At 41.4% G+C, this 52,729-nt stretch overlaps 1 protein-coding gene and 1 long non-coding RNA gene across 3 annotated transcripts; one reads left to right on the plus strand and one right to left on the minus strand.

Moving 5' to 3' along the window:
- Nucleotides 1-13,437: 13,437 nt before the first annotated feature.
- On the plus strand, nt 13,438-46,261 carry jak3 (Janus kinase 3 (a protein tyrosine kinase, leukocyte)). Of its 2 annotated transcripts, none has more exons than XM_055940665.1 (24): nt 13,438-13,600; nt 14,119-14,341; nt 14,745-14,862; nt 15,101-15,218; nt 16,684-16,829; nt 16,939-17,251; nt 27,073-27,195; nt 27,348-27,505; nt 27,589-27,700; nt 35,806-35,986; nt 36,235-36,359; nt 36,555-36,686; nt 37,297-37,384; nt 37,799-37,923; nt 38,194-38,332; nt 38,554-38,705; nt 39,056-39,206; nt 41,002-41,126; nt 41,825-42,014; nt 42,590-42,714; nt 42,821-42,993; nt 43,364-43,481; nt 43,694-43,807; nt 44,229-46,261. In XM_055940665.1, the coding sequence occupies exons 1-24, from the start codon at nt 13,505-13,507 to the stop codon at nt 44,346-44,348; spliced, it is 3,465 nt and encodes a 1,154-aa protein (XP_055796640.1). In that variant the 5' UTR covers nt 13,438-13,504; the 3' UTR covers nt 44,349-46,261. The 2 variants fall into 2 exon arrangements, with proteins under 2 accessions (XP_055796640.1, XP_055796641.1); XM_055940666.1 differs by having other exon boundaries at nt 13,513-13,600; nt 14,135-14,341.
- LOC129867336 (uncharacterized) lies at nt 29,034-34,144 on the minus strand. The gene is made up of 2 exons (XR_008761602.1): nt 33,204-34,144; nt 29,034-31,610 (listed from the first exon to the last, which is right to left on the minus strand). It is a non-coding gene; the product is annotated as an uncharacterized LOC129867336 (long non-coding RNA).
- Nucleotides 46,262-52,729: the final 6,468 nt, after the last annotated feature.

A 52,729-nucleotide genomic window follows, 5' to 3' on the forward strand; every position in this document is an offset into this window, starting at 1 on the left:
ATGCAGACACATCTTTAAAGCAACAATCAGCAGTTAAAAAGATAAAGCATCTTCCCTGCCCCGTTTCTGTAAAAAGCTGAGGGATGGAGCTTGCGAAAAAAAATACTTTCAAATTCATAGACAGAGCTTTGGGATGCAAGGACTGACCATCCATGATATCACTTAAGATTTCATAAGTCCAAAAATGGATGTAGCATCTGCAGACTGTACCTTTTAAGAACTAAACACAATGGAGAATATTCAACACAAACTTGCTTTACAAATACAATTCACAAAGAGAGGTTGTGGTATTTGTGACTCCCCTCTTTAGCTTTAAGTTACCCTATTTTACAAATAGTACAGGTTAATTCTGTTTCATGCTGCAAATCACCTTTACATGGGAGTCTTGAGTTCCCATTGAATGCATTTCACGATATTAGTTTAGCCATAAAGGGCCTGAACACCAAAAGTACAGGACATCCGGCAGTGTAAATGTCTTGGAAAACTCACAACGACTCAGCTTTTGTCACAATACTAGTTGTCGCAATGCCTCTTTGAAGACTATCCAACTGAATACAGCTGCACTTGACAAATGAGAATTGTATGACTCCTGATGTAGAAACACTTCACTAGCTCTGGCTGACCAACAGCTACCGTCAAGGCTCCAAAAACGTACACATACCTAATTGACTCGTTTGCTTCTTCCCTACAAGCCTACACAATTGGTCCCTTCACCAGCTACCAAATATCTGGTACGTCATCCAATATTGGAGAAAACAGCTGGTTGCAGAGGTGTATCGACAATGTCTACAAAAAAATGTACTGTGAAGACTTTTGTAATACCTTAAAACTTATTTTGGGATAGGGGGGGCGCTGTTTTCACCTTGTAAAAACTCGTTCCCAAATTAAACTGCCTCGTACTCAATTCTTGCTCGTACAATATGCATATTTTTATTACTATTGGATAGAAAACACTCTCAAGTTTCTAAAACCGTTTGAATTATATCTGTGAGTAAAACAGAACTCATTTTGCAGCAAACTTCCTGTCAGGAAGTGAAAAATCTGAAATCGAGGCTCTGTTCCAGGGCCTTCCTATTAATTTGCTTGAAATCTATGGATATACATGCACTTCATACGCCTTTCACTAGATGTCAAGAGGCAGTGAGAGGTGGAATGGGGTCTCTAGCTTGATCTGAGGCCGAACAAGAGCTCTTGGAATGACGTGACCACTTTTTCCTTTGTTCAGCAAGGCGCAGGAAGGAACCCTGGATTGCGTTCTGAAAAGCTTTCGTTATAGACGGCTAATATAATATTACCTATAATACTTTTTGGGAACAGAAATGCTCTAAAATGTGGGGAAAAGGAAGTTTGAAGAGACAGACTGAATGGGCGGGAAGCTTATAACAATGTGCTCGCCTTGACTGACAGTTCTTTGAAACAGCTATGTTAAGAAACTTGGATGCAGTGAGAGGAGTTGAAGTAAAATCATCTTAAGCAAATTTGGTGATACACAAAGCAACATTGAAATTGCATCAATGATGCCCATTTTTTTTTTTTTTGACATCTCTCGTTTGGCATGTCTCTTGTGATGCGGTTCATAGCAGCACTGAGGGATGTGTTGACATTTGTAGTTATTATAGATCCCCCATTAGCTGCTGCCAAAGCAAATAATACCATTTTTAAACATTTAAATGCATTTTAAAACAGATTTCACAATACATTAAGTGTGTGCCCTGACTGCGTCAGAGTTTTGAACAAACCTTGTCCCCACCCCCTTTTTGTTTCATGCTGGCTGAAGACCTAGCTACTATAGTCAGTAACTAACTAACACTAGACAGATGAAAGGGAAAACATAAGTTCACACTATTCATCTATGGCAAAAAAATAATTAAATTATCTGATACCCTACAGTCGTGGCCAAAAGTTTTGAGAATGACACAAATGTTAATTTTCACAAAGTCTGCTGCCTCAAGTTGTATAATGGCAATTTGCATATACTCCAGAATGTTATGAAGAATGATCAGATGAATTGCAAAGTCCCTCTTTGCCATGCAAATGACTGAATCCCCCAAAAACATTTCCACTGCATTACAGCCCTGCCACAAAAGGACCAGCTGGCATCATGTCAGTGATTCTCTCGTTAACACAGGCACAGGTATGAGTGTTGACGAGGACAAGGCTGGAGATCACTCTGTCATGCTGATTGAGTTCGAATAACAAACTGGAAGCTTGAAAAGGAGGGTTGTGCTTGGAATCATTGTTCTTCCTCTGTCAATCATGGTTACCTGTAAGGAATTGCTTTGTCATCATTGCTTTGCACAAAAAGGGCTTCACAGGCAAGGATATTGCTGCCAGTAAGATTGCACCTAAATAAACCATTTATCGGATCATCAAGAACTTCAAGGAGAGCGGTTCAATTGTTGTGAAGAAGGCTTCAGGGCACCCAAGAAAGTCCAGCAAGCGCCAGGACCATCCCCTAAAGTTGATTCAGCTGCGGGATCGGGGCACCACCAGTACAGAGCTTGCTCAGGAATGGCAGCAGGCAGGTGTGAGTGCATCTGCACGCACAGTGAGGTGAAGACTTTTGGAGGATGGCCTAGTGTCAGGAAGGGCAGCAAAGAAGCCACTTCTCGCCAGGAAAAACAACAGGGACAGACTGATATTCTGCAAAAGGTACAGGGATTGGACTGCTGAGGACTGGGGTAAAGTCATTTTCTCTGATGAATCCCCTTTCTGATTGTTTGGGGCATCCGGAAAAAAGCTTGTCCGGAGAAGACAAGGTGAGCGCTAACATCAGTCCTGTGTCATGCCAACAGTAAAGCATCCTGAGACCATTCATGTGTGGGGTTGCTTCTCAGCCAAGGGAGTGGGCTCACTCACAATTTTGCCTAAGAACACAGCCATGATTAAAGAATGGTACCAACACATCCTCCGAGAGCAACTTCTCCCAACCATCCAGGAACAGTTTGGTGATGAACAATGGCTTTTCCAGCATGATGCGGCACCTTGCCATAAGGCAAAAGTGATAACTAAGTGGCTCGGGGAGCAAAACATTGATATTTTGGGTCCATGGCCAGGAAACTCCCCAGACCTTAATCCCATTGAGAACTTGTGGTCAATCCTCAAGAGGCGGGTGGACAAACAAAACCCCACAAATTCTGACAAATTCCAAGCATTGATTATGCAAGAATGGGCTGCCAACAGTCAGGATGTGGCCCAGAAGTTATTTGACAACATGCCAGGTCGGATTGCAGAGGTCTTGAAAAAGAAGGGTCAACATCGCAACTATTGACTCTTTGCATCAACTTCATGTAATTGTCAATAAAAGCCTTTGACACTTATGAAATGCTTGTAATTATACTTCAGTATTCCATAGTAACATCTGACAAAAATATCTAAAGACACTGAAGCGGCAAACTTTGTGAAAATTAATATTTGTGTCATTCTCTAAACTTTTGGCCACAACTGTACAGTCAAATTTTGGCACCAGTAGATTAACTGTCTATCTAAACTCTGCAAAAAAGAAACGTCCCTTTTTCAGGACCCTGTCTTTCAAAGATAGTTCGTAAAAATAACTTCACAGATATTCATTGTGAAGGGTTTAAACACCGTTTCCCATGCTTGTTCAATGAACCATAAACAACTAATGAACATGTACCTGTGGAACGGTCGTTAAGACACTAACAGTTTACAGATGGTAGGCAATTAAGGTCACAGTTATGAAAACTTAGGATACTAAAGAAGCCTTTCTACTGACTCTGAAAAACACCAAAAGAAAGATACCCAGAGTCCCTGCTCATCTGCGTGAATGTGCCTTAGGCATGCTGCAAGGAGTCATGAGGACTGCAGATGTGGCCAGGGCAATAAATTGCCATGTCCGTACTGTGAGATGCCTAAGACAGCGCTACAGGGAGACAGGACGGACAGCTGATCGTCCTCGCAGACCACATGTAACAACACCTGCACAGGATCGGTACATCCGAATAGCACACGAGCGGGACAGGTACAGGGTGGCAACAACAACTGCCCGAGTTACACCATGAACGCACAATCCCTACATCAGTGCTCAGACTGTACGCAATAGGCTGAGAGAGGCTGGACTGAGGGCTTGCAGGCCTGTTGTAAGGCAGGTCCTCACCGGCAAAAACGTTGCCTATGGGCACAAACCCACCGTCGCTGGACCAGACAGGACTGGCAAAAAGTGCTCTTCACTGACGAGTCGCGGTTTTGTCTCACCAGAGGTGATGGTTGGATTCGCGTATATCGTCGAAGGAATGATCGTTACACCGAGGCCTGTACTCTGGAGCGGGATCGATTTTGAGGTGGAGGGTCCGTCATGGTCTGGGGTGGTGTGTCATAGCATCATCGGCCTGAGCTTGTTGTCATTGCAGGCAATCTCAACACTGTGCGTTACAGGGAAGACATCCTCCTCCCTCATGTGGTACCCTTCCTGCAGGCTCATCCTGACATGACCCTCCAGCATGACAATGCCACCAGCCATACTGCTCGTTCTGTGCGTGATTTCCTGCAAGACAGGAATGTCAGTGTTCTGCCATGGCCAGCGAAGAGTCCAGATCTCAATCCCATTGTACGTCTGGGACCTGTTGGATCGGAGGGTGAGGGCTAGGGCCATTCCCCCCAGCAATGTCCGGCAACTTGCAGGTACCTTGGTGGAAGAGTGAGGTAACTTCTCACAGCAAAAACGGGCAAATCTGGTGTAGTCCATGAGGAGAAGATCCACTGCAGTACTTAATGCAGCTGGTGGCCACACCAGATACTGACTGTTATTTTTTATTTTGACCCCCCCTTTGTTCATGGACACCTTATTCCATTTTTGTTAGTCACATGTCTGTGGAACTTGTTCAATTTGTCGCAGTTGTTGAGTCTTGTTATGTTCATACAAATATTTACACGTTAAGTTTTCTGAAAATAAACGCAGTTGACATTGAGATTATTTATTATTTTTTTGCTGAGTTTATATAAACCACACCTTCTCCTGTGTTGGTTACAAGGCGGTACTTATTTAAATTAGGTAAGAGAATATATATCATCTTACCGTGATGTCACCCTATCCCCTTTATAATACTGCCTCCTGAATCCAAGTATTTGACATGGGGGAGGGGACCACTAACTTTGATAAAACTATCAATGTAGAAATGTTTCATACTTTGATCTGATTTCATCAAATTTCATGAACAAAAGGGAAAAAACATGATTTTGACTGTTCCTGACACTTAGGAATGCACTGTAGGACAACAACGATATTGCTCATTACAGAATAATTCCACAACAGAATGCAAACCACAGCCAATGAGAAAGGACAGTGTTATCAACATGAATTATGATTATTTGTGATCACCAGAGATGGGACTAAGTCACTATTATTCGAGTCACAAGCAAGTCTCAAGTCACAAGGTTTGAGTCTGAAGTAGGTCAAGACTCGAGTCAAGTCGAAGTTGCATTCTAAGAGCATGTCAAGTCGAGTCACAAGTCTCAAGTCAAGTAAAAAAAATGGAATCTATACATGCAATGACTTGTTCAACTACAAATATTTGTCTATTTATTGAGGTCATGACATGACATACTAATGACATTCCACTGTCTTTGAGTAAATCCAGTGTGTCTACATGACAAAATATTTAAAAAAAATAAAAGCATTGTATTTGGGACAAACTATATCTATATCTTGCAACTATATCTTGCAATGAATAATGTGGAAATTGAGAAAGTTTAGGTGACTAAACTGCCTGGAATAACCCTGGATTGTAAACTGTCATGGTCAAAACATGTTGATGCAACAGTAGCTAAGATTTATTTTTTACCCCTTTTTCGTGATGTGATATCCAATTAGTAGTTACAGTCTTGTCCCATCACTGCAACTACCTTACGGACTCGGGAGAGTCGAGAGCCATGCGTCCTCCATAACACAACCCTGCCAAGCCGCACTGCTTCTTGATACACTGCTCGCTTAACCCGGAGGTCAGCCGCACCAATGTGTCGGAGGAAACGCTGTACAACTGGCGACTGAAGTCAGCGCGCATGCGCCCGGCCCGCCACAAGGAGTCGCTAGAGTGGGACAAGGACATCCTGACCACCAAACCCTCCCCTTACCCGGATGTTGCTGGGCCAATTGTGTACCGCCTCATGGGTCTCCCGGTCACGCCCGGCTGCAACACAGCCTGGGATCGAACCCGGGTCTGTAGTGACGCCTCAAGCACAGCAATGTAGTGCCTTAGATTGTTGTGCCACTCGGGAGACCTGCTCTGTCTTCTTAACAACACTATCAACAAGGCAGGTCCTACAGGCCCTAGTTTTGTCACATCTGGACTACTGTCCAGTCGTGTGGTCAGGTGCCACAAAGAGGGACTTAGGAAAATTACAATTGTCTCCGAACAGGGCAGCACGGCTGGCCCTTAAATGTACACGGAGAGCTAATATGAATAAATATGCATCAGCAAACTCATGGCTCAAAGTGGAGGAGAGATTGACTTCATCACTTGTTTTGTAAGAAGTATTGACAAGCTGATTGCACCGAGCTGTCTGTTTTAAACTACTAGCATACAGCTCGTACACCCATGCATACTCCACAAGACATGCCACCAGGGGTCTTTTCACAATCCCAAAGTCTAGAGTAGACTATGGGAGGCACACAGTCCTACATAGAGCCATGGCTACATGGAACTCTATTTCACATCAGGTAACTGATTCAAGCAGACACACAGGCACAGACACACGCATACAAACTACATACACATGGATTTTGTATTGTAAATGTGGTAATACATTTACATTTTAGTCATTTAGCAGACGCTCTTATCCAGAGCGACTTACAGTAGAGTGCATACATAATTTTTTTTTTTTTTGACATTTCATTACATTTTACATACTGAGACAAGGATATCCCTACCGGCCAAACCCTCCCTAACCCGGACGACGCTATGCCAATTGTGCGTCGCCCCATGGACCTCCCGGTTGCGGCCGGCTGCGACAGAGCCTGGGCGCGAACCCAGCCCAGCCTGGGCGCGAACCCAGAGACTCTGGTGGCGCAGCTAGCACTGCGATGCAGTGCCCTAGACCACTGCGCCACCCGGGAGTAATAGAGTAGTGGGCACACACTACTTTGTGAAAAGTGTTATGAAATGTAATGTTATGTAATATTTTTTATTATAAATAACTGCCTTAATGTTGCTGGTCCCCAGGAATAGTAGCTGCTGCAAATGGGGATCCTTAATAAATACAAAAGCACCATATCATACAAAATTTACAAGTAGGGGCCTCCCGAGTGGTGCAGTGGTCTAAGGCACTGCATCGCAGTGATAGCTGTGCCACTAGAGATTCTGAGTTTGAGTCCAGGCTCTGTCGCAGCTGGCCGCGACCGGGAGGACCATGGGGCGGGCCACAATTCGCCCAGCTTAGGGGGGGTTTGGCCGGCAAGGATATCCTTGTCTCGTCGCGCACTAGTGACTCCTGTGGCGGGTCGGGCGCAGTGCACGCTGACACGGTAGCCAGGTGTACGGTGTTTCCTCTGACACATTGGTGCGGCTGGCTTCCGGGTTGGATGGGCATTGTGCCAAGAAGCAGTGCGGCTTGGTTGGGTTGTGTTTCGGAGGACGCATGACTCTCGACCGTCGCCTCTCCCGAGTCCGTACGGGAGTTGCAGCGATGAGACAAGACTGTAACTACTACCAATTGGATACCACGAAATTGGGGAGAAAAATAAATAAATAATTAAACAATACAAGTAGATTTACCAAATATACACAGGCAATAGCCCAAAGGAAATAGCCTCTGTATCAGGCTTAACCTGTCCTATCTGAACGGACGCAGATAGAGGGCAAGACTGTACAGCCTCCCCTTGAGAAACCAAAAATAGAATCTGTCTAACAGGAGCTCAAACAGGTAGGCCTACATAAGCCCCCAGGACCATACACTTACCCAATTGGCAATTACAACCAATAAACTGGTTCTACAAGGTCAAAGGCGATTTCCACATCCATTGTTACAATTGTCTTAATCAGACTTAATTATATTTCGACACCATGAATACATGGAACACTCATTTAATCTTATTCAACTTCATGACTCCAAAGCGTGGCGCTCGGCCATGTAGCCTATTTCTATGCACACAGAGGCACGCATGCTCCTATTACCAACAACCAGAAAGATAGAGACATAGGGAACTCCGACATAACCCGGGAAACATGAACAAAGGAAACAATACATTGAATTACATAAATAGAACTTCTACCTTGAGTCTTGTGAATGTCCAGGTGCACAATAAACATTGCTCCCACTATGGTGGAAAATTGCAAGATTATGTTATAATACTTTTATTGCATCAAATGGTTGTTTTATGCAACAGAATAGAGTATTCTGTTAACTATTGTGTGTGTGTTCTACTGAGGATGGGCCTCTGGGAGATAACACTGACAGGAGATTTACGATGTCTTTTGGGTGATAAAACCTAAAAAGCATTCCAGAGCAATGAGTTAATGTTTCTGTTCTATACGGGGCCGGACACTGGTCTCTATACAATGAGAACTGTTGACACAGCAGATACTGTCTGCTATGCATTATAGGTATCTTTCATACAGATCTTAACCTTGTGACCCATTCTACATATCTGTTTGTCATGTTGGTTGAAAGGGGTGTATCTTGGCTATAAAAGACCTTGGTACTTTTATCTCTGGGCTCTCAACGAATCATCTGAGCATGAATCGTTGACCAGCCATGACCAGCCTTCATTATCGTAGAGTACTCAATCAATTCACTTTATATGTGTGCGTTGTATTGACCTGCTCCCTTATTAATAAGTGATTAAAGATTTAGTTTAAGTATAACTCTGACTTGTGTGATAAGTTTGTCTTTCCTCATTTGATAGTAAAGAAATTAACCACCACTTTTGGCGAGGGGAATGGGATGTGAATCTTCACTTGATGACCGCTCCTGACAACCTTGGTAAATCGTGCACGAGGGATCCCTCAAACTTGGGATCTCAGGGAGACCACACTTCGGGAACAGAGCAGATGGACCAACCTAAGATCTGAGAGTCGAGTGGATACCACATCTCGAACTTAGTTAAAAAAAAATAAAGAGTTGAGCGAAACACACAAAGTCAAGTTTTTAAGAAAAGCCTCTATTACGTGGGCTCTGAGTGTGTATTCCTGTCTGAGGGGGGCACCTTGGAGGCGTAAGCAGGCCCGAGTCAGAGGAGAGTAATCTGAGAGTTTGTGAACTCAAAGATACTCTGCCACTGGTCAGTTGCGGGCGACCTGGAGCCGTCCTGACACTGAATTGATCACAGTGGGGATTGGTGCGGTCTGTAGGGGTGAGGGGCCAGGGTGACTGTGGGTTCTTTGTGAAGCATGGTACCTGGTGAAACCCTATTGGAAGAAGGACCTCATTCTGAAAAGTGTCTGTGTGACCTTCTAAGTGATCCTCAGAAGTGGTGAATTACAATTATTTGAAATGGTTGGCTAAATTAAAATGTCTCGTAGGCCTATCAAACATGAAACAGAAATGTCTAGGTGTTGCAATAAACGGTACTGGGTAGAAATGATGAAACGCTAGCAATTATTGTAGTATTAGATGGAATATAGATTTACCACATAGGGCCTATGCATTTAAACGTGTGAAAGCAAACATTTCAACAAGAGAAAAAAAGCACTCTCCTCTGGCAGGAGTTTGGTGAGCGCTAGTGAAGTTCTGTGCCTATGGTATGTCTTTACCACAGTAATTTATTTTAAACAAAACATTCCAAATGCAAACTTCATAAGTAAATCATAATTTTCAAGCATTTGTTACATACCAAAAGACCAGTAGACCTATGCTAGTAATTGTTGCCCCATTGCTAGTGAGCTAGCAAAGTAAACAGTTAATATTCTTAATCACCCAAAACTTTGAGCTACATATTTATATGGCAATCCTCTCTTCCTGCAATATGACGTTTGCTAGCTCACCCGATCTGTGTTGATTGACAGTTTGCTGGTCCAATCAGAGTGCTGTGTATGCGTTTCACTAGCCAATCTGTTGCAGTTTTTTTTGCAAGAGCGATGCTGCTTACTGTCTCTGTCTGTGTGTGTAGAGTAATCCACGTAGACTCCGTGCCACAAAATAACTTATAAAACATTACAAAACCTGTCCAGATAAGTTCAAGTCATCAGTCAAAGTCGAAGTCCTGAGGCTCCATGTCAAGTCTCAAGTTATTTTATTTTCTATAAAGTCAAGTCTCAAGTCATCAAATTTGTCACTTGGGTCCAAAACTCTGGTGATTACTTAACAATATCGTACATGTGTGTCACAGGTGTGACTCATTTGCATGTAATCAGAAACAATTATTTATTTTGGATAATTGACTGGTCATGTGATTTGTGCTGAACGTATTTAAACCCCCTGTTTTAGTGTTTGTTGGTGGCTGCCCACAGGAGGTGATGCAGTCCAGAGACATGGTGGATTGGTCATATACTGATTAATTGTGTTTATGAAGAATAGAGATTTATTGCAGTTGGCCTCAAAATAATCCATACAACAGAAGTATTGTGCTTTGAACTTTGGAGCAGAGTGCCTGTTAAATGAGTCATTTCAGGGGTGACAACAGATGTTAACATTAAATACCTGAAGAGAATTCTAGGGGTAGTTGGTGCGCAACACCTTACCCGCTAGGTGAATGGAGGAAAGTGTCGGTTCTGTGTTTAAAAAAAAAGTTGTTACCCCCTTTTCATGGTATCCAATTGGTAGTTAGTCTTGTCACTGCAATTCCCATACGGACTCAGGAGAGGCGAAAATCGAGAGCCGTGCGTCTTCCGAAACACAAGCCAACTGCTTCTTGACATAATGACCACTTAACCTGGAAGCTAGCCGCACCAATGTGTCAGAGGAAACACCGTACACCTGGCAACCGGGTCAGCATGCACTGCGCCCGGCCCTCCACAGGACTCACTAGTGCGCGATGGGGCAAGGACATCCCTGCCGGCCTAACCCGGACGACGCTGGGCCAATTGAGCACCACCCCATTGGTCCAGAGCCTGGACTCAAACCCAGAATCTCTAGTGGCACAGCTATCACTGCGATGCCATGCCTTAGACCACTGCGCCACTCGGGAGACCGGTTCTGTGTTTTAATAGAGATTTACTTACACAGGTGAAGCTTGGTTACTTAAGATTTGCTGTAAGAGCTTTCATTCCCCAACCATTGCAGTGTAAAAAAATGTAAGGATTTGGGCATGTTTCAAGAGCGATGCCTGTTCACACCGCTATCATCCAGAAGGGGTTGTCAGTACATGTGCATCAAAGCTGGGACCCAGAGATTGAAAAAACTCTTCTATCTCAAGGCTATCAGACTGCTAAACAGCACTAACTCAGAGGCTGCTGCCTACATTGAGACCTAACCACTGGACACTTTAATAAATGGATCAGTAGTCACTTTAAATAATGCCACTTTAATAATGTTACATATCTTACATTACTAATATCACATGTATATACTGTATTTTATAACATCTGCTGCACCTTGTCTATGCCGCTCGGCCATCGCTAATCCATATACTTATATGTACATACTCCTTCACACCTTTAGATTTGTGTGTATTAGGTCGTTGTTGGGAAATTATTAGATTACTTGTTAGATATTACTGCACTGTCAGAACTAGAAGCACAAGCATTTCGCTACACTCACATTAACATCTGCTAAACATGTGTATGTGACCAATAAAATTTGATTTGAAAGTGTGTGCAGACGGACAGAGTATACTGAAGAAAGGTGTGAAGGATGACAATGTTAAAATTGTGGTGGGGATCATGATCCTGAGTTTCTGAAGTGCCCTGTAAGGGTGAAGGAGATTGAGGTGGCAAAAGTTTGAGTGGTCAATCGAATCTCCTATGCGGCGGTGATTATAAAAGCATTGAGAAAAAGTGACTAGTGAAGATATGGTATTGGATGTACCACAGCCAGTTGTAAACGTTTGCTGCCAGTCAAAATAGACCCCTTGTGTTAAAAAGTTAGATTCTGTGGCGTTCATTGCCACAGTTATAAACTGTATAGCTCAAGTGTCAAAGAAACTGGACGTTATTGTGGCCTCGGCAGAAAAGTTTTTGGGGACTTCAGGAGTTTACAACAGAGGACTTGCAAGGGGTACAGGCGCCAGATGACGGCCCGCCCTCCTAGGCTTCCCTTGAGCCTATGTAGGGATAATATCTGTTTTTATTTTGAACAGAAAAGCAGTTTGATTTAGTGTAGTTTATTTATTTTGCTAGTTTGTATGGAATCCTGTTTCCATTCTGCACAGTAGGTGGCAGCATGCACACTAAATTGTGCGACGCCAATATACCATAGAAGAGCACGTGGCAAATGAGTTTGTGCTGTAATTGACTAAGTGTCTGATTTTAAGTAGCATGGTTTTATAGTAAAAGTAAGAAGTTATATTTATGGAACAGAGTTTGGAAACAAAGGAATTTAACTGTATTGAGAATGTGCTGGAAGCTGTATGCTGAAACTGAAAATCATGCCTTAAGAAAATAAATGTTAAACTGTGTTTTGTGTTCGGCCTTTGCTTCCTGCTTCCTGCTCAATCTGACCTAGAACCTCTCACTTTTCCACCCCATGAGCCATTCATGTCAACTAGCTGATGTGCTTGAAACTCTGTAAACAGTTGGAACTAACAAGGTCTCTGAAATCTGGCAGACCAGAAATCTTGAAGTGCTCCTGCACTCCATAAAGAGTAATAGCAAACCCGCACTCTACTTACAACATTCGGATGAACATCTTCAAGTTAGACTGCCTTTGCAGTTTATGGTACACTCAGCAAATATGATATGAATTCATAACGGAAGACTCATAATGGTATGGCCCTATAGTCTAAACAATGGATGATGACCAACTGTAGTACAGCATCAACACACCTGATGAAAATAATCAAGGGCAATATTGAATAATATCATATACCGATAGAGAGGTTTGCGAGGCTATGGTGAAATCTAAATTACATTAAGAGAAACATAACCTCGTATGGCAAATACAGTCAATGCCTAATGGGAAACTAAGTGTGCCCATTGAACAACACAGGGTTTTCACTTTCATATAACTTGGGTATCTTTTTTTGTTTGGTTCGCGACAGGAAACTACAAGAACCCACTGCTTGTCAGTGAAAGAGGAAACCACGGTACAGCTTCAAAGAGCTTTCTTTTTGTCTTGAACAAGTCAGTTGAATGACATTCCAACTCATGTTCAAGTCTGTTTACACATTTTCTGTCTATATCTGCTACATGTGAAAAAGGCTAAAATAATTTCTCATATACTATTGCAAGAAAATGTACACACAATTATTGTCACACTTTCACTTCTTAAATTCCCTTTCCCCACAGAGGAAATGGTATTGACAGATGTAATTTATTGTTAAGTCGCTTCTGCAAACTAGAACAGAGTGAGGTTAAAACAGGTTGACGATACTAATCAAGATACATTTTTTGGTCTGGAAATATGTTGCTCTGTCTCAAACAGGAAACTGTATTACTTTCCTCCTCCCACCACCATGAAACATAGAAGCAAAAGCCTCATCAACAAGAGACATCGAAGACATGGATGCCTGATCAGAAAGAAGACACCTTGCTGTCCATCATATTTTGAGGTAATGGAGTACGTACATAGGCTACTGTGTGGATGTAGTGGTGAAGACTGAACTTAAATTGATGTCTTTTACTGCTTATTTTTGTCAAGCTGACACTAGGTAGTGTCAAGACGACATTGATTAAGTAATTAGGGTTATGTGATTAAGTGCTTGAGTCCAGTTCAAATGTTAAACTTTGAATGTTAAGACTCACAACTGTGTTGGAATGTTAGGTTTGTTTAAATGACAATGTTCCTCTCCACATGGTATGTTTTTCACTAATGTATATATTTTTCAACATATATTTTCAGTTTTCTGATCCAAAAAGCCTCAACCTAGTCTTGTTGAAATAGATTCAACAAAATGTCTTGTGTAGATTCCCATGGTTTAGTTTCTCTGTTTTGGAAACCCCTGGCTTTTAATAACATTTCATTTCCCCTTGTGGCTTCAGTAGCGAGCTTGTTGACGTCATCCTCTTCTTGTAAAATCTAGGACGTCACTATCCTTCCTCTTCCCTCAATTTACTTGCAGTTTCTCAGGTAATTTGTGTTTCAGGAGTGGTTCTGCCAATGGATCTCACTGAGGAGGAGACAGCACCTCTAATGGACAGGGAGAGGGGGGGCAGCCAAAGGTCTGGTTCTGGCTCTGGTTTACAAGTCCATCTCTACTTCCTCCCTGCCACAAAGGCAGGAACAACGTTCAACATATCCTCTGGACAAATCTCTGCTGAAAGGGTCTGTGTCCTGGCAGCAAAAAAATGTGGTAAGATATGTGTTTTTATGTGAATATGGTTGTAATATTTTTATTTTACCATGTTGAAGAGCATATATCGTAACAGTCTGAGGAATAATTGTAATATGGTGTGAAATAAACAGCATTCAGCTGTTTACCAAAAAAGTGGAGAGTTGATCACTTTGTTGTTGTTTAAATCCCAGATTGCCCCTTTAAGGGAGGAATTTTGGAAATTTCCTTGACTACGCCACCTTTTGAGTGTGCATACCCATTTGTTGTGGAATTACAAAATATTTATTGGAGCCTTGTGTATCTTCCTTCAGGACCTTGCTGTCTCTAAGCTTTCTATTTCTTGAGAATGCAGTCACGTATTAGCATGGATGTTCAAACCTGCAAAAAAAACGTTTTGACAATAACTTTTCTCTCTCCTTAGGAATCCTACCAGTGTACCACAGCCTATTTGCTTTGGCGTTTGATGATCTGTCCAACTTTTACCCCCCAACACATGTTTTCAGCACTGATGAAAGCATTAGCATTCACTACAGAGTCAGGTGAGAAAAAACTTTATGATTTTTTGTGTAAAAAACAAACATTTGACTAGAAATACATTTTATGCCCAATATGAACTATTATGTTGCACTTTATTTGGTCTTAGTCATGTGTAGTGCACCAACATAGCACCACCATATTGTTGTCTCATACAAAGGGATTTTAATAGCTGTGAATGTGAACTGGATGACTCATGTATGTATAAAATGGTACTTTTTTATTTCCCCTGTTGTTACAAAGGTTTTTCTTTGCCAACTGGTTTGGAGAGGGGTCAAAAACATCATACCGCTACTGTCTGAGAAGAGGCAGAATCAGTGCAGTGCTCGACTACTGTGTCATTGATTATCTCTTTGCCCAGGTACATAGAAAACACTTCCAACCTTTGCAGTAAGCCAAATCTCACATTTAGATATAGACTATTTTGATGTTAACATATTGCAATAAATAATGTGAAATTACATCATCGCACAATTGTGATTTTCCAACACTACATAAGGCCATTTGTTGTGAATGATTAGCTTTAGAATGTCCACAAGGGCAAATTTGCATAAGTATTGAGACCCATTGCTATGAGACTCGAAATTGAGCTCATGTGCATTGTGTTTCCATTGATCATCCTTGAGATGTTTCTACAACTTGATTGGAGTCCACCTGTGGTAAATTCAATTGATTGGACATGATTTGGAAAAGGCACACATCTGTCTATATAAGGTCCCACAGTTGACAGTGCATATCAAAACAAAAACCAAGCCATGAAGTCGAAGGAATTGTCCGTAGAGCTCCAAGACAGGATTGTGTCGAGGCACAGATCTGGGGAAGGGTACCAAAAAAACTCTGCAGCATTGAAGGTTCCCAAGAACACAGTGGACTCCATCATTCTTAAATGGACAAAGTTTGGAACCACCAAGACTCTTCCTAAAGCTGGCCGCCAGGCCAAACTGAGCAATCGGGGCAGAAGGGACTTGGTCAGGGTGGTGACCAAGAACCAGAAGAACAACCATCTCTGCAGCACTCCACCAATCACGAACTCTTTGTCCTGAATGCTAAGCGTCACGTCTGGAGGAAACCTGGCACCATCCCTACCGTGAATTATTGTGGTGGCAGCATCATGCTGTGGGGATGTTTTTCAGCGGAAGGGACTGGGAGACTAGTCAGGATCGAAGCAAAGATGAATGGAGCAAAGTACAGAGAGATCCTTAATGAAAACCTGCTCAAGATCGGTCAGGACCTCAGACTGGGGCAAAGGTTCACCGTACAACAGGACAACGACCCTAAGCACACAGACAAGACAATGCAGGAGTTGCTTCGGGACAAGTCTCTGAATGTCCTTGAGTGGCCCAGCCAGAGCCCAGACTTGAGCCAGATCTAACAAATCTGGAGAGACTTGAAAATAGCTGTTCAGCAACGCTCCCCATCCAACCTGACAGAGCTTGAGAGGATCTGCAGAGAAGAATGAGAAAAACTCCCTGAATACAGGTGTGCCCAACTTGTAGTGTCATACCCAAGAAGACTTGAGGCTGTGATCACTGCCAAAGATGCTTCAACAAAGTACTGAGTAAAGGGTCTGAATACTTATGTGATATTTCAGTTTTGAATTTTTTATAAATTAGCAAAAAATTCTAAAACCTGTTTTGCTTTGTCATTATAGGGTATTGTGTGTTGATTGATGAAAAAAGCTAACAATTTAATCAATCTTAGAATAAGGCTGTAACCTAACAAAATGTGGAAAAAGTCAAGGGGTCTGAATACTTTCCGAAGGCACTGTAAGTGTTCTACTACTTCCTGCGTTCTGTGTATAGTCTTAATTTTTTGTGACCCTTTAGTCTCGTAGTGACTTTGTGGCTGGCCAGGCGGGGGTCTCACCTCCCTTGAGCGTCCAGGAGGAGTGTCTTGGCCTGGCAGTGCTCGACCTATGGCGACTGGCTAAGGAACACAACCAGAGTGTAAGGGAGGTGTGCAAGAATGTCAGGTATGAATACTGAAAAGAGGGTATGAAAATGAGTACATTTCTTTATGCCAACGGGTCTCTTGGTTTCTTATTTGGCTGTGCAGAATAGATCAATTACCATTTTTTTCAGTTACAAGTCATGCCTTCCTGAGACTCATCGGCAGGAAATCCAGCAACTGAGCCGGCTTGCGCGCTACAGAATCCGCAACACTCTGAAACGGTTCCTGAAGAAGCTTGGCCGCTGCTCGGTGGGAGAACGCAGTCTAAAGCTGAAGTACCTGATGGAGCTGGCAGGGGTGGAGCCTTCCCACGGCACTGAGACCTTTCAGGTGAACCACCCTGGCTCCCAGCTGCAGCAGAAGGAACCAACATTCAACCTTATGCGGGTCGCCGGGGAGAGCGGCATACAATTCAGTGGAAGTCACTGCCCTGCCGATGTCCTGGTGAGAGAAAGTGCAAAGTCACAACTGTGGGTCATGATCATGATTATCATGCTGTATCTACATTGACTGACCACAAAACATAAATAATGTTCCCTTTCAGTCGGTCATTCGATATAACATGCTATGGGGAGTGTCGTGGAAATTCAGTACTGAAAGAGACTTGGTCATTTCTTCAAACAATCATCTTTATTTTATATCTATTAATTATTGCAGTAATGAAACCGTCAGCCCAGCAGTCTTGACTGTCGGACCGAGTGCTTGAATCATACAGAGAATACCATGTCTTTATATACCAAACCTAAAAATGCTTCAACCATGGCTGGCTCCACCCTTCCCATATAGATTGCGGGGCACCATGAGCCACTTTGGTCTCATCCTGTCTTTATCTGCACCTGGCGTTATTTAAACCCCCGACCCTGGCCTAATTTCCCAGATGCGAGGATGTCTAAGAACCATTGAGGCCTTTGTTCTACTCCTCTCTATCCCAGTTACAACCACAATCTCTTCGATAGAATGTAGGACAAGTTAGACGAGAGACATATGTCTCACATGCCCCACTAATGATAGAATGGAATTTGGCTGTTTGGTTTTTTATCACCGAGACTTCAATCAATTGTCAGCTTCAAGCTATCTTTAGTAAAACCCATGTCCACGACACCCAGCCTAGCTGCAGGAAGTGGACAGTCAAACTCAGTATTAGCAGGACAAAAATATCTCACTGTTTGTTAAGTAAATAATTGCTAAATATCGAACAAATCAGGTAAATATGTAATTTTTCTATCACAGGAGTCAATAACCAATCCTATTCACCTGAAGCAAACTAAAATCACGCCCAACCTGCCAATGGATGCCGAGCCCGCCCTCGGAAGCCTCGCCTTCTTGGCTATAATACCGGGGCTCGCTCCATTTCCTCAATTCTTCGCTCTTCAGTTTCAAGCACATGATGGCTAGGAGATTCAGATCTGATTTAAGTGTCTGTTATGAGGAGAAAGTACTCGTCCCCCTAGATGTTGCGAGTTTTGGGTCTTGGTATCGTTTTTTGTGTTTGGTGAAAGCTAACTACTTTCTGCTCTGCTTGTGTAGCTAATGCTTCCTTACTTGAGTGGTAAGAGTACGTTTGAAAAGGCTAACCAGCCGAGTTTGAACCTCTGACCGTGCCCTAGGGCATGTGGTTTCACAATGAAAAATGTAAGATACTCACGAGTGCTGTCCTTTTGCCTGGGTTGGAAACACGCTCAGGAGGCCTTGGCTCAGACCAGTTTGCAAGACCATTGTCTCCGGCTGGGTTCAACTTCCACTGGGAGTCGGGCGGACTTTGTGAGAAAGATCGGTGGTCAGAGTTGATAGGGGTTCCTCCAGGTTTGGGGGAAGGTATTTACTTCCTGTCCCTGCAGCTGTGAAGCGTTGCTAACCCCTGTTTAAAGATTTCGCTGATGAGTGGCGCGTTACTTAGCTCAAGAGGCTAACAAGAGGGGTAATCCTAGCACAGTGCTTCCGAATAAACAGAGCCAGTTCTATGGATTCCTGAGAGGGACAGGCTGATGTATTTTGATGAGCCAGTTTCGCTAACAAGGTTGTTTGGCTCGGGGCCCTCCTTCCCAATGATCCCCAAGAATTTACTGTGGCAACAGTGCTCCCAAGTGGCTCGGTCAATGGAGGCAACACCGTAAAATGGCCTGTTCCGAGTGTGTACAAGTCAGAATGTCTTTAATGATAAGAAGTAGAAGCTCAGTATTGAGAAGTCAGAATAAAAACAGAGCTTGACCAGTCTTGATTAGTCGGCTCTGGAAGGTCATGGATCTTTACACATGCTAAATAAAATATATTTTTATTTGTCACCTGCGTTGAATACAACATGTGTAGACCTTACCATGAAATGCTTATTTACCACTTTTTCTCCTCAATTTCATGATATCCAATTGGTAGTTACAGTCTTGTCTTATCGCTGCAACTCCGGTACGGACTCGGGAGAGGCGAAGGTCAAGAGCCATGCGTCCTCCGAAACACGACCCAACCAAGCCGCACTGCTTCTTGACACACTGCTTGCTTAACCTGGAAGCCAGCCACACCAATGTGTCGGAGGAAACACCGTACAACTGGCGACTGAAGTCAGCGTGCACTGCGCCCAGCCCACCACAAGGAGTCGCTAGAGCGCAATAGGACAGGGACATCCCGACCGGCCAAACCCTCCCTAACCCGGACGCACTAGGCCAATTGTGCGCCGGTCGCGGCCGGCTGTGACACAGCCCGGAATCAAACCTGGGTCTGTAGTGACGCCTCTAGCACTGCGATGCAGTGGCTTAGACCGCTGCGCCACTCAGGAGGCCGCATTGGTAGCATTTCTATGTTGAAGATTTTCCATCCAATTCGCTTTACTTTTGTAATACATTATACTTGATCGTTCCCAAATAAGTTCCTCCATAACTTATTCTGTGCCTCTATGGTACCGTTTTTATTGCTATCCATCTGTACTGTTATTTATACTATTTCCTTTGAATATAATATTAACTATTTTGACCTAAATGTTTTGTTTTAAAGATGAGTATTGAATTGCATGACCTCTAATGGCACATTTAAAAGTGTCCCATACAATATGGGAATCTGCTGTACCTATGTTATGCAGGAAAAAAAGTTATACAATTCTTTGTCTTGGTTAAAAACAGGTTGTCATCCAGTAGGCTTTGATTACATTTCTAATATCCTCGCCCACGTGGAAATTCTGTAAGAGTTATATTTGATGGTCCGACTGCATTCTGCCCCCATCAAAGCTTTTTTTACTTTTGGTGCCAGCATGAAGGATACAAGAAAGAAATCAAGATGACTAGCTTGATTAAGCCACCACCATGTACAGTATATAGTATATAGATTAATTGGCCAAATCTGTTTATCGTCCAATAGAATATTTAAAATGATCCACCTTACTTTCTAATCTGCTTGGACAGTTTGCACATTCGGATCGAAATTGTTATTGATTAATATATATATATATTTTTTTATTTAACCTTTATTTAACCAGGTAGGTAAGTTTAGAACAAGTTCTCATTTACAATTGCGACCTGGCCAAGATAAAGCAAAGCAGTTCAACACATACAACAACACAGAGTTACACATGGAGTAAAACAAATATACAGTCAATAATACAGTAGAAAAATAAGTCTATATACAATGTGAGCAAATGAGGTGAGATAAGGGAGGTAAAGGCAAAAAAAGGCCATGGTGGCGAAGTAAATGCAATATAGCAAGTAAAACACTGGAATGGTAGATTTGCAGTGGAAGAATGTGCAAAGTAGAAATATAAATAATGGGGCGCAAAGGAGCAAAATAAATAAATACAGTTGATTGGGCTAAATTATAGATGGGCTATGTACAGGTGCAGTAATCTGTGAGCTGCTCTGACAGTTGGTGCTTAAAGCTAGTGAGGGAGATAAGTGTTTCCAGTTTCAGAGATTTTTGTAGTTCGTTCCAGTCATTGGCAGCAGAGAACTGGAAGGAGAGGTGGCCAAACGAGGAATTGGCTTTGGGGGTGACCAGAGAGATATACCTGCTGGAGCGCGTGCTACAGGTGGGTGCTGCTATGGTGACCAGCAAGCTGAGATAAGGGGGAACTTTACCTAGCACGGTCTTGTAGATGACCTGGAGCCAGTGGGTTTGGCGATGAGTATGAAGCAAGTGCCAGCCAACGAGAGCGTACAGGTCGCAGTGGTAGGTAGTATATGGGGCTTTGGTGATAAAACGGATGGCACTGTGATAAGACTGCATCCAATTTATTGAGTAGGGTATTGGAGGCTATTTTCTAAATGACATTGCCGAAGTCGAGGATTGGTAGGATGGTCAGTTTTATGTTTGGCAGCATGAGTGAAGGATGCTTGGTTGCGAAATAGGAAGCCAATTCTAGATTTAACTTTGGATTGGAGATGTTTGATGTGAGTCTGGAAGGAGAGTTTACAGTCTAACCAGACACCTAGGTATTTGTAGTTGTCAAAATATTCTAAGTCAGAACCGTCCAAAATAGTGATGCTGGACGGGCAGGCAGGTGCAGGTAGAGATCGGTTGAATAGCATGCATTTAGTTTTACTTGTGTTTAAGAGCAGTTGGAGGCCACGGAAGGAGAGTTGTATGGCATTGAAGCTTGTCTGGAGGGTTGTTAACACAGTGTTCAAAGAGGGGCCAGATGTATACAGAATGGTGTCGTCTGCGTAGAGGTGGATCAGAGACTCACCAGCAGCAAGAGCGACATCATTGATGTATACAGAGAAGAGAGTCGGCCCAAGAATTGAACCCTGTGGCACCCCCATAGACTGCCAGACGTCCGGACAACAGGCCCTCCGATTTGACACACTGAACTCTATCAGAGAAGTAGTTGGTGAACCAGGCGAGGCAATCATTTGAGAAACCAAGGCTATCGAGTCTGCTGATGAGGATGTGGTGATTGACAGAGTCGAAAGCCTTGGCCAGGTCAATGAATATGGCTGCACAGTATTGTTTCTTATCGATGGCGGTTAAGATATTGTTTAGGACCTTGAGCGTGGCTGAGGTGCACCCCTGACCAGCTCTGAAACCAGATTGCATAGCGGAGAAGGTGCGGTGGGATTCGAAATGGTCGGTAATCTGTTTGTTGACTTGGCTTTCAAAGACCTTAGAAAGGCAGGGTAGGATAGATATAGGTCTGTAGCAGTTTGGGTCAAGAGTGTCCCCCCCCTTTGAAGAGCGGGATGACCGCAGCTGTTTTCCAATCTTTTGGAATCTCAGACGATACAAAAGAGAGGTTGAACAGGCTAGTAATAGGGGTTGCAACAATTTTGGCAGATCATTTTAGAAAGAGAGGATCCAGATTGTCTAGCCAGGCTGATTTGTAGCGGTCCAGTTTTTGCAGCTATTTTAGAACACCAGCTGACTGGATTTGGGAGAAGGAGAAATTGGGAAGGCTGGGGCGAGTTGCTGTGGGGGGTGCAGTGCTGTTGACCGGGGTAGGGGTAGCCAGGTGGAAAACATGGCCAGCCGTAGAAAAATGCTTATTGAAATTCTCAAGTATAGTGGATTTATCGGTGGTGACAGAGTTTCCTATCCTCAGTGCAGTGGGCAGCTGGGAGGAGGTGTTCTTATTCTCCATGGACTTTACAGTGTCCTAGAAGTTTTCTGAGTTTGTGTTGCAGTAGGCAAATTTCTGCTTGAAAAAGCTAGACTTGGCTTTTCTAACTGCCTGTGTATATTGGTTTCTAACTTCCCTGAAAAGTTGCATATCACGGGGGCTGTTCGATGCTAATGCGGAATGCCATAGGATATTTTTGCGTTGGTTAAGGGCAGTCAGGTCTGGAGAGAACCAAGGGCTATATCTGTTCCTGGTTCTAAATTTCTTGAATGGGGCATGCTTATTTAAGATGGTGAGGAAGGCATTTAAAAAAAATACCCAGGCATCCTCTTCTGACAGGATGAGGTCAATATCCTTCCAGGATACCCGGGCCAGGTCGATTAGAAAGGCCTGCTCGTTGAAGTGTTTCAGGGAGCGTTTGACATTGATGAGTGGAGGTCGTTTGACCTCTGACCCATTACGGATGCAGGCAATGAGGCAGTGATCGCTGAGATCTTGGTTGAAAACAGCAGAGGTGTATTTAGAGGGCAAGTTGGTTCGGATGATATCTATGAGGGTGCCCGTGTTTACGGCTTTGGGGTGGTACCTGGTAGGTTCATTGATAATTTGTGTGAGATTGAGGGCATCAAGCTTAGATTGTAGGATGGCTGGGGTGTTAAGCATGTCCCAGTTTAGGTCACCTAGCAGCACGAGCTCTGAAGATAGATGGAGGGCAATCAGTTCACATATGGTGTCCAGAGCACAGCTGGGGGCAGAGGGTGGTCTATAGCAAGCGGCAACAGTGAGATACTTGTTTTTAGAGAGGTGGATTTTTAAAAGTAGAGTTCAAATTGTTTGGGTACAGACCTGGATAGTAGGACAGAACTCTGCAGGCTATCTCTGCAGTAGATTGCAACACCGCCCCCTTTGGCCGTTCTATCTTGTCTGAAAATGTTATAGTTAGGGATGAAAGTTTCAGAGTTTTTGGTGGGCTTACTAAGCCAGGATTCAGACACAGCTATGACATCCGGGTTGGCAGAGTGTGCTAAAGCAGTGAATAAAACAAACTTAGGAAGGAGGCTTCTAATGTTAACATGCATGAAACCAAGGCTTTTATGGTTACAGAAGTCATCAAAAGAGAGCGGCTGGGGAATAGGAGTGGAGCTATGCACCGCAGGGCCTGGATTCACCTCTACATCACCAGAGGAACAGAGGAGGAGTAGGATAAGGGTATGGCTAAAAGCTATGAGAATTGGTCGTCTAGGACGTCTGGAACAGAGAGTAAAAGGAGCAGGTTTCTGGGAGCGATAAAATAGCTTCAAGGTATAATGTACAGACAAAGGTATGGTAGGATGTGAATACAGTGGAGGTAAACCTAGGCATTGAGTGATGATGAGAGAGATATTGTCTCTAGAAACATCATTGAAACCAGGTGATGTCATTGCATGTGTGGGTGGTGGAACTGAAAGGTTGGATGAGGTATAATGAGCAGGGCTAGAGGCTCTACAGTGAAATAAGCCAATGAACACTAACCAGAACAGCAAGGGACAAGGCATATTGACATTAAGGAGAGGCACGCTTAGCTGAGTGATCATAAGGGTCCAGTGAGTAGTGAGGTTGGTTGGGGTCACGGCGATTCAGACAGTTAGCCGATTCAGACAGCTAGCCGGGCCATGGGTAGCAAGCTGGCAGAGGATGGAGGTCTGTTTTTACTACCAAAAAGTACCATGAAGATCGAGCTGCTAGACCCCCTTAATGTATCCATACGTACCAATACTACCAGAATCAATGTCTGACATCTATCCATGTAGCTGCAACTAAACCTCCAATTGTCTTCCAATATTCCTCCTGCAAAAACCTCCCCCATCCCAGAAGAGGGTGTTGTCCCTGATACTATCATACCCGTAACATGCCTTTAGTGTCCTAAAACACACCTTCAGTGGCCGATTGGCATGGCCCAGGTAAGAAACCGGGACTATCCCGGGAATCTGTTTCAATGCTGCCACCCCTCAAGCGCACAGCCAAAAACCCAATAAGCCTATGGCCAGTGGTGTAAAGTACTTAAGTAAAAATACTTTAAAGTACTACTTAAGTAGTTTGTTTAGGTATCTATAGTTTACTTTACTATTTATATTTTTGACTACTTTTACTTTTACTTCACTACATCCCGAAAGAAAATATTGTACCTTTTACTCCATACATTTTCCTTGACACCCAAAAGTACTCATTACATTTTTTATGCTTAGCAGGACAGGAAAATTGTTCAATCCACGCACTTATCAAGAGAACATCCCTGGTCATTCCTACTGCCTCTGATCTGGCGGACTCACTAAACACACATGCTTCATTTGTAAGTTATGTCTGAATTTTGGAGTGTGCCTCTGGCTATCCGTAAATAAATGTAAAAAAACAAGAAAATGGTGCTGTCTGGTTTGCTTAAGCTAAGACATTTGAAATGATTTATACTTTTACTTTTACTTTTGATACTTAAGTATATTTGAGTAATTACATTTACTTTTGATACTTAAGTATATTTCAAACCAAATACTTTTAGACTTTTACTCAAGTAGAATTTTACTGGGGGACTTAAACTATTACTTGAGACATTTTCTATTAAGGTATCTTTACTTTTACTCAAGTATGACAATTGGGTACTTTTTCCACCACTACCTATGGCATGACCACAAAAGGAGCATCCTCTTAAGGAATTAGCCACATAATAAATCAATGAAAAAATAGCAACAACAAAAAACACAAGAATTACAGGCAATACACATCCTTTTAACCTCAGATTGGTGATGTTAGTATTAAACTTTATCGTCGTCAAGATCTAACAAAATCGATTATTTAAAACAGATCAATATCTTTGGTTTAGAACAAGTGTTTTTGTCATATGCCCCAGTTAGGTGCCCCTTCCATAAAAGTCTCTGGCCTCACATGAATTCATGGATTGATGGTTAAGCTATCCTTCCGTATTGGCCATCTACCAAAATAATTTTCTCACAGAGATTTAGGTTGATAAATGGCTACGACAGGTTGTCATCTATCGACAGACACATATAGCTTTATTTCTGTTAGAAGAGCGCAAACGGTACATGTCGCCGCGGTTATTGTCCCTGTTCCATTGATTTCAATCCAATATCAATTTTAGTGATTCATTTGCACACGTTATTGATTACAATAGAACAAGCTAATCAATTCCAGTCTTGAGTGGCTTCTTGAAAGATAATGGTGTGTGTGCAGTTTAGAAGGTACTAATTTATCAAAATACAAGTAATCTGAACATAAGTGTGACACGTGTGTGTGTGTGTGTGTAGGGAGCAACTTTTATGTATTGGTCTTCAAAATATCACAACTTATTTCAGCATATTGATTATGAATTTGGACATCTAAAACCGGTGTCAAAAACCCATAACAACAGGAAGCAGCAACAGTATCATTTTCAATGTATGTTTAAGGAATATACCTAAATGTTACTTTTAAAATAATTTTTCAACAGGATTCTACTTTATCAGGTTAAAACTACTGAATGAGCCCAAAAACGTGCTATGATTTATTGATTTCGATGATATTAGTGAAATCGTGATTTTTTTTGGTCCTGGCTATTTATAACAGTACTTCGAGTCTGCAATACTCCACACCCGAAGGCCACAACCTTCCGAATGCGACTCCACATTCGTAACAATGGTAAGTTTTGAGAATCAGGTTAACTTAATGTCTCAGGCTGGACACATTGGCAGTCAGGATCTGTATTCTCCACCGAGTGTTGTTAAACACCCCATGGTTCCCCTTATCCAACAGTCGGTTGAAAAACCAGCATTTGAGTGTTCAGAGGTTCAGAGGGCTACCTTGTGTCTTCGATGAAGCAGAGCGCGAATGCGCATTATCAAGTCACAGCAGGTTCCCTGTTGTTTTGGACTTACGGTTCCTTTTGTGAGTTTTGGCATTCCAGACTAAGGTCTTGTGTGAGCCTTTTTGGAACCGATGGGGTTTAAGGACTTGGCTGCCGTGGTCGAAGTTATGCAGGATTTTGTCCGGGTTACCACTGTTCCCTGTGGGTTTGAGCCTTGGTCTGCCGGGGTCGTGCGTCTCTGGTCGATGTTTATGCAGCGCCCGTGTGCACTTTACCAAGTTACGACAGGTGTTTGTTGTTTTGGACTTGCAGTTCCTTGTACGAATTCTGACATTTCAGGCTCTCAAGGTAAATATTGGTATTGGAACTGTGGGTTATAGGAACTTAGACTGCAGTTCAGGCTTCTCTCTGACAGTTCAGGCTTCTCGGTTAAGTCTGAGGGAAAAAAGTGGCTTCTGTAGCCTTTTTTGAGCCGGAGGAACCTGTGTGTGCTTGGGCTGCCGTGGGCCTCCTAGTTTGGTACCCTCTGAGCCGGCTTGGGGCTTGATTGTATGTCCCCATAGTATGTTATATCAAGTGACTGACTGAAAGGGAACAAGGGAACGTACAGTTATGACTATAACTACTGTTCCCTGAAGGAGGGGACGAGGTATAACATATTTTGGCCCCGAGCCGTCAATGGGGTTTGGGCTCGCTGAAGAGCGGTACTGAATTGAGGAAATGGATGCGAGCCCCGGTATTATAGCCAGGAAAGCGGGGCTTCCAAGGGCGGGCTCGGCATTCATTGGCACATTGGGCGTGATTTCAGTTTACTTCAGGGTTAACTCCCCAAAGTATGTTATACTTCGTTCCCTCCTTCAGGGAACAGTAGTATTTTCATAACTGTACATTATTTCACAGGAGTGGCAGACATTCTGTGACTTCCCAGAGATCATCGACATCAACATCAAGAGGGCATGCCACGAGCAGGTTCCCCAGGACAGCAGGGTGGTCACGATCACCCGGCAGGACGACAGATGCCTGGTTGGTTGATATCACTGAATCAATGCTCAATACATCCTTAATTAATGCTTAATCAACAATAATTGATGCTGACTCATTGCACCTGAGCAACATCCATTTTGGGGGGTGTATGGCTAAAGAAAAAGTGTGCATGTCACCATTTTTCTCCACAGGAGGCCGAGTTTCAAACAGTGACTGAGGCGCTTTCATTTGTTTCACTTGTGGATGGCTACTTCAGGCTGACTACAGACTCCAGTCACTATTTCTGTCAAGACGTTGCACCTCCCAGCCTGCTTGAAGACATTGAAAGCAACTGCCATGGGCCAATCACGTAGGTCCTTTCAGACTTATATCAAACCCATAGAGATACATTAGATGTTAACATCTGTGTGCCTTTATATGTTGTTTTCTCAGGTCTGAGTTTGCAGTGCACAAGCTGAAAAAAGTAGGCGCCAAAGATGGCAGGTTTCTGCTAAGACGCAGCCCCAAAGACTATGACAAGTTCTTTCTCACTGTCTGCGTTCAGGTAAAAAGTTGACAATTATGACACATAATCAATCCTCAAATTGCTTTAATCTGGATTTACTTTTGGTCACACTTTATTTAGATAGTCCTGATGGTCCACCTGTATTGTATTATATTGTATTTATTAGGAATCCCCCTTACAATCAAAAAAATAAAAAATAACTGTACATCTTATAACATTTTTACACCACTGCATATCTACAATAGAAAATGTATAATACCACCATACAACAATATTACCATGTACCTGTGTGTAGAGTGTGTGTGCCAGCGTCTGTGTGCACGTGTGTGTGTGTGTGTGTGTGTGCCTGTGTGTGTGTGTCTCTTCACGGTTAGCGTTGTTCCATAAGGTTTAGTTGTATCTGTTTTATAAATCCGATTTTACTGCTTGCATCAGTTACTTGATGTGGAATAGAGTTCCATGTAGTAATGGCTCTATGTAGTACTGTGCGTTTCCCAGAGCTTGTTCTGGACTTGGGGACTGTGAAGAGACTTCTGGTGGCATGTCTTGTTGGGTATACATGGGTGTCTGAGCTGTATGCCAGTCATTTGAACAGACAGCTCGGTGCTTTCAACATGTCAATAGCTCCCACAAAGACAAGTAGTGATGCATTCAATCTCTCCTCTACTTTGAGAAGTATAGATTGACATGCATGTCATTGATGTTTACTCTGCATATACAATATGCATTTAAGGACCAGCCGTGCTGCTCTGTTTTGGGCCAAATGTAATTTGCATATATCCCTCTTTGTGGCACTTGACAATACCACTGGGCAGTAGTCCAGGTGTGACAAAACTAGGGCCTGTAGGACTTATTTTGTCAAGAAAGCAGAGTGGCGCTTTATTAAGTACAGACCTCTCCCCATCTTAGCTACCGTTGCATCAATATGTTTTGACCATGACAGTTTACAATCCAGGGTTACTCCAAGCAGTTTAGTCTTCTCAACTTGCTCAATTTCCACACTATTCATTACAAGATTTAGTTAGGTTTAGTAATAAGGTAGTAGTTAATGATTTGACCCAAATATAATCCTTTTAGTTTATGAAATATTTAGTACGACCATATTACTTGCCACCCATTCTAAAACTTACTGCAGCTCTTTGTTAAGTGTTGCAGTGATTTCACTTGCTGTAGTAGCTGACATGTATAATGCTGAGTTACCCTCTGTGTTCTGTTAGACAGGTAACTCTCAATCCACGATATAGCAGCGGATGTAAAGCCATAACACATTAGTTTTTCCAGCAGCAGATTATTATCGATCAAAACAGCTCCCACAAACGTCTTATCAGTTTGTGGTGGAAATTCAATACCAAGGAAACACCTGAAGTCAATATTAAATGAATCATTCTTTATTATCAGTTAATTGGAGAGGTTACAATCAACACACATACAGAGTACAAGTCTGCCATCAGCTCCACCAGGGCGGTCCCTTCTGTCCTCTTATATACTGCTACACAAAAAAGCTACATAGGCATGGTTCATAGGGTTGGTTCCTGCAGGTGACTGGCTGTTATAGCGCGGGCTCAGTTTCCCAAGACACTGAGCAATTTCTCCTATCCCAACTTCCAGAACATATTCTGGGTGTTTTGCCAATTGGTCTGAGGAGGAGATCACAGTCACCTGCATGAACAAAGAAAGAGTGAGAGTAGATGCATACTGTGTACAATTACACTCCCTCTTTTTATCACTTCTGTGATAGCGATTGTTAAATATTAAGGTAATCATTAGATTATAGCTTACACTATCAAAGGAGGTTCTATCAAAATACGCACAGTACCAGTCATAAGTTTGGACACACCTACTCATTCAAGGGTTCCTTCTTTATTTTTCCTATTTTCTACATTGTATAATAATAGTAAAAACATCAAAACTACGAAATAACACATATGGAATCATGTAGTAACCAAAAAAAGTGTTAAACAAATCAAAATATATGTTATATTTGAGATTCTTCAAAGTAGCTACCCTTTGCCTTGATGACATCTTTATACCCTCTTGGTATTCTCTCAACCAGCTGCACCTGGAATGCTTTTCCAACAGTCTTGAATGAGTTCCCACATGTGCTGAGCATTTGTTGGCTTCTTTGCCTTCACTCTGCGGTCCAACTCATCCCAAACCATCTCAATACGGTTGAGGTCGGGTGATTGTGGAGGCCAGGTTATCTGATGCAGCACTCCATCACTCTCCTTCTTGGTCAAATAGCCCTTACACAGCCTGGAGGCTGTTACTTGAACTCTGTGAAGCATTTATGTGGACTGCAATCTGAGGTGCTGGTAAATCTAATGAACTTATCCTCTGCAGCAGAAGTAACTCTGCGTCTTCCATTCCTGTGGTGGTCCTCATGAGCGCCAGTTTCATCATAGTGATTGATGGTTTTTGCAACTGCACTTGAAGAAACTTTCAAAGTTCTTGACATTTTCCGTATTGACTGACCTTAAAATAATGATGGACTGTCATTTCTCTTTGCTTATTTGAGCTGTTCTTGCCATAAAATGGACTTGGTCTTTTACCAAATAGGGCAATCTTCTGTATACCACCCGTACCTTGTCACAACACAACTTATTGGCTAAAATGCATTAAGAAGGAAAGAAATTACACAAATGAACTTTTAACAAGGCACACCTGTTAATTGAAATGCCTTCCTGGTGACTACCTCATGAAGCGGACTGAGAGAATACAAAGAGTGTGCAAAGCTGTCATCAAAGGAAAGGGTGGCTACTTTGAAGTATCTCAAATATAAAATATATTTTGATTTGTTTAACACTTTTTTAGTTACTACATGATTCGATATGTGTTATTCCATAGTTTTGATGTCTTTGCTATTATTCTACAAAATAGTAAAAATTAAGAAAAACTCTTGAAACAGTAGATGTGTGCAAACTTTTGACTGGTACTGTATACTAAAAGTAAGTGAAATCAACACATAAAACCACACACTTTCAAACGCTTCATTCTGTGTTGTACAATCCGACTAGTAACTGATCCTTATTTCATAGCCCTTACACTTGTAAAACCATTGCAGTAGAATGGTTTAACTTAAGACCTTCACTTCATACAGTTCCCCCCAATGCTTCAGTACACAATTTAATTTATGGAAATACTATCATCATAATAAAGCTCAAATCTAGGGTCATTTAGCTATTTGATTTAGAATATTACGACCCCTTGAACTATCAAATAAAAATAGAACCAAATTATTTGATGAAAAATGATTTTGGGCATTACTGCTATTAGCCCATACAAATGCTTTGAATAACACATTCACTACATGGAACAACAGATAGTCACACAAAATATATAAAATTGAAGATCAGGAAACATTTTATTATAATTATAACTATTTTCCTTTACATGTATTTCAATTCTATTTTTGGCAGCAAATGGTCTCCATACAGTGCATTTGGAAAGTATTCAGACCCCTTGACTTTTTCCACATTTTGTTATAGGCTTATTCTAAAATTGATTAAATCGTTTTTTTCATCAATCTACACACAATCCCCATTAATCACAAATCAAAAACAGGTTTTTAGAAATTGTTGCACATTTAATACAAATAAAAAACAGAAATATCACATTTACATAAGTATTCAGACCCTTTACTCAGTACTTTGTTGAAGCCCCTTTGGCAGTGATTACAGCCTTGAGTCTTCTTGGGTATGAGGCTACAAGTTTGGCACACCTGTATTTGGGGAGTTTCTCTAATTCTTCTCTGCAGATCCTCTCAAGCTCTGTCAGGTTGGATGGGGAGTGTCGCTGCACAGCTATTTTCAGGTCTTTCCAGAGATGTTCAATCGGGTTCAAGTCCGGTTCTGGCTGATCCACTCAAGGACATTCAGAGACTTGTCATTCCTATGTTGTCTTGTATGTGTGCTTAGGGTCGTTGTCCTGTTGGAAGGTGAAGGACCTCAGACTGTAATTACAGAGGTGTAACAACAAATGCTTGTTACAAATGGGAAAGTTTCCACTAAATTCACCATTTAGTGTTTAGTTTCTTCTCAGCTGCATCTGTTTCATTAATAACTGTCACAGGGTTGTAATCTCTTGTGGACAGATGCTCTGGCTGTCCGAGATTACAATGGTTGGAGACTCAGTAGTCACTAATTACCTACCCGTGAATGTGCACTCTTCAAAATCTCCACTCAGTCGCTATGTTTCCATTACCTTACCTTTTTGGCGACATTTACAAAGTTTGCATAGAAAGTAGATGCGAAAATTGCCTGCCACAGAGCATTTCCATTGAACTATCTTGTTCCGATTAAAACTGCTGGCGGCAGGTAGCCTTGGGCGAGCAGTAACCGAAAGGTGGCTGGATTGAATCCCCAAACTGACAAGGTAAAAATCTGTCATTCTGCCCATGAACAAGGCTGGGAGGCCGTCATTGTAAATAAGAATGTGTTCTTAACTGACTTGCCTAGTTAGATAAAGGTTAAAATATTTTTATGTAAATCACAAGTAAGTGTCCCTCAAGATAAACTTCATTTTAAATAGCTAAATCCTGTGTAACGCCTAGTAATTACATTGTACTTTTGCAGATATTACATGTACTCTGTGGTGTACTTGTGGGTTTATCCTCTCACTTGGATGGCAAGGAGGTTCAAGTTGTCATAATAGGTAACATACACATTAATTATAATCTGGGATACCACCAGTATTGGTAGTTATCCAGTCAGTGAGGTTGACCTACAGTATATCTGTAAACTCAACCAAATTAACACAGATGGTACACTTTTTGGGGGCAAGTGCTAGCAAAAACAGTAGGCAGGTTTCCATTGACCCAGGTTTATTCGATTTAAGCTATGTGGCAAAAAAATAATTGCGACGTAATGAAAACGGCAGATGTAAGATACATTTTCTAAAGATCAACTAACATTTTATCCGTTCAACAGGGATGGATTTTCTTTTGTCGAACTTCCTTTATTGTGAAAATTGATGATGGAAACAGTGTTTTTCAAAATGTATAATTTAGAAGATGCGGGGCAAGTGATGGCATCACGAAAACGCTTACTGCTTGCAAAATCAATTTATTCAACTATAAAAAAAAGTATGTTTCTTTGCAGGACAAGGATTGTCTTGACTTTCAAGAATGTCAGCAATTTTAAATGTCACCATCATATTGTTTCAGATTTAGTACATGAGTTCAAGTTTCACCATGGCACAGACTCTGGCGATAAGTAGGCCTAGGCACATGACAATTAGGATTGTGACAAATATTAGTAAATTCTTGCATTCTATCCACTGGCTTTTGCGGGCTACCTGAGACATGAAACGGATAGGTGAGCATGGCATACAGGCTGTCTTCAATTTGTTAATGCGCAATTTGTGAATAAAGATGGCACCGGAGAAGAAGGCTGACGTTTTACGTGTTCCTATCCAATTGTGTTTTTTTGTTTGTTTCTTTGCGTTGTTTTTAACTTATTTTTTAACTTATTTTGTACATAATGTTGCTGCTACCATCTCTTATGACCAAAAATAACTTCTGGACAACAGAACTGCGATTACTCACCACAAACTGGCAGAATCCTTTTTTTCCTTTAACTAGTCCAACGAGCTGAAGTGAATGATATACTGGTTCCCTGGGAACAGGCCCAGATCCCCATCATTTGCGTGAAGAGAAGGTGGGGAAAAAAGGGTCCGGAGGGGGGGGCTGCCTTAAGAGAATTCATAGGCAATCAAATAAACCCCAACTGCTTTCAATTCTGCTAGCAAACGTGCAATCTTTGGATTGAAATCTATGACCTACGTGGAAGATTAAACTACCAACAGGACATTCAAAACTGTAATATCTTATGCCTCACAGAGTTGTGGCTGAACGACGACATTATCAACATACAGCTGGCTGGTTATACGCTGTATCGCCAGGATAGAACAGCGGTGTCTGGTAAGACAAGGGGCTGCGGACTATGTATTTGTGTAAATAACAGCTGGTGCACGATATCTAAGGAAGTCTTGAGGTTTTGCTCGCCTGAGGTTTTGCTCATGATAAGCTGCAGACCACACTATCTACCTAGAGAGTTTTCATCTGTATTTTTTGTAGCTGTTTACATACCACCACAGACTGATGCTGGCACTAAGACCGCAATCAATGAGCTGTATTCCGCCATAAGCAAACAGGAAAACGCCCACCCAGAGGCGGCACTCCTAGTGGCCGGGAACTTTAATGCAAGGAAACTTAAATCGGTCTTACCAAATTTCTATCAGAATGTTAAATGTGCAACCAGAGGGGAAAAAACTCTGGACCACCTTTACTCCACACACAGAGACACGTACAAAGCTCTCCCTCACCCTCCATTTGGCAAATCTGACAATAATTCTATCCTCCTGAATCTTGCTTACAAGCAAAATTAAAGCAGGAAGCACCAGTGACTCGATCAATAAAAAAGTGGTCAGATGAAGCAGATGCTAAACTACAGGACTGTTTTTCTAGCACAGACTGGAATATGTTCCGGGATTCCTCCGATGGCATTGAGGAGTACACCACATCAGTCATTGGCTTCATCAATAAGTGCATCAATGACGTCGTCCCCACGACTAATACAATTTTATTTGATTTGGACTAAATGGGTAATATAAACACTTCAACCACTTCATTTTACTTTGACATTCTATGTTTTTTGTTTAAAGTTGTGACGTCTTTAGGTCCAACTTTTTATTTTACCTTTGTTAAACTAGGCAAGTAATTTAAGAACAAATTCTTAATTACAACGACGGCCTATCCCGACCAAACCTGGACGACGCTGGGCCAATTGTGCGCCGCGCTACGACACTCCTAATCACAGCCGGATGTGATACAGCCTGGATTCAAACCAGGGACTGTAGTGACGCCTCTTGCACTGCGCCACTCGGGAGCCCATGTGTACTTATATATGTGTACTCATATAGTACGTTAGCCATCCTGACAACCTGACCCTAATTGTATAGCTGTGAGAGGATAAACCCACAAGTACACTACAGAGTATGTGTAATATCTGCATGAGTACAATGTAATTAATAGGTGTTACACAGGATTTGTCTATTTAAAATTAAGTGTATCTTGAAGTGTACTTACTTGAAGTGTACCTACAAATTATGTTAACCATTCTGACAATCTAATCGTCAGCTTCTGAAAGTGCCATCCAAGTGAAAAAATAAACACAGTGATACATAGAGTACATATCTGCATAAGTACAAGGTTTTTGCTAGTTGTTACACAGGATTTAGCTATTTAAAGTGAAGTGTAACTTTATAGTTACCTGTAAGCAATTTCTATATAATTACTTATTACTCATTACCAAGTGAAAATACGTTTTAAAAAATGCTACTACTTTAGTCAACTTTATTGCAACATATAAAATACCTTACATATCTTACAAAACAATAAGGATTTGTATTGTTAGATTAATAATTAGATTAGATTAAACAAAGATACAGGCCTACTCAATAACATATAAATAACTATTCTAGTGATGATTCAGATCTGTAGCCTATAGTATGGTGAGTAGCCTAGATAGCTATCTAATTTAGAAACATGGGATTGTCTTTTTCTTTCCTTTTTAACATTACATGTAACAATGGAAATCGACAACTCTGACTCTTTCTTGTAAGCATTTTCCCATCCTGGAGTCTGACCTTGTGAGAATTTGTGGTAGGGAAGATGAATGTATGACAATTTGGCATAGACACTCTACATTACCCCTAGTCATCGTCATCATGATTTCTGTAGTTTAGGCATATAGCTAGTCTTTGCTAGCTACCTAGCTAGTTGTTCTGTTATCCATAATACTGCTTGTGTTGACACAAGTAGCTAGCTAGATAGCTAGCAGTAACATTCTGGGTGTGTCTCACTCACAGCAGGCCCGCTCAGGAGGCTGCCTATGGCGGCAGATTGACAACGGCAGCATTTTCTGAATATTTTACATTTATTTAACTAAGCAAGTCAGTTAAGAACAAATTCTTATTTTCAATGACGGCCTAGGAAACAGTGGGTTAACTGCCTTGTTCAGGGGCAGAATGTCAGCTCGGGGATTCGATCTTGCAACCTTTCGGTTACTAGTCCAACGCTCTAACCACTAGGCTAACTGCCGCCCCAAATAAAGTGTTACGGGGTGTACTTTTTGATATTCTCTTAGACTCCTCTTGGGCTGGATTACAAAGACTGTCTAATTATGAAGAATGAACAATTCAGTCTTTCGGGGGTCCACAAGTCCTTCCTCAGCTTGAGGGAACTCACTGACTTCTTCCAACAAAGCAAGCTGCTCCTGGCTGAGGTTCCTGTCAAGCTGGAAAGATGTTGTCCACCTCGACCAAAAGGTACAGGTCAACAAGCCAGTTTAATATTTATATTGCTCAAACTTAAAGCTAAATCGTAGGATTCTGATCATTGACCATTGGTTACTTCACAATCAAATGAGACTAAAATATATTTCATTTTGAAATCAGAAGACATAATATTTATTTGATTATACATATCTCAATCATAACAATTAGCAATGATACATCTGCATCGTTATTGTAATGCTACATCATTCATCACAAAAACGACACCTTTCTTGCTGTAGAACTCTCAAACATGGTCATCATACGCGGTAGCAGCTCAGTAGAGACACAGGGGTCTCCAACGCTGCAAAGGACCAAACCCAGTCACATCCAGTTCCACATGATCAAGTACGAGGATCTGCGATGGGTGAGTTCAGTATAAGCCTGGAGCTTTACTCAAACATCCTATCAGTTCTCTGTTATGTGGGTTTAATGCAATTCAAGTTTAAATGGATTCCGTCATATGACAAATCCTGTATAAGGGAAGACAGGCAAGGCCATGAATGACAGTTTGAGTGAATGAATGGTTTACTCACTTTACTGTGTGTATAATTTCTGTCAGTGTGAAAGCTTGGGACAGGGATCCTTCACGCGAATCTTCAAAGGCAGCAAGATAGACATCCGCGATGGGGAGAGACATGTGACAGATGTTCTGCTTAAGGAGCTGGATGCAAACCACAAAAACTGCTGGGAGGTACGCAAAACAGATCATGTGCATTTCAGAAGTCAAATAGAATGTTATACTGTGGCTGCATCAGAATGGATCAGAACTGTAATTTCCCCATTCATGGCATTAGTCCATATCTACCAGAAGGTGTTCTTGTTTAAACCCAGGTGCTGAGTTTTTTTCTGGATGTTATGAGTCCTTTTAGTTATTAATCAATAATAAGAGGACCATTTTAATATTCTACTTTACTTTAATTGACATGTATTGAGTCAAATTATCCGATCAACCGTAAGAGCAATGCACTCGGCACAATATAATTACTATTTGACAACAATTACAACGTGAAAGAAAAAAATGATTTAGTGGTGCAGTGGTCTATGGCACTGCATCTCAGTGCTTGAGGTGTCACTACAGACACCCTGGTTCGATTCCAGGCTGTATCACAACCGGCCGTAATTGGGAGTTCCATAGAGCAGGTGGCCCTAGCTTTTTGCCACATGAAACAGTAGCTAAGATAGGATACCAAAGCTTGTATCAACCCCTTGTTACACCTTACTGAAGAAAACCCTGTACAAATAGAAGGAGAGTAGCTACAGTGGTCACCCATTCTAAGTGTTCGTTTGCTTGTCATTTCTAGTCATTCTTTGAAGCTGCCAGCTTGATGAGCCAGATTTCCCACAAGCACCTTCTCCTTGTCTATGGGATAAGTGTTCACAGATCCAAGAGTGAGTAAGCATCAGCCTCTCAACTTAACATCCCATTTCTCACAGATTTCTACAAAATCACCAAACCTTTAAAAAATTCAAAATAAATCCAGGCACAATTTAAATTAACTACAACTCATAGTGTTAGAGCTGAGGTCAGTGTTAAGGCTACGGTCAGGGTTAAGGTTACTGCCGTAAATTCACTGTAACTCATTGTAACAATGAGTAATTACAATACTTGTTACATTGTAATTATATGAGTAGTGACACGGTATTAAGGGCACTGTAATCTAAAGTGCTACAGAGTCTGCTAACGCAGTTCCACTTCATTTTCTGTGGGGGCTTTGAGCAGTTCTGACTCAACTCTCTCTCAAGGAGCTGCTGCTATCGTAACACATCTAATCATGCTACGCTGGTCATCTCTTAACCTTGCAGACGTCATGGTGCAGGAGTTTGTCAAGTGTGGGGCCCTTGACCTGTTCCTGAAGAGGGAAGGGTCAGTGTCGGTCAGCTGGAAACTTGACGTAGCCAAACAGCTGGCTAGTGCGCTCAATTTCCTGGTGAGATGAACCTGATCTTTGGCCTGATTTCTCTTCAGTTGATAATACTTAACTTCTGAGGAAGTATTTTGTATGTTTTCTGTGGAAGCACTTTTGTTCAAATAGATTATCATTAGATGTTTGATTAACTATCCTTAGACATTCCTTCATTGTTAATACTAGTGTATACACTAGTTAAACTGCTACTTCTTGCTCAATGTTTGAGCATACACGTTCGTTAAGAACTATTCAAATAAACTGTTACAATCTGTCTCTTCCTTCATCAAATAGGAAGAGAAGAACATTACTCATGGGAATATTTGTGCCAAAAATCTGCTCTTGGCCAGAGAGGGGGACGCATCCCAAGGAAGTTCTCCTTTCATCAAGCTGAGTGACCCGGGCATCAACGTGGCAATGTTGGGCAGAGATGGTAAACAGTTATCATAATGTAATGCAGAGAGTATACATGAACACTGGGAATGGCTTCGAAAAAGTGATGTTTTATTGAAGAACCTCATGCTTTTAACTGTTTTTGTTCTGTATATACTGTATGGTGTGTGTGTGTGTGTGTGTGTGTGTGTGTGTGTGTGTGTGTGTGTGTGTGTGTGTGTGTGCGTGTGCGTGTGCGTGTGCGTGTGCGTGTGTGTACAGTGGTGCTTGACAGGATTCCATGGGTAGCTCCGGAGGTGTTGGAGGATCCAGAGAGGCTAGAGCTGGAGTGTGATAAGTGGAGCTTCGGTGCCACGCTGTGGGAGCTATTCAATGGAGGACAGGCACCACTACAGGGCCTGGACCTCGAGAGGGTAAACTCCTACCTTTTACTACCACTATCACAACAATGTACAGTATCTGATATTGACTTACCCTGTGGATAAGGGCCAAAGTAATTTATTCATGAAACCTATACAATTAGAGTTTCAGGAAAATCAGGTGCAGTTTATTTTCTCTGTAAAACCCACATGAAATTACCAACTTAATTCTCCTTGGATTAGTCTTTGTCTACATCCTGAGTATTACACTTACATTAATAATCCAATGTTGATTACTTTTTAAGCAGTTTTCAGAAAATCTGTGGTCAAATTCCACTCAAATTCACCACAGCGTTTTTGTAGAAACCCAGTACGTTGAATTAACCTCTGCTTCTTTCAAGCAGAAGCTGCAGTTTTACGAGACCTACAAGCAGTTACCCTCCTCAGAGTGGACAGAGCTGGCGGATCTTATCAGTCAGTGTATGAACTACCAGCCTGCATTCAGGCCCTCCTGTCGAAGCATCATTCGCCAACTGAACAGTCTGATAACATCAGGTACTTCTCGCTAATGAAACCAAACCATGTTACTTAAAACACCTGGTGTGGTCCAGAATTATAGTTTCTACCTGCTATTTTCAGGTGGGAATTTGTTTAATAAAACACAGCTAAACACAAACTGCCCTTTAGTTTAGGGGCTTTGTCTTTTATTGACCTGTTTGTTCTACACTCTTAGAAAAAAGGGTTCCAAAGGGGTTCTTCAGCTGTCCACATAAGAGAACCCTTTTTGGTTCCAGGTAGTAGGGCTGACCCTATTTAGTCGACTGGTTGATTGTTTGGTCGATAGGCTGTTGGTCAACCAAGATTTATTTTGTCGATATATATATTTTTTTAAATGGATGGTAGAAAAGACACCTGTCTGATTTACGCCTGTCTCAGTGGACTAATCCATTGCGGAGGCCGCGGGGATGGTGCACCAGTATCACAAGTAGTAGGTTACATTTAGCCTACCGTTAATTCCCAAGATTTCAAATCTACAATGTTTGTTTGGTTAGGGTAATTTCTGTTAATGCATTCAATATATTATTATTACTCCAGTCTTATCATTGTCATTGTAGAAGTGGACAAGTTGTTTGCAGACCGCACAACCTAGGCTACACTTTTGAGAACAAAGTTTTGGTTTATTTCATTCCATTTACGAGTTGTCAATTTATGAATTGTCTTTTGTTTGTAGTGCTCTGTTCAATCTTGAGTAAGGAAACACATCTGATTACTCATAGAAGTAGGCTTAGGCTACCTGGCCTGCGTGCAAATGTAGGCCTATAAATGGCCCATTTGGGGATCTGATATTTTTTCTGATTGTCTCAACTCACCATCACTGTAAGTAAAGCAAGTCTGTTTTTACATCCATTGAGACTGACAATAGTTCCTCAACGTAGCAATGGCAATAGAAGTTACTTTTAGATTTGTATCATTTTCATTTAGATTACATTTTGATTAACCACGACATTGATTTTCAGATATAAAGACTGTATTATAAATGAATTGAAACTGTTCCACGAAAATGTGCATATGAAATCCTAACTGGCACACAACTCAGTAGAAATGGTACGATAACTTGGCACTCCAAATGGAAAAGGTTGCCGATCGCTGGTGCAGCCTATTACCGGTAACTTCAGGAGCTTAAAGGCAGAATCTGCAAAGGCCAGCAGCAGTGGGAGGAAGGTCGGGAAGAGGTTTATTTCTTCTGGTTTAGCTATATTAATCTCTGGCTCCCTCTTTAGTAATTTGTGTGTTTTCATTTTTAATCGCAGTGCTTAAAGCATCAGACAAGCTCAGCAGCCTACATATAGTTGATTTTATTACACATTTTAAAAGACTCTCGGTTGACCCCAAAACATTTTTGTCAGGGGCAGTCTTACCAGGTAGGACCCTTTTTGGTGTCAGGTAGAACCTTTTTGGGTTCCATGTAGAACCCTCAGTGGAAAGGACTTTACATAGAACCCAAAAGGGTTCTATCTGTAACCAAAAAGGGTTATCCTATGTGTATAGCCTGAAGAACCCATTCCAACACAGAAAATCTGCTTTTAACGTACTTAATTAGCATTTTTTGGAAGGAAACTATTTCACTCATTTTGTAAGTAATTATAGGTCATATTTCATAGAAATCTGGAAACACTGGACAGTTACCTTAAGCTGACCTCTACTTATTGATAACCTTTTATTCCTTTAATTTGTAAGATATCTTTGCTCTGAGGCAAACACTTTTAAATCTGTCCCTATGTGAAAGACAGATTTATGAAAGGCATCAGTAGTGACATAGCCTCTGAGCGCCTTTCTTCCTGTGCCATAGATTATGTGATACTCCACGCTGCGGAGCCTCTCCCTGACAGGGACAGAGCATTAGGCCCCTCCCACCAGCAGGACCAATCAGTGTATGAGGAGAGGCACCTGCGCTACATCTCCCCTCTGGGGAAGGTAACTTGTCACCTACATGAGTTGCATTCTCACATGCTGTGCTTCCACTCCTCATATCCTTTTGTTATTAATTGAGTCTTTGTAAACAAACATTGTATAGCTTTAAAAAGCTATGATGATTCATTTCTTATAGGCTACTGTCAGTCCTTACATCAATACAGTAGCTCCGTCTATGACATTGAGAGTAGTTGCATTTCCCCAGCCCTATCCCCTGGCTCACCAAACAAAGTGGCAGGGTCAGGCAGTTGAAATTACACATTGTGCCTTTATGTTGATTCTAAAAAAAAATGCATGGCTGAACGCAAGTCGACTGACTCGACTTGCGTTATTTGACGAACAAAAGAAAATAATGAGAAAAAAACGAAGTACTAGAAATGGTCACTTCACTTTTTATCATGTACCACAAGAGGACAGTGTTATCCTATCCTTCTGCAATCCACACTATTCTGAACAAGACATGTTAGGCATCCTGTACCAAGGGTCAAATCTATTTCAACATACAGTACAGTAACTTGAATTCAGGAATTGGAGAGGTGAACATTACTTTCAATTATGACAGTTTTCAAAACATCAATTGAATCTAATTTAGAACTCAATCCTAGAATTGACTAGGTTAAAATACAAACACCCCCACCCTGTTGTACTGTATATTACAGTACATGTTTTAATATACAACGTTCTGTCCTCATTGTATTTAGGGGAACTTTGGCAGTGTTGAGCTGTGCCGATATGATCCTCTGGGGGACAACACAGGCGAGCTGATTGCTGTGAAGAAGCTACAGCCCAACAAGCAGTCAAACCTGGAAGACTTTCAAAAGGAAATCAACACCATTCGCTCCCTGCATTGTGACTACATTGTCAAATACAGGGGCGTCTGCTACAGCATGGGTAAGAACATGCAAATACATTCATACACCAAGACCCCAATAACACTTTTTGTAGGCTATAATGACACCTATGAAATAAAGGTTATCTGCAGCTGCACCACAGTTGATAGCATGGGAAATTAACCTGTTCTATCAAGTGTCGCTAGACGAACTCATATTTGAAGTTTGTTGGGGTTTTTGGTATCCTTTCCGTCATTGTCAATAGACCATGCAACAGTCAATGGAACATAAAATGGGCTGAAATCTTTGTGATTTTCATAATCATAGCTGAAATGCCAGAAATGCCATTACTTGATAACTTTAGACCATCTAAAAACTGTCTTTGTCAACGTCCATATTTTTATTAGCTTCTTAAATATACCCTCTTTATTATGTATACTCAACACACTGAATAAAATATAAATATTTGTTTTTCCCCAGAGGGAACTTTTTTCTCTTCCTATTCTTGGAAAAACATGTAAAAGATTAGGTAGTGTATTAGAAGTAAGAACCTTCAGCCTACATGTAAATAATAGCTGTTTCAAGGCAGGAATGTTTGTGTTAACTCTCTGAAATGTTTATCCACATTTTGGGTAGGTCGACTCAGCATGAGCTTGGTGATGGAATATTTGCCCTATGGCAGTCTGATTGGATACCTGGAGAAGAACCGGCAACACGTCAACAACAGGCGGATGTTGCTTTTTGCCTCTCAAATCTGTAAAGTATGAGCCCAATTCAAATAGCAGAAATCCTGACTATTCCATAAAAGACTGTTTATCTCTACATTGTAAAGGGGGAAACCTTAATTGTGTTGTTTTGCACACTTAGGGATTGGAGTACTTGCAGAGCATGCGCTACGTGCACCGGGATCTGGCTGCTAGGAACATTCTGGTAGCAAGTGACACACTGGTCAAAATAGCTGATTTTGGCCTGACAAAGATCGTTCCCTTTGACAAGGAGTACTACCGTGTGACACATCCTGGAGAAAGCCCAATTTTCTGGTAACTGCCATTGCATTTGGAATTTACTTTCCACTCATGTGTGGAAATGACATGATCTACTTCAGTGTTCTTCCTGGAGACACTTGTTACCTTTTCACACTACTGATCCAAACTGAGCTGTCCTGCGCTAGACTGGATGAACATCCATCAATGTTGCTGGCACAAAGTAAAAGTACAGTACTGTTAGGGTTAGCGCGATAGTGTGGAACGGATATTAGTGTGTGCATATTTCTGTTCATGCACTAACGCACCTGATTCTCCAATGAATCCAGGTCAATAGACTTGAAGTGCTGCTGAGAGCATCTTCATTTTCTATGGAAATTAGCTCTAAGGCAAGTTGTCTTCTAATAAGGCTTCTGTTCATACCCAGGTATGCCCCAGAGTCCATCACAGAGTCCAAATTCTCCCACAAGTCAGATGTCTGGAGTTTTGGAGTCGTTCTTCATGAGCTCTTCTCCTATTGTGAGCACAACTGCAACCCAAAGAGGGTAAGTGGCTAAACCAAGCCTTAATACCTTGTTCTACTGGTCTCATTAAATATGTGTGTTTCAGCTTGAGCTATCTCAAATCTACCAACACTGACATTACATTTTTTTGTGTCAATGATTTTAACTAAATTATTATGATTGTACATTACCTGCCCATAAATAACTAATTTGATTCTGACATATTTTCTCTCCCATCCACTGCACATTTAAAGCTATATATGCAGGAGATTGGCAATGACATGCAGGGTCTCTCCATTTCAATGCATCTGGTTGATATCCTGAAGGACAACTGGAGGTTGCCTGCTCCACCAATCTGCCCTCCCAGAGTAAGACACCTTCCACAGCCATATGCCACGCTTAGGGTGGCAGGTAGCGTAGCGGTTAAATTGTTGCACCAGTAACTGAAAGATCACTGGTTCAAATACCTAAGCCGACAAGGTGAAAAATCCATCAATGTGCCCTTGAACAAGGCACTTAACCCTAATTTGCCAAAAACCAAAATGTGTAGCCCTTGGGTTCCGAGGACCGAGTTTGGGAAATACTGCTTTAGCTAGTCCATACTTACAACTTACAACAACACAATGCTTTTAAATGCGTGTTGAGGAGTGCACAAAGTTTAAGATAAATAAATGACTACTGGTCCTATCCTGAGTTTTTACAGGCATAGACACTAGACATAGGGATGTCTCAGGTATGAAAGTTATTATTTTGCCTGTTTTTGTAACCTTCCCTTGTTTTATTTAACAGATTTATAGTATGATGACGACGTGCTGGGGATACAGCGCTGAGGAACGGCCAACTTTCTCCACCCTAGGAGATCAGATTGAGACCAGCATCCAAGATGAGAGAGAAGGTTCAAAGGGATGATTATAACAGAAGCCAACCCTATTAGAGAATGTTGGATTCTAACTTGAAATATACTTATTCCTGTTACCATATTAGAACTTATTGATTACATTACATGTATAATAAATGTACAGTTGAAGTCGGAAGTTTACATACACGTTAGCCAAATAGATTTAAACTCAGTTTTTCACAATTCCTGATATTTAATCCTAATAAAAATTCCCTGTCTTAGGTCAGTTAGAATCACCACTTTCTCACTCAATTAGTATTTGGTAGCATTGCCTTTAAATTGTTTAACTTGGGTCAAACATTTCAGATAGCTGGTGTAACTGAGTCAGGTTTGTCGGCCTCCTTGCTCGCACACGCTTTTTCAGTTCTGCCCACAAATTTTCTATAGGATTGAGGTCAGGGCTTTGTGATGGCCACTCCAATACCTTGACTTTGTTGTCCTTAAGCCATTTTGCCACAATTTTGGAAGTATGCTTGGGGTCATTGTCCATTTGGAAGACCCATTTGCAACCAAGCTTTAAGTTCCTGACTGATGTCTTGAGATGTTGATTCAATATAGCCACATCATTTTCTCCTCATGATGTCATCTATTTTGTGAAGTGCACCAGTCCCTCCTGCAGCAAAGCACCCCCACAACATGATGCTGGCACCCCCGTGCTTCACGGTTGGGATTGTGTTCTTTGGCTTGCAAGCCTCCCCCTTTTCCCCCCAAACATAACAATGGTCATTATGGCCAAACAGTTCTATTTTTGTTTCATCAGACCAGAGGACATTTCTCAAAGAAGTACGATCTTTGTCCCCATGTGCAGTTGCAAACCGTAGTATGGCTTTTTTGTGGCGGTTTTGGAGCAGTGGCTTCTTCCTTGATGAGCGGCCATTCAGGTTATGTTGATATAGGACTCGTTTTTCTGTGGATATAGATACCTTTTGTACCTGTTGCCTCCAGCATCTTCACAAGGCCTTTTGCTGTTGTTCTGGGATTGATTTGCACTTTTCGCACCAAATTACGTTCATCTCTAGGAGACAGAACGCATCTCCTCCCTGAGCAGTATGACGGCTGCGTGGTCCCATGGTGTTTATACTTTATACTTATAGTATTGTTTGTACAGATGAACATGGTACCTTCAGGCGTTTGTAAATTGCTCCCAAGGATGAAACAGACTTGTGGAGGTCTACTATTTTTTTTCTGAGGTCTTTGCTGATTTCTTTTGATTTTCCTATGATGTCAAGTAAAAGAGGCACTGAGTTTGAAGGTAGGCCTTGAAGTACATCTATCGGTACACCTCCAATTGACTCAAATGATGTCAATCAGCCTATCAGAAGCTTCTACAGCCATGACATCATTTTCTGGAATTTTCCAAGCTGTTTAAAGGCACAGTCAACTTAGTGTATGTAAACTTCTGACCCACTGAAATTGTGATACAGTGAAATATAAGTGAAATAATCTGTCTGTTAACAATTGTTGGAAAAATTACTTGTGTCATGCAACAGTTTAGTCTCAGTTCCTGATAAGGCAGGCTAGTTTCCAAGAAAGTAGTACCAGGAAGCATGTGGAACTCAACTCGAGTTACAGTTAACAGTTGAAGAGAGAAGGAACTTTGGCAGGGCCATGACAATACCAGTAAGAGGAATAGACTGAATTCTTGCCTAGCAACATAGACAGATTGTTTATTTCATACATACAAGGAGGTGACTCAGCCTAGTCAGAATGCATACACACATGTTTGAGTGACTTGTATGCTGTGTTTGCAGCTGAAGCGTCCAGTGGGTTGAATACATTTGTTTGAGCTTTGTCTAATCATCCGTGTGAGTTATACTCTTTTTGTTCACAACCTAACAACGACTGGAAAGAAACCTTTTGATAATAAATCATGATCTAATCTTTAGAGTGTCTAAGCACACAAATAAACAATACTATTATAAGAGCTTGTCATCTTCAGGTTTACTTTTAAACTTTTTTAATTGAGCCATTATTTTAACAGGGAAGTCAACATTGAGGCCCAGGTCTCTTTTCCAATTGAGCCCTGCACACAAAATCCCCACACACAAAAGCCTTACATACAAAATACATAAATAAAATACAGAATATACAGAAAATACAGAATAGGTAGCCTATTTTACAACTTCAGTCCACCCTGGAATTCATTCAATATCTGAGGGGCACAGAATCCAAATATGGTCTTCCCTAGTTCTGTAGAGTGGAACATGTGATCAGATGTGAGATAGGTACCGATATGGGATATTCATTTGACCAGTGTTGTTGTAGCAAAATAATCCTGCAGCAACAGGATTTGAACGTTTAGTCCATGTTGCTTGATCGCTGGTTAGCCTATGGCCTACCTGGTTAAATAAAGGTGAGATAAAAAATAAATTAGCTGGACAAAAGTAGGCTACGTGAAAAGTGCAATACTGTTAATATAACCGTGTAGGTGCAGCTTTTCAGTGAATTTATGTAAATCACGAAGCTCATCTGAATTTCCTGTGGAGCAGGAAAATTCTCATTCTCAAATTAAGATCATACATCAAGGCCATCAACTGCCTTCTCGCAAATACCTTTTCTCTCAGGAGTGCGACATGAGTCCATGTGGAGTGAGCATGGAGAAAGATCCTGTCCAAACTTCTCTCATGCTGCTGGTGTACTGGTAGAAAAATGGGGGCAGTGAGTAGGAATGTTAATACTAGAAATATAAGATGAATATACTGTATGTCAATGTAAATGTACATTCTGCAAGTGTCGGTGTGTGCTAAATTGAGGGTCTTAAATTGAAGTGATAGACCCCACGTGAAGGACTAGGGACTGTCATTCTAAATTTGGGTTGGATAATTTATCAATAGGTTTAATAATGAGAGAATTAAGGTTTAATAATGAGAGAATAACGCGAGAAGGAGAGACAGAGAGCTGCCCCTAAATGGACACATGCTCAAACTAGTACACTTTTGATAGAATTAAAGGGGCAATCTGCTACATCAATTTTTTTACTTATAAATTATATATATAAATATATATAAAAAGCTTAAATTATTGTTAATATAACTGCACTGCCCAATTTATAGTACCTATTACTGAGGAAAAATGCCATGCTATTGTTTGAGGAGAGCTCCTAACAACAAAACACTTTTCTCACCGCGATAGGTTTGATAAATTCATCTCTGAAGGTGAAATGTGTACTTACATTATGAAATCTTGCTCTGATTTATCATCCAAAGGATCCCAGAGATAACATGAAGTGTTGTTTTGTTAGATAAAATCCTTTTTCATATCCTAAAAAGGTCCATATAGCATGCACGATCAATTGCATGCACGATCGATTTTGTATTTCCACTCGTTCAATTTGCAAAGAAAGGAATCTGTGAAAATCTAAACCTAAACGTTATTTCAACCAGTCAAATCCTGTTTGTATGTATTCCTCAGAGATCCTAGAATGAAACGAGACTTCACTATATAATTAGGGGTGTAGTATATCCTATAGGACACCAAATTTGGTCAGAGAGCGACGCCTTCACGGCACGCCGATGACGCGGACGGTCTTTACTTGATCAACTCTAACTTTGCCAAATAAGCACCAATCGGGGTCAAACAAAACTAGCTAGATAGCCAATGAGAAACCCTGTTTCTGTCGCAAAATGTAGCCGCTAACCTTGTGCGACAGCATGCCTTTTCCTTTTGGACAAAAATTATAAGAATATTCAGAGTTATGAAGTTATAAAAACATGTTGTTTTGCAAATGTTGAACTTATAATATGGCTACTAATACTGTAAAAGCTAAATCAAAGTCCAAGTATACAGATTTGACGATATTCTTGCAGAAAAAAATGTATATGAATGCAAATGCACAGCCAGAAGAGGACTGGCCACCCCTCATAGCCTGGTTCCTCTCTAGGTTTCTTCCTAGGTTTTGGCCTTTCTAGGGAGTTTTTCCTAGCCACCGTGCTTCTACACCTGCATTCTAGCAGTTTGGGGTTTTAGGCTGGGTTTCTGTACAGCACTTCGAGATATTATATGATGTACGAAGGGCTATATAAAATAAAATTGATTGATTGATTGAAATGTCTCCTTCACGATTTGCCCAAATGTACCTGGGTGACTTCACACTAAATGTCATGTAGTTCGCTCATACTTCAAGTTATCCATCTGAAACTTTGCACATACACTGCTGCCATCTTGTGGACACCATCAGAACCAGAGTGATGGCTTGAAGTGGGACCTTTCTGTTGCATTTCAAAGATGGTGGTAGAAGAAAAATATTTTTTAAATGGTTGTTTTTTTCTTTGTATTTTCTTCTACCAGATCTATTGTGTTATATTCTTCTACATTCAATTCACATTTCCACAAACTTCAAAGTGTTTCCTTTTAAATGGAACCAAGAATATGCATATCCTTGCTTCTGGGCCTGAGCTACAGGCAGCTAGATTTGGGTATGTCATTTTAGGCGAAAATTGAAAAAAAAGGGGGCTATCCCAAGACAATGGAAAATTCATGTTTCATTATCTAAATATTGAAAGAGCGTGGGCAACGGAGAGAAACAAAATGTTAAAAAATATATATTTTTAAATAATCTTTAAAAAGAAAGCAGACTTTTTGAGCTGACCTCGCCAGGTTTCAAAACTAATGCAATGAACTTTTACCTAGTCCAAAACACGCATACCCGGGCACCCAGTCCAGATTAATCGAATCCCTCATATGAGGACAACAGACAAGGTGTTATGGGCTATTAGCTTATGTAAAGATCCATGACCTTCCAGAGCCGACTAATCAAGACTGGTCAAGCTCTGTTTTTATTCTGACTTCTCAATACTGAGCTTCTAAATCAAATCAAATCAAATTGTATTTGTCACATACACATGGTTAGCAGATGTTAATGCGAGTGTAGCGAAATGCTTGTGCTTCTAGTTCCGACAATGCAGTAATAACCAACAAGTAATCTAACCTAACAATTCCACAACTACTACCGTATACACACAAGTGTAAAGGGATAAAGAATATGTACATAAAGATATATGAATGAGTGATGGTACAGAACGGCATAGGCAAGATGCAGTAGATGGTATAGAGTACAGTATATACATATGAGATGAGTAATGTAGGGTATATAAACATAAAGTGGCATAGTTTAAAGTGGCTAGTGATACATGTATTACATAAAGATGGCAAGATGCAGTAGATGATATAGAGTACAGTATATACATATACATATGAGATGAGTAATGTAGGGTATGTAAACATTATATTAAGTGGCATTGTTTAAAGTGGCTAGTGATACATTTTTACATAATTTCCATCAATTCCCATTATTAAAGTGGCTGGAGTTGAGTCAGTATGTTGGGAGCGGCCACTAAATGTTAGTGGTGGCTGTTTAACAGTCTGATGGCCTTGAGATAGAAGCTGTTTTTCAGTCTCTCGGTCCCTGCTTTGATGCACCTGTGCTGACCTCACCTTCTGGATGATAGCGGGGTGAACAGGCAGTGGCTCGGATGGTTGTTGTCCTTGATGATCTTTATGGCCTTCCTGTGACATCGGGTGGTGTAGGTGTCCTGGAGGGCAGGTAGTTTGCCCCAGGTGATGCGTTGTGCAGACCTCACTACCCTCTGGAGAGCCTTACGGTTGTGGGCGGAGCAGTTGCCGTACCAGGCGTTGATACAGCCCGACAGGATGCTCTCGATTGTGCATCTGTAGAAGTTTGTGAGTGCTTTTCGTGAGTGCTTTTCGTGACAAGCCGAATTTCTTCAGCCTCCTGAGGTTGAAGAGGAGCTGCTGCGCCTTCTTCACAACGCTGTCTGTGTGGGTGGACCAATTCAGTTTGTCCGTGATGTGTACACCGAGGAACTTAAAACTTTCCACCTTCTCCACTACTGTCCCGTCGATGTGGATAGGGGGGTGCTCCCTCTGCTGTTTCCTTTCCTCTGCTGTTTCTACTTCTTATCATTGAAGATATTCTTAACATGTACACACTCGGAACAGGCCATTTTACGTAAGTGATCTATTTTGACTGCAACCAAGCATTTGTAAGGTGGGGGGTGGGGTCAATAAACTGTCAATTCGACAACTCGAGAACTGTTGTGGACGTTCTCTCATTTATGATATATCGAGGATGTAGTGGGGTAATATTTATCTTATGTATATTATTTATACCTCACATGCGACTCATAATAAGACTATGAAATTAATGGACAAAGTCTATTAAAAATATATCTGACTTCATTTAACATTATAGTAAAACCATGTGCAATCAAGTATTATGCATTTAGCTAAGATCAAGGAATGGTCATGAGAAGAGAATATCAAAGCAAGTATTATTGAATAACTTTGTAAAATGAATGGATTCACATACATGGCATACAGCTTAAGTTATAAGGCAATACTGACATTAACAAAGAAGAATTCTGGGTATATAGATCCTATGGTCAAATTACAAGACAAGGCATGGACAAAGACATGCCTATTAGGCCAGAGGCCTAGAAGCCTAGGAAAGGAGAAAATATCATATAACCTTTCTTCAATGGACAGGATACATGATAAAAGAGAGAACAACAGACCCAGCTGACAGAGAGCACATAGTTTAGGGCCGAGCCAACAAGGTCATTACAATATGTATAACTTAATATTGTCTCTAGAGAAACCTGGATTAAAATACAAAGTCCATAATGATACAGAAACACTAAACAAAGTTTTCGATGAATTAAGAACAAGTTGATTGACAAAGTGACTTGAGTGAGTCACCTACATACGTGCGGTTTGAAAACGCAAATTACATTTACAGAAGTAGTGTAAGAGAAGCAGTGGTGGAAAAAGCACTCAATTGTCATTCTTGAGTAAAAGTAAAGATACCTTAATAGAAAATGACTCAAGTAAAAGTGAAAGTCACCCAGTAAATGACTACTCGAGTAAAAGTCTAAAAGTATTTGGTTTTAAATATACTTAAGTATCAAGAGTAAAGTACAGAAACCCCAAATAACTACTTAAGTAGTACTTCAAAATATTTTTACTTAAGTACTTTACACCACTGAAGAGAAGTCCTTTGTAAAAGGCTTATTTGTTTTGGTTTTCACCTCTTGCGTATGCTGTTTACTGTCCAAGTTGTGCTGTGTTTAATATCCTAATGATCTATGACCTCTATCAATAAGTGAATTAGGCCAGTACATAGAACACAGTATCTGATAAATTGCTACATATCAGTGTGAGAGTGCTTTGTACTAAGACATCAATAACGGAACAGGAACAATGATTAGTAAGGGAATAGGAATATATACATTTTTTACAAAAATTATTTAAAATAAATCAATACCACCAACGCAATTTGCAACAAAAACATTGTTACACAGGAGCTAATCCTGGCCTACAGGAAAAGTAGGGCCGAGCACATCGACGGGGCTGTAGTGAAGCAGGTCGAGCGCTTCAAGTTCCTTGGTGTCCACATCACCAACGATCTATCATGGTCCAAACACACCAAGACAGTCGTGAAGAGGGCATGCCAAAACCTTTTCCCCCTCAGGAGACTGAAAAGATTTGGCATGGGTCCCCAGATCCTCAAAAAGTTCTACAGCTGCACCATCGAGAGCATCCTGACCAGTTGCATCACCGCCTGGTATGGCAACTGCTCGGCATCTGACCGTAAGGCGCTACAGAGGGTAGTGCATACGGCCCAGTACATCAATGGGGCCAAGCTTCCTGCCATCCAGGACCTATATAATAGGCAGTGTCAGAGGAAAGCCCATAAAATTGTCAGAGACTCCAGTCACCCAAGTCATAGACTGATTTCTCTGCTACCGCACGGCAAGCGGTACCGGAGCGCCAAGGACCAAAAGACTCCTCAACAGCTTCTACCCCCAAGCCATATGACTGCTGAACAATTAATCAAATGGCCACCGGAATATTACATCGACCCCCCCTATTTGTTTTGCAGATAGCTGCTACTCGCTGTTTATTATCTATGCATAGTGACTTCACCCCTACGTACATGTACAAATTACCTCTAACCTGTACCTCCACACACTGACTCGGTACCGGTACCCCCTGTATATAGCCTTGTTATTGTGTTACGTTTTATTATTTTTTATTTTAGTTTATTTGGTAAATATTTTTCTTAACTCTTCTTGAACTGCACTGTTGGTTAAGGGCATGTAAGTAAGCATTTCACAGTAAGGTCTATACTTGTATTCGGCACATGTGACAAAGTTTGATTTGATTGATTTGATAAATAATTTCCTGTCTAATGTTTTTATTTTGAAGTCGACCACAAACATTTCCTGCCCAATCGTCACACAGCTAGCAATGAGGAATCGGCCCAGAAGCGGCCCTCTTCTGGGAGGCTGGAACTGATTGAATCGGCCCGGAATCCGGTGTTGGTCTCGGCCCGGAATCAAAATGAATGACTGCCCAGAATTGGCCCAAGTAC

The sequence above is a fragment of the Salvelinus fontinalis genome, chromosome 12 (genome assembly GCF_029448725.1).
Source record: "Salvelinus fontinalis isolate EN_2023a chromosome 12, ASM2944872v1, whole genome shotgun sequence".
Classification (NCBI taxonomy): Eukaryota; Metazoa; Chordata; class Actinopteri; order Salmoniformes; family Salmonidae; genus Salvelinus; species Salvelinus fontinalis.

What these genes read in the sequence shown, in the direction of transcription:
- jak3 (XM_055940665.1), top strand. Translation starts at nt 13,505, where the DNA reads ATGAAACATAGAAGCAAAAGCCTCATCAACAAGAGACATCGAAGACAT. An exon ending in GGCAGGACGACAGATGCCTG is followed by an intron (nt 27,196 to 27,347) that starts GTTGGTTGATAT and finishes TTTTCTCCACAG; the next exon opens with GAGGCCGAGTTTCAAACAGT. An exon ending in ACCACAAAAACTGCTGGGAG is followed by an intron (nt 36,687 to 37,296) that starts GTACGCAAAACA and finishes TGTCATTTCTAG; the next exon opens with TCATTCTTTGAAGCTGCCAG.